At 39.4% G+C, this 61465-nt stretch overlaps 1 protein-coding gene across 1 annotated transcript; it reads left to right on the top strand.

Annotated features, from left to right (window-relative positions):
- Positions 1-778: 778 nt before the first annotated feature.
- On the top strand, positions 779-38813 carry CMPK1 (cytidine/uridine monophosphate kinase 1). The gene is made up of 6 exons (XM_004447000.3): positions 779-1162; positions 24458-24604; positions 33926-34078; positions 35337-35413; positions 35649-35745; positions 36687-38813. Exons 1-6 carry the CDS (start codon positions 992-994, stop codon positions 36726-36728), a joined length of 687 nt encoding a protein of 228 aa, XP_004447057.1. The 5' UTR covers positions 779-991; the 3' UTR covers positions 36729-38813.
- The last annotated feature ends 22652 nt before the right edge of the window (positions 38814-61465 follow it).

Raw genomic sequence — 61465 nt, 5'->3', positions numbered from 1 at the left:
GCTGCTCTTAAAATACAATGGCAAAACTGAGTAGTTAAGATAAGGATTATATGACCCCCAAAGCCTAAAATATTTACTATCTAGCTCTTTACAAGAAAATTTTGCCATTCCCTATACTAGGTACCAGGGACATGGCGTCAAGGGCCATATTGCCAGCAAGTGGATATCTGCCCCCTTTTCATCAAAGAACGTGAATGTGGTAGGAGTCTTACAAGTCATTTAAACCAAAGCTTTTGTTTTACCCTTCTTATATTTCCCAGTTTAAAGATATAGAAACTGAAGTTCAGAGATTCATAGGAGTTTCCCAAGGTCAGAGTGAATTACTGGTAGTACAGGAAATTAAACATAGGTCTCTCTACCCTTGGTCAAATGCCCTCTACCTCCTCATACCCATGAGCCCTAATAGTTTCACTAAAATGGGTCTTGGACATCGTATTTCTTTCTCTGTATCCGTTTCCCTATGGATAACATGAGGACTTTGGATTTATGAACTCTACAGATTCTTTCAACCCTGACTTTCTCTGCTTTTTAAATGAGATGATCCTGAGCTTTACAGCAACAATATGAGGCATGGACTCAGAAGCCCTGACTTCCAGCTCCTGCCACGAACTGGCTGGACGTACTTGGGCAACTTACTTTACCTCTTTTGGCTTCGTGTAATAATAGCATCTACGTCGGTGGCACAAGGAGGCTCAAGTTAAACTACTTGCAGAATGAACGAATGAATGGACAAACAGCAGGATGGAGAGGAGAGGGAGAACCGACCAGCTGGGGTCCTGGGAGTAGTCAAGGTGGCGCTGCAGCCAAACTAGTCCTGGAAAGCTCCTCCCTTTCCGGCCGCGGCGCGGAGGCCTTGGCTGTCACAGCGGCGGGCCGCGGCGGGCGCGGGCATTGCCCGCCCCTTTCTCTCCGCCGCCTCCTCCGCCCCGCCCAGCGCCTCCGCAACCCCGGCCGCTGTCAGCTCTCCTAACGTCCGGCAGAGACGTGGTGTATGCTGAGTCGCTGCCACTGCCAGCTGCTGCACGTCCTAAGCCTCGGCTTCCCCCTGCTTGCCCGCCGGCCGCTTCTCCTCTGCCCTCCCTGCCTCATGAAGCCGCTGGTCGTGTTTGTCCTTGGCGGGCCCGGTGCCGGCAAGGGGACTCAGTGCACCCGCATCGTCGAGGTGAGGCCCGGGCAGCTGGCGTGCTCCCTGGGGCTTGACGCGACGCCGGGCCGGCCTGTCCCACGGTCCCTGGCGGTCCGCGCGCTCCGGAGCCGTGGAGCCGCAGACTACGAGTCCCGGCGACCGCCGCGCCAGCCATGTGGCGGCGGCCAGGGAGCCGCTGGCGCGCGGCATGTCGGGACTCGTAGTCTGCGTCGGCCCGAGTCCGGGCGCCCAGAAAGGAGGGGTTGCTTGGGGTCGCTTTGGTCCTGTACCTCCTCTTTACTTACATTTTGGGGGCCAACGTTATCCCAAGAGTGGGCCGAGATATCGGGAGGCCCAGTCTCCGGGTACCTCAGAGGTCAGTGTGTCGCTGGTGTGGTGGGGTTTGGATAGAGGCCGTATTCTCCCACTGCTGCTTGAAGGGAGACCTGTTTTTCCTCTCCGCCCTTTCCCGCAGGCCATCTGAACTCCGAACCCTCAATTAACCCGGCTTTACCCTAGAAAGTAGCCCCGTGGGAGCGGGTGTTATTTTAGGTTTTCTGTGATCTGCGGATATCTCTTTCTGGCCATGTCAGGCTTTAGTGCAGTTCCAGCTCTAAAGTTCAGCCGGTTGTTGTGTGGTTGAAAAAGCGCGGAGCGGTGCACTGAGGTCGAGCTGCAACCTCTCGCCCCGCTGCCAATTTCCGCTTTGTTCTTGAACAAGTCACTCTCTTCGAATCTCATTTGCCGACTCTCTAAAGTAAAAGGAGACTGGATACCCAGATTTATCCAGAATATGAAGTACCTCTCAACTCTAAAATTGTGTTACTTTTTTTTTTTTCTTCTTCCACCAGTACAATCGATTCTGTTAATTTTCCAACCAGAGCAGCAGATGCTTGGTTAGCTAAACCCTCATACTGTGAAGAGGAAGGCAAGGCTTAACTAGAAAATTTGGGGAGTATTTTTTAATCTAAACTTCTGAAATAATTCGGTCTTTTCCACCTTTCCAGAGTATGATCTATACTAGCTTTGGGTTTTTACTTCTCTCCCGTCTATGTTCACACAGTCAACTCTTGTTCTTTATTTTATTCTCTAAGGAGAATCCAGAAAAAGTTGAGTGGTAATATCTAATTGATTGTGTTCTATAACTGGGTTTATAATTGCTGATCATTTTTAGAAATAAGAGTGGAACTAGTTCAACCAAAAATGGGAAAGTGTAAAGAAATATTTTTCTCATTATAATTTTTGTTCTTTTCATTATTTTCATCTTTATAAATTGATTTATATTTAGATTTTATATAAAGGAATTATACAATATGTTACACAATATATTTAGTTCATAGTAATGCAATCATATACTATTTGTCCTTTTGTGTCTGGCTTGCTTCACTCAATATAATGTCCTCCAGGCTTTTTGTTTTTTTTTTTTAAGATTTATTTACTTCAATTTATTTCTCTCCTCTTCCCCCCCAGCCTCCAGTTGTCTACTCTCTGTGTCCATTCGCTTCTATCCTTATCAGCGCTGTTATGGCTTCTATCCTTCTATCCTTATCAGCCGCACTGGGAATCTATGTTTCTTTTTGTTGCGTCATCTTGTGTCAGCTCTCCATGTGTGCGGTGCCATTCTTGGGCAGGCTGTACTTTCCTTTGCCCTGGGCGGCTCTCCTTATGGGGCGCACTCCTTGTGTGTGGGGTTCCCCTATGCGGGTATGCGGGGGACACCCCTGCTTGGCAGGGCACTCCTTACGCGCATGAGTACTGCGCATGGGCCAGCTCCACACAGGTCACGGAGGCCCGGGGTTGAATCACAGACCTCCCATGTGGTAGGCGGACACCCTATCCATTGGGCCAAGTCCGCTTCCCGTCCTCCAGGTTTTAAAAGACAAGTGACAAGTGGACATTTCAGACTTTTGTTTGGTGACATATGAAGTGACTCTTACATGTAAACAGCATGATAGGGCAAGGAGCAAAGACTTTAGAATCAAACTAATATGGTTTTATACCCTAATTCTGCTTTGCACTGTTACCCTAGGCCCAGAGAAGTTGTTATTCTTAGCTTGAGTTTTTCTGTTTGTAAAAAGGAGAAATAATACCTATCTTCAATAGTATTTGTGAACATTAAATGAGGTATATGTAAAATAGCTGGCACAGATAGACAGGTGCAAGTAATTTTTTCATCTACTTTAAACTTCCTGATTTTTACATTAAATTAAATTTATTATTTTTACTCTGAAAGTGTTACTTTCTTTCAAAGATTTATTTATTTATTCCCTCCCTCACCTGTTCTTTGCAGTTGCTGTCTGCTCTCTGTGTCCATTTGCTGTGTGCTCCTCTTTTCTTTAGGAGGCACCAGGAACTGAATCTGGGACCTCTCATGTTGAAGAGAGGTGCTCAGTCACTTGAACCACTTCAGCTCCCTGGTTTGTTGTGTCTGTCATTGCCTTTCCTCTCTATCTCTTTTGTTGCATATGCTTGCCATGCCAGCTTGCCTTCTCCAGGAGGCACCGGGATCTGAATGCAGGATCTTCCACGTGGTAAGCAGAAGCCCAATTACTTGAGCCACATCCGCTTCCCTGGTATTACTTTTTAAAAATTGGTTTATGACTGTTATACTTGAACGTGTTGTACATATTTTGTTTCTGAGTCATATGTGGCTTTAAATGCCCACACCCAAACTAATAATACTCATATTACTCCACTAGATAAAAAATAATCTACACATTCCGTAACTAGTATTTATTCTTTATTTTAGTGATGGCTTATAATATTTCAAACCTGTTGATTGTCAATTATAAAATTTCCATGATGGGATAATATGTTCTATATTATTTTTTAAGAATTCAGCAATTACATGAACTATTCAATCTTAAACTATTGTTGTCTTTCATGAAAACTTTTGTTTTTGATTCCAGTTGTCATAAACATTATTAAGCTGATATCACATAATTCAAAATAGTTTATAATTTAGCAAATGATACCCCTAACTCTAAAACACTGGAATGTCTTTGGCTGGTTATGTCAGAGGATTTTTTCCTTTGTGAGTTTCTTATATTTTTGACTCAGTATTTTGTTATACACAAAAACAAGCTGAATTCCAAAAGATTGCAATTTTTGGAACTAAAATACACCTTTTCTGGGTAAAAAAGTTATATAAATCAAGGTGGAATTCCCCAACTGTCGTGCCAGCACGAAATTAGTTTACAGGGTACCTGAGATGTGCCTGAAATGGAATTGTTTCTTTGGGAAAGTTTCACTGATTTCCATTTCAGGCTGCCAGAAGCTTATCTTTGGACCTGGCAGCAGAACGAGAGGCTGTCTTTCTCTCTATGGCCCTGGAACTTTTCCTTGGGATGGGGTGTGGGTAGAGAGAAGTTAGTACTTGTTTCATCACTGGAAGCTAATTTTACTACTCTGCTAATTTCCTCCACACCCTGGGGAGGAAAAGACATGTTCTGAAAGTGTTCTGAATTGGTAAGGTAAAATGTGGGGCTTGTCTTTGTCCTTCATTTGTACTCATCTTTTTCAGTGTTTTGTTTTGTTATTTTCTAGCTAATTATTTCTAAATCTATGTCTTCCAGTTCTATATTTGTTTTTCCTCCTATTTTTTTAAAAATTAAAGTTAATAGATCATAAGGAATGTTACATTAAAAAACATAAAAAAAACAAAAAACATAAGAGGTTCCCATATAACCCACTCCCCACCCCCCACCACATCAGTTTTGTTAATTATATTTTTTTGAAGATCTATACCTCACACAAAAAATGTTACACTAAAAAATATAAGAGGTTCCTGTATATCCCCCACCCCTCCACCCCACTCCTCCCATACCAACAACCTCCCTCATCATTGCAGCATACTCATCACACTCGGTGAACACATTTTGGGGCACTGCTGCAGTACACAGATAATAGTTCACCCTGTAGTTCGCACTCTCCCCCAGTACATTCAATGGGTTATGGCAGGATATATAAAGTCCAGCATCTAACCCTGCAATATCATTAAGGACAACTCAAAATCCCAAAAATGTCCCTACATCACATCTCTTCTACCCTCTCCCTGCCCTCAGCAACTGCTGTGGCCACCTCGATGCTAAAATTTCTTCTATTACTCGTCACAATAGTTTTATAGTAGAATATCAGTAAGTCCACTCTAGTACATATTTTATTCCTCCATTCTGTGGATCCTGGGATGGCGATGTCCCCTCCACCTCTAGATCAAGAGGGGGCTTAGATTCCACCTAGATGATGGGTGCAATTCCTCTGCTTACAGTTGTAGGCATTCTTGGTTCCCTGGTGTGGTGGGTGACCATCTTCACCTCCCTGTTAGCTGACCTGGGTAAGACCAACAAATTAGAGAGTAGGAGTCACCACTCTGCTAAGGCTCAGGGCCCAGCTGGCACATGGGCAGTCCAGAGATTCAGGTATGGACCATCTCTAGCACCAACCACAGGTTCAGTAAAAGTGACAGAAGAGGCATATGTAGAAAAGTCACATCTGAGTCCAGCTCCTTCATACTCAGGAGCACAAATTCCAAAGTAGGGCCCTCTGACATGGCACAGAGCTCCAAATCCATCTGCTATGACATATACCCTGTGGATCTCCATAGCCTTCAGGAGAACCAGTACCTAGGGTTGTATCTACTTTGTTTTTTTCTGGGATCCTGCTGAGGTGTGCGTAAGCGTGACCCCTCTGATGACCTCCCCACTCTTTTTAGAAGACTCTTAGCCATATCAACTCATTTGTCTTTTCCATTTACCCCTTTTTTTTTAAGGTCAAAGAACAGTTTTTAATACTTGATCCAACATGTAGGCTGAGATATTCTGCTGGTCTGATTTGACCCTTTTTTCAAGGTCTTTTTCTAGTTGCTTCTCCAGTTAGTGATTGGTAGTAATCCTTCGGTGCTAGGGAGGCTTATCCCCAGGAGTCATGTCCCACGCTTGGGGGAAGGTAATGCATTTACATACTGAGTTTGGCTTAGAGAGTGGCCACACTTGAGCAACATGGAGGCTCTCAGGAGGTAACTCTTAGGCACCCTACAGCTTAGACCTAGTTCATATTTCAGGCACACAGGCTCCTAAGCATAGTCATCAGTATCAAGGGCTCATTATTGGACCATCCTTCCCTGTTGATCTTCGCCGTTGCACTTGGGGGATTGTTCCATTGGGGAATGTGACAGAGCTCCCCTGGGTGGGAACTCAGCACATCCTCAGTTGACATTTGTAATTGTAACTGCTATAAAAATACCCAACATATATCCTAACATATTTATTTATGTTCCCTATATACATGCCCTGGACAGCTCCCTCCCACCCATGTGCCCCCCATCAACAACACCCCACACCAGAGTTCCTCCCCTGCCATAGTTGAACATCTCTGTGGTCCAAAATGTCTTCAACAATGAATCCTGATATATTGCCAAATTCAATTAATAGGAAATTGAAATACAGTGATGGGCTTAAAATTTAGAAATAGAAGACATAGTAATTTAGAAATACTGAAAGTAAAATTAAATTGGTGTATTAATAAAATGAAAAATATTATAAAACTTTGTTTCTAACGTTTTGCCTTTCATCGTTGTAACAGGTGTTGCCCTGTGTATACAGTGGCAAAGCACTTTCATTTCTTCCTCAGTGTCTACATCCTTTTTTTTTCTAGTTTTTAATTAATTTATTTATTTTTAAATTAAGTGCTAGAGTGGAGTTAATGTTGTAGAATAATTTACTTGTTACTGAAAATTGTGGTGAGGATTCTCTGTATTAAATTTTTTTTTTCATTTTAAGAACAATGTGTTAAAGTATATCATTCATGAACACATATTAACAGTAAGTATATAGTAAAAGTTGTGAAGTTACAAAGCAAACATGCATAACATCATACAAGGCAAATTTTTTAAAAATTGAGTTTTTATATTTTTAGACTTGGCCCAAGAGAAATTATAACCCAGTAACCTAAACTCATCTTTGAAAATAATGACCACATTTGTGTGTGTGTGTTAGCTAGAAAGGATATTTAAGCCTTCTCTCTTTTAAAGATTGTGAACATTTTGTTTATTATGTTATTTTCTGTATTATTTTTATTACGATTAAAGCTTATATCTATGCCAAAAAATCTAAGAATCCCCATAAATTATTCTTATCATTATCTTTGTCATAAATTCCTTCCCCAGCCCTACGTAACCACTAAAATAATTTCGTCTTCATAAATTGATTTATATTTACATTTTATATAAATGGAATCAACGATATGTAGTACTTTGTGTCTGGCTTCTTTCACTTAGCATAATGCTTTTTTTAATGATATTAACATCTTGTTAATATTAACATATATTTGTTCAGTTTCAGAGAAAAACAGTCCTATACATGCAATATTACCTATATTGATATTTCACATGAGGCTTTACTATGCTACATGTCCAATGTTACATTTTTTAGGTTTCCTTCTATTAATATACATGATCTTAGACTTTCCCTTTAAATGACTGTCATACCCATACAATAGCACTGCTAGTTACAAAGCTATGATGACCTTTCACTTTTTCTATTCATTTCCAAGATTAACAAACAACCTTTTCACCAATTCTGCAAAGGTTAACTCTCAGCTTTCCATTCTCTAACCTAATTCTATTTTCTGGTGATCCATATTCTAGTTAATAACTTCATAAGTTTACATGATATATTTAGTTCATAGTAGCACAATCATACAGTATTTGTCCTTTTTGTATCTGGCTTGCTTCATTCAACATAATGTCCTCAAGGTTTATCCATGTTGTCCTATGCTTTACGACTTAATTTCTTCTTAAAGTTGCATAATATTCCATCATGTGAATATACCACAGTTTGCTTATCCATTAATCGGTCAGTGGACACTTGGGTTGTTTTCAACTTTTGGCATGCTATGCCAAAATGCTGCTATGAACTTTGATGTGCAGGCGTCTGTTTGTGTCACTGCTCTCAGTTCTTCTTGGTATATACCCAGTAGTGGTATTGCAAGGTCATGTGGCAAGTCTATATTCAACTTCTTAGGAACTACCAAGCAATCCTTCACAGTGGCTGTACCATTCTGTATTCCCACCAACAGTGAAAAGTGTTCCTATCTTTCCACATCCTCTCCAACACTCGTAGTTCTGTCTTTTAATAGTCACCGTTCTGACAGGTGTGAAATATTATCTCAGTGTAGCTTTGATTTGCATTTCCCTAATCATCAGTGATGTTAAACATTTTTTCATGTTTTTTTTTTTTTTGCCATTTGTATTTCTTCTTTGGGTAAATGTCTATTTAAGTCTTTTGCTCATTTTTTAAATAGGGTTATTTGTCTTTTTACTGTTGAGTTGTAACATCTCTTTATATATCATGGATATTAAACCTTTATTCGACATGTGATTTCCAAATATTTTCTCCCATTGAATTGGCTGTCTTTTCACCCTTTTAACAAAGTCCTGTGAGGTGCAAAAGTATTTAATTTTGAGGAGGTCCCATTTATTTTTTCTTTTGTTGCGCATGCTTTGGGTATAAAGTCCAAGAAACCACCCCCTACCACAAGATCTTGAAGATGTTTCCCTACATTTTCTTCTAGTAGTTTTATGATCCTGGCTTTTATAGTTAGGCCTTTCATCCATTTTGAGTTGATTCTTGTATAGGGAGTGAGATTGGGATCCTCTTTCATTCTTTTGGTTATAGATATGCAGTTCTCCCAGCACTATTTATTGACTAAAGAGATCCGACCCTCTCAGTCTCCCTCTCTACTAACTGAGACTGGCTGTTGAGGATGCACTTCCCCAGGAAAAGGGAGAGAGAGGAACACAGACTAAGGCTGAATTTTATACCCTCAAATTTTAAAAACATGTACTACTTTTAGGGTCAACTGATTTTGCTCAGACTTTATCATACTTAATTGTTCAACGAAAAATGTAGGTGATGTTTGTTGTCTAAGAAATGACTCATTTTCTTTCATGATTGGCACAGTAAAGTTCTAAAAACGTTCATGGGGTCATTCTGGAGTTTAGAAGTAGGGTGGCTATATTGTCTATTCTGTGGAGGTAGCATTTCCAGAACATCTTGCTTGTAACTTTGAACTCTAGTGTCTAGAGTAGGGCTACATTGAAATGTTTCCTTTTAAATCTTTGCTGCTGTACCTCAAAGCTTGGATTTTCTCAAATGGAATATTTCTCTAAATTTCCATGTGTTTCTAGGCTATAAAACTGGACTGTTTTCTGTCTCCTCTTGTGTTTCTTGATTTCATGCCCATGGAGTGTTTCTGTATTGCTGTATTATACTCTTATTTCTCTTTTGTTTAATGAATGAACCACTTTCCAGAGAAATTATCATTTGAATTGGTGTTTGCTTTTTTTTGGTCTTTATTTATTTTTTTAATATTACATTAAAAAAATATGAGGTCCCCATATACCCCCCACCCCCCTCCCCCCACTCCTCCCCCACCCCTCCCCCCATAACAACAATCTGTTATTCTCTATAAAGATTTAGTTTTAGATTTTAAATATTATGTAGGTCCTTTTCACTCTTTCTCTTGAAATCAGATGGTGTTTTTATATTGTGATTCTTATTCTAAATGTGAGGCTACTTTAAAGTTCATTTTGATGTGCTCCCTGGATTTGATACTAACAGAACATTTAAACCTTGAGTATTGCCATGGATATTTGCCTGTTAAAGATATGTGGATAAGTATATATGCTTATTTTTTTAAATTAAAACTTGAAAGTTTATATAAATACATGTACATTGTACAAAAATTCAAACAATTTCAAAGTATGTAATGTAAAAGTGAAAGGTTTCCTTCACCAACTTCATCCTACTCCCCTTATGTAGTAATCAGTTATCAGTTTTTTTATGCCTTTCTAGTCCTTTTCTTAAAATATATTTTTTATTTATTTTTTAAAAATACGTAAGTCACAAAAAATGTTACATTAAAAATGTTCCCATATGCCCTACACCCCACACCCCATACTTTTCCCATATCAACGACTTCTTTTACAATTGATGAATACATTTTGGAGTCCTGCAACACAGCACCACTTACAGTTTACATTGTAGTTTATACTCTATCCCAGTCCATTCAGTGGGTTATGGCAGGACATATAATATCCTGCATCTGTCCCCACAATATCATTCAGGACAACTCCAAGTCCCAAAAATGCCCCCATATCACACCTCCTTTTCCCTCTCCCTGCCTTCAGCAACTCCCATAGCCACTGTCTCCATATCAATGATATAATTTCTCCATTGCTAGTCATAATAATTCTGTAGTAGAATACCAGTTAGTCCATCCTAATCCATATTTTATTCCTCCATCCTGAGGACCCAGGGGTGGCAGTGCCCACTCCACCTCTCAGTTGAGCGGGGGCTTTGATCCCACATGGCTGGTGGATGGGACTCTTGCGCCCACAGCTGTAGACTCTTGGTTCCTTGGTGTGATAGTTGTTTATCCTTACCTCCCTGTCAGCTGACCCGGGTAAGTCCAACGAACTGGAGAGTAGGTGCTGCAACACCACGGAGGCTCAGGGCCCAGCTGGCACATAGACAGTCCAGAGATTCAAGTCTCCTGGGCAAACACTAACCCCAGCACCAACCACAGGTTCAATAAAAGGGACCAAAGAGGCATGTGTAGAGAAGTCACATCTGAGTCCAACTCCATCACACTCAGAAGCACAAAATTCCAAAGTAGGACCCACTGGCAAGGCACTGAACTCTGGAGCCATCTGCCGTGACTGTAGGACCTGGGTGTCTCCGTAGCCCTCAGGAGCACCACTACCTGGGGTTTTATCTACTTTGGCTGTCTCTGAGATCCTGGTGAGACGTGCATAAGTGCAACACCTCTAATGACCTCCCGAGTTATTTTGAAGTCTCTTAACCATATAAACCCATTTGGCTTTACCATTTCCCCCTTTATTCAAGGTCTTTTTCTAGTTGAATCACCAGCTAGTGTTGGTAGTAATTCCCTCAGCACCAGGGAGACTCATCCCCAGGAGTCATGTCCCATGCTAGTGAGGGAGGTAATGCATTTATATGTTGAGTTTGGCTTAGAGAGTGGCCACATTTTAGCAAAATGAAAGCTCTCAGGAGGTAACTCTCTTTTTTTAAACATTTATTTATTTCTCTCCCCTTCCCCGCTGCCCCAGTTGTCTGTTCTCTCTATTTGCTGCATCTTCTTCTTTGTCCGCTGTGGCACTGGAATCTGTGTGCCATTCTTAGGCAGGCTGCACTTTCTTTCGCACTGGGCGGCTCTCCTTATGGGGCGCACTCCTTGTGCGTGGGGCTCCCGTATGCGTGGGACACTCCTGCGTGGCATGGCACTCCTTGCTCTCATCAGCACTGTTCATGGGCCAGCCCCACATGGGTCAAGGAGGCCCGGGGTTTGAACCCACGGACCTCCCATGTGGTAGATGGACGCCCTAACTACTGGGCCAAGTCCGCTTCCCAGGAGATAACTCTTAGTCACCCTGCAACACTAGGCCAAGTTGAAATTTCAGGTGCAACAGGCTCATAAGCATAGTCATCATTATCAAGGGCCCATCTTTCCTCACTGGTCATTGCCCTTGCACTTGGGGGATTGTTGCTGTTCCATTGGGGAATGCGGCAGAGCTCCCCAGGATGGGAGCCCAGCACTCCCTCAGTTGTGTGAATCTCTACCCACTGTGTCAATACCCAATGAACATCTGAATGTATCTATATATCCTATATGCATGCCCAGGTGAACTCCCTCCCATGCATCCCCCATCAATGACACCCCACACCAGTGCTCCTCCCCGCCATAGTTGAACCTCTCTGTGATCCAAACCTTAAAAAGTGAAGCCTAATATATTGCCAAATTCAATTAATAAGAAAATGAAGTGGTAATGATACGTTTAAAGATTAGATATAAAATACATAACAATTTAGAAAAACTAAAAGTAAAAAAATTGGGGCATTAAAAAAATGAAAATTTATAAAAAAATTTTTTTTGATGTTTTGCCACATGTACAGTGAGTGGCAAGGCAGTCTCTTCCATTTCTTCCTCAGTGTCTTAACTTTTTTTTTTCATTATGTCTTCAAAGAAGTTTTAGGTCACAGTAAAGTCACATGCAGAATATAGGGGACTCCTGTATATCCAACATCCTCCCCCTTTTCCCCTTTCCCCAACACTGATCTTTTTACATGTGGATGTTACTTTTGCTACAACTGATGTACAACATAGCTACTTACCATCATCATAGCTACTTACCATCATCAGTAGTTTACACTGTGATTTACATTTTAGACTATCCACTTTTATAAATTTTTGTTGAAATTTAACATGGCCTGTATCCATCATTGCACAATCATGCAGAACACTTCATTGCCCCCCTGTTATCCCCTCTTCCATCTATTCTATTCCGCTCTCCCTTTCCCTTCAGGGCTCATCTAGTCCTTTTATTATGCATTTATGCATACATGTCAGTCATGCATACATACACACATGTGCATACTTATTGCAGTTTTTGTTAAACAATAGATCTTAGAGAGCTTTCCATATCAGAACATATAAATAACTACTTACATAATATATATAATACTTAGCTGTTCATATTAATGAACATATGTATTTTTTATTGTTTACAAATGATGCTGCAATGAACATTCATCATGTACCTATGTCTTTTGCACCTATTTCAAAAGCATAACTCCTAGAAATGGAATTACTGAGTCAAAGGATAAGCAAACTTAAATTTAGATAGACTGCAAAATTTCCCTCTAAAAAGACTGAATCATTTTATACTCCCACAAAGTATGAGGATGCTGGTTTTCCTGATATCCTTGCTGTGGTAGTTTGAGATTATTTTATGAATATCAAAAAGAGCAAGATTATGTTAGTAAATGATCTGTTCCTCTGGGTGTGATACCCTTTGATTGTATTATATTCAGTTGAGGGGCTTTTGATTAGATGATGTGTTAAGATTAGAGGTTTTTGATTTGACTACATCAGAGGACATGACTCAGGTTGAGTCCCTGTTCCCTTGCTGGAACTGATATAAACACTCACTTAAGATACACAGAAGAGAGAACTTGGTCATTTTTGATCCTGCCATGAGTCAGAAAGGAGAAGGCTCAACAGCTAAAACCCCAGGGAGAGATGAACCGTTTGCCGTAGCTGACCTTGGTAAGGGAGTCAAGACCGATACAGGAAGCCCTCAGAGACAAGCCCTATGCCACCCTGCAGCTGGGCCCATGAGTCTCAAAAGGAAGAGGAATCCCGGAGTGGAAGGCTGAACCTGGCAGAGATCACCCACCATCCTGTTCTAGCACATGGCAGCTGACTTTGGTGAAAAGTACCTCTTATGGACCTTGAGTTGGACTATCCAGGGCCTTGGGACTGTAAGCTTTTACCCCAAGTAAATACCCTTTTAAAAGCCAACAGATTTCTGGTACTTTGCATTGGCAGCCCATTGGCAGCCTGATACACTTGCCATGGTCGGATATTACAGCTTTTCATTTTAACCAATCTGATGGGTGGAAAATGGAATGACATTGTTTTAATTTGCATTTTCATGATTATTAGTGAGGTTGAGCAGCTGTTCATATTTTTTTCTTTTTATGAATTGTTCTTATCCTTTGCCCATTTTCCTATTGTTTTCTTAGTAGGATCTCTTTATATACAACATGTATTTTCCCATCACCTTTGTGTTGGTGAAAATATTTTCTTTCAGGTTGTTATAATCCTATTATAAGATTATAATCTTATTAAAAGATTTTTGTTTTGTGTTTTTTAAAGATCTTTAATCACTTGGAATTTGGTATTGTGTATGGTATGATGCAGGAGATCTAGTTTTATCTTTTCCTAGCTAGTTGCACAAGTATCTTCATCTTTTCTTCGCTGATTTTTAGATACTGATTTTATTACTTACTGAATTCCCATTTATACACTGGTCTGTTTTGTGGACTATATTATGTTCCATTGTTGTATTTGTCTATTTTTGTACCGATTATTTTAGCTTTATAATATTTTATGCCACCTGGGAGATGGCATAAAAGTCCCTATTTTAGTTGGTAATAGTCTTTTCATTATTTAAAGTGTTGATTCTTTCTATCTAGCAGTATAGAATGTCCTCTTTTTATGATATTGGTTTTATTTAGTCCTATAGTAGTTTTTTTAGTGTCTTCATGCACTTCTTGAATTTTTAGCTTTAGGTCTATCCCTAGGTTTATATTTTTCTTGCTGTTTTGAATAGAATCTTTAAAAATATTTTTTTCCAGTTCATCCTTGCTAAGAGTGTTAGGAAGCTTTCAAGTCTTGTTTCTTTATAAGAAGATAATAAACAAATTATTGTTGGTTCTTGTTTTAGTTCCCTAGGCTGCTCAAGCAAATACCATGAAGTAGATTGGCTTAAACAATGGGAATTAGCTTATGGTTTTAAGGGTAAAAGAAAGTCCAATCACGATGTCAAAGCTATCTTTCTAGTTGAAGACTTTGGCATTCTGGGGCTGGCTGCTGGCAATCCTTGGTCCTTAGTTTGTCACATGGCAAAGCACATGGCAGAGTCTCCTGATCTCTCACTTCTCTTCCAGGTTCCTTTGATTTCAGCTTCTGACTGCTCACTCTAGCTTTTTTCTCCCTCTATGTCTGCATTTCATTGTCATATAAAGAACTCCAGTGATGAGATTAAGACCCATTCTTACTGAGGTGGGACATACCTTAACTGAAGTAACTTCATCCAAAGGTCCTACTCACAATGCTTATACCCACAGAAATGGGTTAAGTTTAAGAACATGTTTTGTCTGGGGTATATACAACTTCAGACCACCACATTTCTCATAATTTTTTTTATCCCCCCTCCTTTGTGGCTTTTTGCCTGCTGTCTGCTCTCTGTGTCTATTCACTGTGCGTTCTTCTGTGTCTATATTTTTATTTATTTTATTTCTCCTGCCTCCTTGTGGCTTGCTTGCTGTCTGCTCTCTGTGTCCATTTGTTGCGGCCTCTTCTGTGTTCTCGATTGTCTCCCTTCTTTTTTTTTGTTGCTTCACCTTGCTGAGTCGGCACTCTGCGGCATCTGCGGACGAGCCTGCCTTCACAAGGAGGCCCCAGGATGCAAATCAAGGGCCTCCCATATGGTAGACGGGAGCTCATCTGATTGAGCCACAGCTACTTCCCTCTCATAATTTTTTTATTATGCCCACTATAAAGTTAGCAAAAACACAATTCAGTCATCAATTACAGTACAATTTAGTTCAGTTTCGATGACCTATCTGGCATTAGGCCAGACAACACAGATTATAAACTTGGCTACAAATTTGGGCGTTCACACCACCCCCTTTTTGATAACTCCCTAGAATGACAGACAAATTTACTGAAAGCACTGTACTTGGAATTATAGTTTTATTTATGTCCTTTTACTATAATAATAAGCCAAAAGAAGAGACCAAAAGAAGTTACATATGTGCATAAGGTAAGGTCTGGGAGGGTTCTAAAGGCAAGCTTCTGTGTCCTGTCTTTCTCTCCACATGGAGTCAGGATGTAGTCACCCACCCAGCACGTGATGTATCTTCTCAATTGTGACAGTTCACCTAAGCTTCATGTGTGCCGATTTTTGGGGGGTTTCATTACATAGGCGTGGTTGATGGAATCAGTGCCTACCTGATTGAACTCAATTTCCAACCTTCTTCCCCTTCCACAGATCAGGCAGGTTGGGCTGACATGATAGTGGCTCATATCAGAACAGGAAAGGAGGAGCTCTCCAGAACTAGATCACTGTGCCCTGCCATGGCTACTCTCAGTACCCCAGCCAGTCGATTCCACTTTCCTTCCCACTCTGCTGCTTGTTGTTTCATTTGTTCCTTCCGCAAATAGTTAACTTGGCTTCCTGTGCTACAGACATAGAAATTATTATTACACTTCTTTTGCAGATAAAACCTGAAGCCCTAACCCCTGGATCTCATGGTTGATCTTTCTGGTGTGGCTAGCCAGCCCCCACTCTTTAAAAAAAATTTTTTTTAAAAATTTATTTATTTATTTCCCAACTAATTGTTTGTGCTTGCTGTCTGCTCTCTGTGCTGTTTGTTGTGTGCTTTCTGTGTCTTCTTGTCTTCCTTTTAGAAGGCACCAGGAACCAAACCTGGAACCTTCTACATGGGAAGCAGGTTCTCAACTGCTTGAGCCATATCCACTCCCAGTCCCTATTAAGACTATGGGTGTGGCTGGTCCCACCCTGTGATCTCCTCAGCAGGTAAACTGTAAGGTATAGGCCTGGGCCCACTATAAATAACAAAAGGAACTGGGGACAAAGACTAGCCACATTTTTATTATGTTGCACTCACCTGTATCTGTTTTAGGCTATTTGTCTGGTGGATCGGATTTTCATGTATAATAATATGCTTGTGCTTTGCTTTTGCTGCTTTCTTTTATACATTTCATTTGATGTTGAGCCAGTTTGGTAGTTGTGTTGCTTTACTGGTTGTAATTTGTAATTTAGCCACTGATTTTTTAGGACTTTGCTCCAGGAGTAACCTGTATTAGTTTGTCTAACTTCTCCCTCTTATTTAAGTGCTCTCATAGCAGATCTTGCCAGTACTCGTATAGTCGAGATTCTAGGAATATGTTCTTCACTAGATGCTTCTAGTTGTAACAACTATTAATATTTTACTATTGTTGAATACCGGGAGTATAGATATTTCTATTTTACGAATGAAGAAACTGAAATCTAAGAAACGTTAAATTTCCCAGTGCCACACACAGTTTTGACAGAGTTTATTTATAAAACCTTACCTACTAACTCCAGTTCAGTGTTCTGAGTATGTGACTTCATATAAGATTATGTTTTTGTGATCCTTGTTGAGTTCTTTGTATTTCTCTAAACATTTCCCCATAGATTTGATAATTTTGCAAGTGCTCAAATGTTATGTTTGCATATGTCATTGTCGTTCAGAGTTTTATCTCCTTTGCACATTTTTCTCAAGTCTTGACTCTTAAATCCAAATAAATTCTAGTTCTGTTTTTTTATAGAAAGGAAACTTATTTTTTTTAAAGATTTGTTTTTATTTATTTCTCTCCCCTTCCCCCCTCCTGCCCCAGTTGTCTATTTCTCTGTGTCTATTTGCTGTGTGTTCTTCTTTGTCCACTTTTGTTGTTGTCAGCAGCACGGGAATCTGTGTTTCTTTTTGTTATGTCATCTTGCTGTCAGCTCTCGGTGTGTGCGGCGCCATTCCTGGGCAGGCTGCACTTTCTTTCACACTGGGCAGCTGTCCTTACAGGGCGCGCTCCTTATGCGTGGGGCTCCCCTACACGGGGACACCCCTGCATGGCATGGCACTCCTTGCACGCATCAGCACTGCGCGTGGGCCAGTTCCATACGGGTCAAGGAGGCCCGGGGTTTGAACCTTGGACCTCCCATGTGGTAGGCGGACACCTAACCACTGGGCCAAGTCCACTTCCCTAAATTCTAGTTCTTAAAGAGAACTGGAGCTATTAAAATGTTGTGGTTATTTTGTGGTGAATATCTTTACAAATTGCATTCTCAAGTAGTTGTGTCTTTGGCTGTGACTTTCTTACTTTTATTCCTCATTCTAATGTTATTTACCTTTTTTAAAAGAAGAAGCATGTAAATTGGGCCTGTTTAGTGTTTGTTAGTGTTTGGGAAGCAGATGTGGCTTAAGCGATTGGGCTCCTATCTACCATATGGGAGGTCCGGGGTTTGATTCCCAGGGCCTCCTGGTGAAGGCAAGCTGGCCTGCACGGAGAGCTGGCTTGTATGGAGTGCTGGCCCACATAGGGGTACTGGCATGTGCAAAAATGATGAGCCCGTGAGACAAGCTGGCCAGAGCAGAGAACTGGTACACCAAGATAACTCAACAAAAAGAGACACAGAGAAGAGATGCAGCAGACCAGGGAGCTGAGGTGGCTCAAGCGATTGAGCACCTCTCTTCTGCTCCAGAAGGTCCCAGGATTGGTTCCTGGTGCTGCCTAAAGAGAAGATAAGCAGAAATAGAAGAATGCACGGCAAATGGACACAGAGAGTAGACAATGGGGTGGTGGTGGTGGTGGGGATAATAAATATATCTTTAAAAAAAAGGACCTCTCTGTTATAAGAAGAAATAGCAAAGGTTATTCTTATAAAAACTTGTCTGTTCTCCTAATGCCCTCACAGGAACAAAGTGAACTGAATTCTTAGGCCATCTGCAACAACATTTGAATTGTAGTGATGTATGAGAGTCAGCTTTGGATAAACGAGTGTATTACTTCTCCCCAGAAATAAGATCAGAATGTAGCTGCTGTGACTATAAGAGTTGATCATTTAATTAGCAACACTAAATGAATGTTTTCTAAGAGGAGCAAGACCTCTGTGCCTATCCATTAATGTTGGAAGTTTTCAAATTACTGCCTATGGGCAATAAAATCCTTGGAACTTTCTGGACCTGGTCTTCATTTCTGACCATTTTCCATTTAGGGAATGTAGATTGATGCAGAATGGCTTGGATGAATTGAAAGAAATAAAAGTGATGAACTAGAGAATTAAATTGGAATGTGAAAATACCAATTCACAATTGCTCTGGGGGCCATCTGGTATGCAAATCAGATGTCATAATCCTCAGTTATCAGAGAAGCTTTCTATAAAATGTTAGAGGGATATCCAGGCCTTACACAGATGAAGAAACAAGTCTGTTTGGCAGCTTTTCACTCACCCTTTTTCTAAGTTTTATTTATTGTTCTGTCTTCTTGACTTTGAAAAATCAACTTCTTTCCCAAACAGACAGTGCTAGTAAAGACTTTGAATTAATTAGGAAAAATTATGCAAATATGAAGAATTTCCTTTATGAGTAGTAGAACTCAAGTCACTTTATATATACAAGTCACTACTGTATCTTTTGTGAATATAACCAGTTTACCTCCCCTGAATCAGGACATGGCCTGGCACTTTGTAGACATTCAATAAATATTTGTGGATTTAAAATAAGAACATTCCAAGGATTGCCACAAATAAGGTTTTCTTGCACGAAGAGCAAAACATTGAGGAAAATTAAATGATGCTATAATTGTCTGCATTTGAATGGATTATATCCTTTTTCTCCTTTGCAGCATGTGTGCTTTTAAAATATTATTCTTTAATTAAAGAAGTATGCTTCATGTTAATTTGGGGACTGTCTGCTAAAACTTCTTAAGAAAAGATTTAGCATGGTTAATAACTTCTGCAGTTTATAGTTAATATGTAGATTACAATTATATATATGCATGGTCAAATGCAATTCATACATTTAGAAATACAATGACAACAGACTGAAAATGAGATTGGAAATTCACCAATCTCAGTATTTGTGAGTACTCAGTATTTTTCCCAGTGAATATAGTCTTTTTTTAAATGTAACTTTTCTTTAATGATGATTATGAGAAAAAAATTTTTTTTCCAACCAGTTGTGGTGGAACTGGAAGGAACGCTAAAGAAGTTGGCCAGTTTTAAGTATCTGGGCAGTGTGTAGAGTTATACTTACAGTTAAAGAAAAGTAATTTTCCCAGGATAGGCAGGTATCATTTTTGAAAAATACTTATCAGACATCTCATTTAGATTAATTGAAAAAGTATACTGTTTGAAATGTCTTTGACACAAGTGATAGCCTTATGTAAACTATGTTGCTGGGATGCTATAGACTATAAAGCAGAGGTTCTTAACCTTTTTTGTTCCATAGACCACTTTGCCAGTCAGGTGAAAACAATGGACCCCTTCTCAGAATGTAGCGGCTAATAATTTTATGACACCCAACTAGTGTGGGGTCTAACAACTACTGTAATTTCAAAGTTTGGATTTGCATAAACGATTTTTTTTCTAAGATTAAAAAAAAAATTATTTCCCTCTCCCTCATTGTTTGTGCTTGCTGTCTGCTCTCTGTGTCCATTTGCTGTGTGCTCTCTGTATCTGCTTGTCTTTTCTTTATGAGGCACCAGAAACGGACCCTGGCATCTCCTATGTGGGAGAGAGGCATGTGTTTGAGCCACCTCAAAGCAGAACTGCTTTGTTGTGTCTCTCATTGTCTTTCCTCTTTGTGTCCCCTTGTTGTGTGATCTTGTTGCGTCGTCTTGTTGCGTTAGTTCTCTGCACCTGCCCTTCACATCAGCTTGCTGTCTTGCTTATCTTCTCCAGGAGGCACTGGGAACCAAACCCAGTACCTGCCATATAGTAAGTGGGAGCTCAATTGCTTGAGCCATATCCACTTCCCCCTACTAGGTTTTAATTGCTAGGAACTTTCAGAGAATGTGAAAAAGTTTTGGTTAAGGCCGGAAGTTTTCTCTTCTCACTTTCCTCAAAATTAGCATCGGTGATTATATGGCTGAAGAATGGTTTTAAAACATTAAATGCTCTTTAAAGTCTCGTTATTTATTAAAATACAGCAATAACTAGTGTGTAAATGATAGTTGTTGAAACTTTGGTGAAAGGAAAGCGTCAACAAAATCCTTAAGAAAAATATAGTTTAAAATATTACTGGTAAGTAGAGGATTTTAAAAAATGGAATGTGGATGAGAAAAAAGAAAGACATGTATAGGTTTGACATGGTCATATATTATTAAATTCCCTGTTTCTTTGGACTTTTCAGGTAAAGTTGTTTTCTCTTTTTGGCAAACTAATTTTTAGAAATATCAATTGAATAACTCTGCTAGTATCTCTTTAAAAAATGATATAATGTCAACATTCAGTTTAATGCAATATAAAGCTGTCAAATTTGAGCTCTCTGATGTCAGGAAACAAATAACGTGCACTAGTTTCTAAATTATTAGCTGAGCTTCTAAATGTGTATGTTCTTCATACAGCAGAGCATTACAGAGCAGTCTGAATTGTTGGTGTTTCACTGTGCACTTGCATGTTTGCCATTGTTTAGTACTGTTTATCTCTGCATTTATTCAGTATTACATTGTGCTATAATCACTAGACTACAGTGTCAGGAAAGCACAGACCGCCAAGGAGGAGTAAACAGTGGGATATGAGGCTGCTGTAAAATTTTATGGGGGTAGTTGCAAAATGCTTTTTAAAAATTGTAATAAGTGGGAAAGTAGGTTGCAACCCATTTCTCATAAAGTCCTTTCTTTTTTTTTTTTTAAAGATTTATTTATTTCTCACCCCTTCCCCCCCCACCCCAGTTGTCTGTTCTCTATGTCCATTTGCTGCGTCTTCTTTGTCTGCTTCTGTTGTTGTCAGCGGCCTGGGAATCTGTGTTTCTTTTTGTTGCGTCATCTTGTTGTGTCAGTTCTCCGTGTGTGCGGCGCCATTCCTGGGCAGGCTGCACTTTCTTTCGTGCTGGGTGGCTCTCCTTACGGGGTGCACTCCTTGCGCGTGGGGCTCCCCTACGCGGGGGACACCCCTACGCGCACAGCACTCCTTGCGCGCATCAGCACCGCGCATGGGCCAGCCCCACACGGGTCACGGAGGCCCGGGGTTTGAACCACGGACCTCCCATGTGGCAGATGGATGCCCTAACCACTGGTCCAAGTCTGCCGCCATAAAGTCCTTTCTGAACCCAGCTTCAAAAGTTTGCTTATACTCAAAGTAGGTGTTTATAAATCGTGTGGAAATCATTCTAAAATAATTTATTAAAAATTTTTGTATTACCTATTTTCTGTATATGATGGAAGCCTATTATAACAATTAAATATATATATATATTTTAAGTACCAGTGCAAGGGATTGAACCTGGGACTTCACATGTGGGAAGCTGGTGCTTAACCATTGAGCCACATTGGCTCCCCTGAGTTGGTTTTTTCCTTCGTTTGCTTGGTTTTTTTTGGAGGCACCGGGAACCAAACCCAGGACCTTCCATGTAGAAAGCAGGTGCTCAACTTCTTGAGCCATATCCACTCCCCTAAATATACTTTTGAGCATTTCTTCTAATGGAAGAGGCTATGTAATATAACCAAAAGAGAGAATACATGGATTATACTATGGTTTTTGTTTATTCATATCAAACTTTATACCTGTTTTTATTCAGCAAATAGACTAGAGTTCTGTGTCCTTTGCTGGCTGCCTTACTGTTAGCTTACTGTTCAGTAAGCAAGAAAAAGTTTTACCTACAATTTGGAAATAGAAAAGGGGTTAAGAATGTATGGCTTCTGCAGTCCAGAAAAAGACAACTAACCAAATACTGGGTAATTGAAAGAATTGGTTTTGTGAAATGTACAATTTAAACATTCTGTTTTAAAGGTGTGGGGGACTCAGGTCTTGCCTCAAGCCTTGAAATAAAAGATGAAATTTAAGCCTTGAAATAGAAGATCAAATATTTATTGTATGTTTATTATGGATCAGAGGAAGCCTTTTAGGGGTCTTAGAATGGTTGTTATAACTAAGCATTGAATGTAGTTATGAATATCCTAATATTTGAAAGTAAAAACAGTTTTTGATGGATTGTATAGTTCTTTTGGTTTAATAAAAGGGAACATGCAAATTCATATAAACAAAGAAGCTTTTCATTATTCAGAATTCTATTTCAGACCCATATTGTTTTATACCCATAGGAAAATGGCAGAACAATATCTGATTTGCATCTGATATAACTTAACCATCTGATGTGACTTAACTCTTACCCTATATCTTGATCTAATATATCATTTGTAAATCCTTAATGATCCTCACAATCATAATAATACTGTCCTACTGACCTTTCATTGAATATTCTGTCTATTATCTCATATAAGCCCCTTTGACTGGGTCTTCCTATTAAAACCATTAAAGTGAAAAACATATAATATAAAAACGCTAAGGATGTAATAGATATATATTATAAACACACTTCTAGATCATTTAAGATTTGTATCTTCACAATGGCAAGGAGTAATAGATTGCTTTTAAACCCTATTATGTGTCAGGCTCTGGCAGGCAATTTATATACATTATCTCATTTAGTCATACCCACAGCTTATAAAATTTATAATGTATTGCATTATATTATTGTATTACATATTATATTGTATTGTATTATGTGTATTGTTCTATATTTGATATGAAGTGGACTTTTTTGTGTGGTAAGGAGGGTATTAGTTTAGTTGGAAAGACAGTGGTATCCTAAGGTACTGTTTGATTATGATACCACTCCCTAGAGTGGTCAGGGAAGCTGATTTCATGGAGGAGCTAGGAATTGTGCTGTTTACCAAGGAAAGGGAAGAAAAACAACAGGGAAGTAGATGTGGCTCAAGTGCTTGAGCTCTCAGTTTCAGTTCCTGGTGCCTCCTAAAAAAGACGAGTAAGATAGCAAGCTGACGTGACCGGCTGATACGACTGATAGATGCTATGGGCTGGCTCAGCCAAGTGACGCAACAAGAGACACAGGGAGGAAAGCATAATGAGAGTCAACAAAAGCAGGGAGCAAAGGTGACTCAAGCGATTAGGCACCTTCCTCCCACATGGGAGGTCCCAGAATCAGTTCCCAGTGCCTCCTAAAAAAAGGAAGACAAGCATACAATGAACAGACACAGCAAGCACAAACAATGAGGGAGGTGAGAAATAAATAAAATAAATCTAAACAACAACAGCAGCAGAAGAATGGAGTTTGTAAATGGTGATGATTTCAAATTAGACTTATTGAGCTTAAGGAAGGAGAGATTTTATAGATGGTGGGTAAAGCCAACAAGTAAGATTTAGAATGTTTTTTTGCTTTCAGTTGTACAGTTAGATTTTTGTTAGCTATTTCTTTGAACTTTTTTTTTTAATTTTTAAAGATTTAGTTTACTTATTTATTTGTCTCTGCCCCCCCTTGTTGTTTACGCTTGCTGTTTGTTCTGTTTGTCTGTTCGTTGTATGCTCCTCTTTTTAGGAGGCACTGGGAACTGAACCTGGGATCTCTCAGGTGGAGGGAGATGCCCAGTGACGTGAGCCACCTCTGCTCTCTCTTGTTGTGTCTCTTGTTGTTTTTCCACGTTGTGTCTCTTCATTGTATCGTCTTGTTGCATTAGTTCACTGTGCCAGCTTGCTGTCTTGCTCATCTTCTTTAGGGGGCACTGGGAACTAAACCCAGGACCTTCCATGTGGTAGGCAGACACCCAACTGCTTGAGCCACATCCTCTTCCCTGAACGTTATTAGTAACATTCAAACTTTGGTTATGTTTGTGAAGGAATATAGTGAGATATTAAAGGTATATCCAATTCCTAATCTGCCTTGAATAGTTAGATAAACTTGAGGGTGATTTCATGAAGTATGAACATTATAGCTATCATGCTCCATGTAGATGAAGGATATTTATTAAGCAAACTGGGTTGCATGAAATCTCTATTCAGTATACAAGCAAAATGTGTTTATAGTAGAAAAATTAGAATATACTAATTATCACAGGAAAAAAATCCATAGTCTTACCTCTGTGTTGAATATGTTCTGATTTTTTCTTTCCTGTGTATTGTTTCAGAAATATGGTTATACACACCTTTCTGCAGGAGACCTTCTTCGTGATGAAAGAAAGAACCCAGATTCACAGTATGGTGAACTCATTGAAAAGTACATTAAAGAAGGAAAAATTGTGCCAGTTGAGATAACCATCAGTTTATTAAAGAGGGTAAGGAGTATGAGGAATGCCAACCAATTCCCAATTATTTTTTTTAGGAAGTATGGGGAATTCAACCCGGGACCTTGTACATGGGAATCAGGCACTCAGCCACTGAGCTATATCTGCTCCCCATTGCCAACCCATTCAAACTAGTGGGAAAACAAGAAATTAATTTCACCTTTTAGTTGAGCAGTGAAAAATTCAAAGTATTGAATTTCTAGCTTGCAGGAGGTGGTCATGTTTTGGGAGATCATAATAGACTAGAAACGTGGGAAGAAATTCTGCTTATGTGCAGTAGCAAAAATTCTCTCTACTTTGGTTTAAGATTAGCTACATTTCAGCTTAATATCCATATCTGCACACTTGACCTTTCCTTCCCAACATGTAGACAGTCTTTCTCTCTTCTATTTCTTTATTTTTCTTTCCTGTTTTCTTGTAAATCTTTGTTTCTTTCTCTCTGTATTTTAACCCATGAGCCTACCCATCACTGACAGTGTCTCAGTCTTTTTTTTCAAAGATTTATTTTTTTATTTCTCTCCCCTTCCCCCTGTTGTCTGCTCTCTGTGTCCATTAACTGTGTGTTCTTCTGTGTCCACTTGTTTATCAGGTGGCACTGGGAAACTGTCTCTTTTTTGTTGCATCATCTTGCTCTGTCAGCTCTCCGTGTGTGCAGTGCCACTCCTGGGAGGGCTGCACTTTTTTCACGCAGGGCAGCTCTCCTTGGGGGGCGCACACCTACACAGGGTCACCCCTGTGTGGCACAGTACTCCTTGCGCTTAGCAGTACTGCTCATGGGCCAGTTTACCACATGGGTCAGGAGGCCCTGGGGATCGAACCCTGGACCCTCCGTATGGTAGATGGACGCTCTATCAGTTGAGCCATGTCTACTTCCCTTGTCTCTCAGTCTTGATATCTTCCTTTCTGGTGCATGTATCACCATCTTCATCATGAATGCTGACTAATAGCTATCAAACTAAAATATGTTCCTTCTAAACCAAACCTTGCATTGACTTGTTAAGTCTCCACTGTGAACTCCTAAGACTATAGTCATTAGCAGGTATTTTCACATACAAGAAAGTATGAAGGAGAAATGCAAGAGTGGAAGCAGCAAGAAATAGCTGAAGCCTGATGAGAAAAAATATAAACCTCTGGATGAAACCAGGGCCATGTGGGGATGAAGAGGTGTCTCATTTATACACATTCTTCTCTCTCTTCTCAGAGGTTAGTGTAGTCTGCTTCCATTATACAGTGAATTTTCTCTCTCTGTTCTCTGGATCTAATCTTCTACTTTATAACTAAGTATTATGGAAGAGTCATCTACATTTTTAAAAAAATTCAAGTATATCACTCCATACATAAACATACATAAACAATAAGCATTATAGTAATAGTTGTGAACTTACAAAACAAGCATATATAACATCATACAGGGCTCTCATACCCCATCCTCCCACCAATACCTTGCATGGTTGTGAAATTTTTTTAACTAGTGATTAAAGAGCATCCTCAATATATTACTACTAACCAAAGTATCTTACATTTGGTGTATATTCCCCCCAACCCAGCTTATTACTATATCATTTATATATGAACATACATAAACAATAAGTAAAAGTGCAAACGTACAAAGTAAACAAGTATAACATCATACAAGGGTCCCATACATCAATCCACCACCAACACCTTGCATTGTTGTGAGACATTTGTTACAGATTATGAAAGAATATTGTCAAAATCTTACTACTAACTCTAGTCCTTGTCTTACATTTCATGTATTTTCCCCCAACCCACCTGTATTAGTCAGCCAAAGGAGTTCTGATGCAAAATACCAGAAGTTGGTTGGTTTTTATGAAGGGTATTTATTTGGGGTAGGACCTTACAGATACTAGACCATAAAGCATAAATTACTTCCCTCACCAAAGTCTGTTTTCACATGTTGGAGCAAGATGGCTGCTGACGTCTGCCATGGTTCAGGCTTCCTGGGTTCCTCTGGGCTCAGGTCCTGTTTTCTCCACAAGGACAGCTATAGACTATCAGAACGGCTCTGTCTCTTTCCCCAAGGCTCCAGTTTAAGACTTCAGCATCAAACTCCAACATTAAAACTCTGACATTAAGAATCCCCAACTCGGTCCTTTGCCATGCCTTTTATCTGTGAGTCCCCACCCACTAAGGGGCGGGGACTCAATGCCCTAATGACCTGGCCCAATTAAAGCCCTAATCATAACTCAGTCAGGCCCAGGTACAGATCAGATTACAAACATAATCCAATACCTATTTTTGGAATTCATAACCATACCAAACTGCTATACCACCCTATTATATTTTAAATATATTTTTATGATAGAAGTTGTAAACTTACAAAACAATCATGCACATGTGCAGAATACCCCTACAATACCTCTCTATCAACACAACACACCGTGGTAGAGCATTTGTTACAGATTTTAAGATAATATCATCAGACTATTACCAGGTCCATAGTGTACATTTGGTACACTTTTTCCATACTCCCCCATTATCAACATAGTCCATCTTTGACATAGATGCATGAATATTATGTTATTACTATTAACCACAGTCCATAGGTCACTCCACTTTTATTTTTCCCATGCTTCTCCAGTTTCACACCCCCCCTGCAATAGTGATGTACATCTTCTCTAGCTCACAAAGGATGCTATTGCACCTGTACCATCTACCGCAATTCTTAACCACCTCTGGGTTTACTGTGTTAGTCCCTAGATTATTCTCTAGCTGTCTTTCAGTTGGCATTTACATCCCTAGATTACCCCTTTCAGCCATATTCCCATTCATAAACAAACTGTTACTCCCTATAATGTGTTACCATCAACTCTATACATTCCACACTTTCACAGTAAAGTTAATTAAAACTTCTATATACATTAGCATCGGCAGTCCATCTCAGTCCTCTTATCTCCTTTAAGAATCCACCACCTACCACTAGGTCTTGAAGATACTTTCCTACAATTTCTTCTAGAAGCTTTATGGTTCTTGCTTTTATATTTAGTTTTTTATATCCATTTTGAGTTAATTTTTATATAAGGTGTGAGATAGGGGTCCTTTTTCCTTCTTTTGGCTATGGATATCCTGTTCTCTCAGCACCATTTGTTGAATGGGTTGTTCTGCCGAAGTTGGGTGGGTTTGACAAGCTTGTGAAAAATCTCTTGACCATAGATGTGTGAGTCTGTTTCTGAACTATCAGTTCAGTTCCATTGGTCTATGTGTCTTTCTGTATACAAGTACCATGTTGTTTTTACCACTGTAGCTAGGTAATATGATTTAAAGTCCAGAAGTGTGAGTCCTCCAACTTCGCTTTTCCTTTTTAAGATGTTTCTGGCTATTCAGGATCCCTTACCCTTCCAAAGAAATTTGATAATTGTGTTTTCCATTTATTTATTTTTTAATGCTGGTGGAATTTTTATCAGGATTGCTTTGAATCTATATACCAATTTGAGTAGAATTGACATATATTTTTTGAAGATTTATTTTTTATTTCTTTCTTTCCCTTTCCCCTCCCTCCCCACACCCAGTTGTCTGCTCTCTGTGCCCATTCGCTGTGTGTTCTTCTGTGTCCACTTATATTCTTGTCAGCGGCACCAGGAATCTGTGCCTCTTTTTGTTGCATCATCTTGATGCATCAGCTCTCTGTGTGTGTGCAGTGCCATTCCTGGGCAGGCTGCACTTTCTTTGCGCTGGGCGGCATCCCTTATGGGGCGCGCTCTTTGCGTGTGGGGCTCCCCTACACGGGGGACACCCCTGTGTGGCACAGCACTCCTTGCGCGCATCAGCACTGCACGTGGGCCAGTTCATTACATGGGTCAGGATGCCCTGGGTTTGTACCGTGGACCTCCCATGTGGTAGGCAGACACTCTATCCATTGAGCCAAATCCGCTTCCCAGAATTGACATCTTAATAATATTTAGTCTTCCAATCCGTGAGCATGGAACATTTTCCCAATTATTTAGGTCTTTATTTATTCATTTAACAATGAGTTGTAGTTTTCTGAATATAAGTGCTTTACATCATTGGATAAGTTTATTCCTAAATATTTAGGTTTTATCTGTCATATTTTATTTTCACCACTCTTTTGACACTTTCAATTACTGTTACTGATTTACTGATATAATCATTTCTTGACTTTCTTCTAAGCCTCTCTCCTGTCTTTTCTTTTCAGAGTAGCACACCCTTTACTATTTCCTGCAAAGCTGGTCTCTTAGTTACAAACTCTCTCACTTTCTGTTTATCTGTGAATATTCTAAACTTGCCCTCATTTTTGAAAGACAATCTTGTTGGGTATAAGATTCTTGGCTAAGATTTTCTCTTGCAGTATCACTATCTTCTTCCCTCCATGGTTTCTGATGAGAAATTGGCACTTAATCTTATTGGGTATCCCTTATATGTTATGCATTGCTTTTCTCTTGCTGCTCTCAGAATTCTCTCTTTGCCTTTGGCATTTGGCATTCTGATTAGTATGTATCTTGGAGTTGGTCTATTTGGATTTATTCAGATGGGAGTATATTGTGCTTCTTGAAGACAGGTATCTATGTCCTTCAAAAGGGTTGGAAAATTTTCTACCATTATTTCTTCAAATATTCCTTCTTCCCCTTTTCCCTTCTCTTTTCCTTCTGGGACACCCATGACACATATGTGTGCATGTCTCTTGCTGTCATTTAGTTCCCTGAGATCTTGTTCAATTTTTTCCATTCTTTTCTTCATTTGTTCTTTTGTATGTTTGCTTTCAGAGGCCATTTTTTCAAGTCACCCATCTTTTCTTCTGCCTCCTCAAATCTGCTATTGTGTGATTCCAGTGTATTTTTAAGTTCATTTATTGCATCTTTCATTCCCATAAGATCTGCTATTTTTCTATGTATGCTTTCAAATTCTTCTTTGTGCTCATGCAATGTCTTCATAATATTCTTAATCTCTTTAGCCATCTCATTGAATTTATTAAGGAGATTTGTTTGAACATCTATGATTAGTTGTCTCAATTTCTTTATGTCATCTTGAGGCTTATCTTGTTCCTTTAACTGGGCCATAGCTTCCTGTTTCTTGGTGTGGATTGTGGTTTTTTTGTTAGCGTCTTGGCATCTGGCTTACTAGATGTATTTATTCTAGGTGAAGTTTCTCTCTTTAATTTAGGACTTTCTTGCCCTTCTCTCTTGCTGGTTGTGTAGTAGGGGCCAAGGATGTAGTTGGTGCTGCAAGCTGTGGAGGCTCAAGCTTCCCTCATTGCCCCAGGGACCAATGAAATGTCTCCCAACTTTGCCAGGGGTATGGACAGAGCCACAGCTGTGTGGAATAATCCAAACCCTGCAGGCCTACACTGTAGTTGCCCAGAGAGATTGATGACGCTTCACGTGCCTTTCTCCCCTACCTGGGGCGGAGATGGAGCTGCAGGTGTGGGCAGCAGTCTCTGCCATGCAAGTCCAGAATGACTGCAGTTGCCTCAGTAGATTTCTGACTATTCAGTTTATTCCAGCCAAATGTACCTACAGTTACCCAGAGAGGCTGGTGCAGGGCTCACCAGCTTCCTCCCTGCTAGAGGTGGGCTGGAGCCTAAGCTAGGGCTGCAGGCCAATCTGGGTGAAAGAAACTGGTCCGACAGGCATTGTGATCTTCAGCCAGCCTGGCTTCCCCTCATGCCGGGGGTGGAACCAAATTGTGGCTACCAGCCTCTTTCCTACTTGGACAGGTTCAGACTTTAGCTGTTCTTGGGATTATACTAGCCAGCCAAATTGACTAATCATTAGCTGAAGTCAGTGGCCAACCATCTCTTCCTCCCCTGTTTTTGGGAAATGGAGTTTCCAGCTCCAGCAACAGAATAACACCTGAGGCAGCTTGCATTGCCAGAGTCGAATGATCACCAGCCTTTGCAGCATGGCCTGTATTTTCCTGGAAAGGCTGGCACAGGTGCCCCCAGCTTCCCTCCATGGTGGGACTGAGGCTTATGCTAGAGCTGGAATCTGACCTGAATGGAAAGAAACTGGTCACGACCAGCACTGTAATTTTCAGTCTACCCTGCTTCCCCTGGTGCCAGGGGCAGAGTTAAAATTGTGGCTAGCAGCCTCTTTCTGACTTACACAGTTTCAAACTTTAGCTGTTCTTAGGATTATTCTTTAGCCCACAGAATTTACTAATCAGTAGCTGAAGTTAGTTCCCAACCATCTCTTCCTCCTCCGTTTTTGGAAAGTGGAGCTTCCAATTCCAGTTGTGGAGTAGTTCCCAAGGCAGCTTGTGCCACCAGTGGAAGATGGACACTGGCCTCCAGGTCATGGAGTGCTCTATTTATGAATCTTTTCTTAGGATGGGCAGTCTCCTGCTTCCAATCTTTCTAGAATGTTGCAGGATACTTTTTTGGACTCCTGGAGCCCCCAAACAGGTGCTGTAGATATCTCTGGGTGATTACTAACTGCCCTGTAGCAAGAGATGACTCTAGGAGCTCCTTTCTCTGCCGCCATTTTATTACCTCTCTGTAATCTACTATTTTTTTATTTTTAACTTTTCACTTTCTATTTACCCCTCAACCTTTTGCAGTCAGGTTCTATTTCCTTCTCCGTTGAAACTGTTCTTATTGATGTTACCAGTGATCTTCTCTAGCAAATCTACAGGATATTTTTAGTCATTTTTTTGTAGCAATTAACTCTAATCACTTTCTTTTTGAAACTCATTCCTCCTTTGTTTTCTTGTGACACTATTTCTCTCTACTCTCCTCCAACTTCAGTGGTTGCTCTTTCTAAGTCTCCTTTAATAGTTTTTCCTTTTCTGCAAGTTTCCTGAAACATTCTTCTCAGGGATTCACCCTTCGTTCTCTTCAACTTTGTTTGTAACTTTCTGCTGAGTGGCTTTAACTATGCAAGGCTTTCACCATGCTAATGATGCTTAAATCTATAGCTCTAGCACAAGTCTTTGTTCTGAACTCCACATCTATATTTCTAACTAGCTATTAGGTATCTATCTGAACATCTCACCTAGTATCTCAAATTCAAAACATATTAGAGGTTGAATGTATTGTCCAAAATGTGATCTTCCTTTATTTCCTGTCCAGCCTAATGGTTCTACCATCTACCCAGCTATGCAAGTCAGAAATCTGGGAGCCATCCTTTGTTTTCCATTTCTTCCTCCCTTTCCCAAATCCATTCAGTGAGCAGATCCTTCCAATTAACCTTCTCTTAATCCTCTTCTATCTAGTATCCTTTCTCTACCACTATCATCTTAGTTCAGATCCTCTTTTTTTCTTACCTGAACTATCATTAAAGCCTACTAATTAGTCTTTTTGCCTTTAATCCAGCCTTGTCCTCTTATTCATCCTTTATGGTGCAGCCAGAGTGATTTTTTCCCTAAAAACAATATAACATGTCCTTCTATTCCTTAACGCTTTCAGAGATGTCTTATTACTTCCAGAATAAGCTTAAATCCTTAGTGTGTCATAAAAGATTCTTCATCTTGCCTTTTACTTTGCAGTCGTATCTCCTACCACTCTCTACACATATCCTAAGATTCAGCTGTGCCAGCTTACTTTAGATTTATCAAAGCTGTCATATTTTCTCTTTTCTGAACCTTTAGACATCCAGTTTCCACTATTGATCCCTGTCTGCCTGCCATTTCATTACTCAAGATCCAGTTTCACTGCCATCTCTTTAGTAAAGCTTTCTCTGGCTATTTTCCAGGCAGTTGTACTTTCTTCTTTGTTTTATCATAGCATCCTTTGTCTTCCTCATCTTAGAACTTAGCATATCTGCTTACATGTATTTATCACCCACTAGACTATGAGCCCCTCAGGAACAAGAGCTGTCCTTGCTTTTCATGTTTCTTTTTTTTATCATTATTTTTTATTTTTTTTATTTTTAAGCATTTTTAAAAATTTATTGAAATATTTCACTCCTACATAAACATACATAAACAATAAGTGTATAATAGTTGTGAACTTACAAACCAAACATATATAACATCAAACAAACATGTAACATCTCACCCTACCACCAAGAACTTGCATTGTTTTTAAACTTTTTGAACTCGGGATTAAAGAGCATTGTCAAAATATTACTGCTTTAGAGACTCTGGTGTCTTCCACTTTAAATGTATTGTGTGCACTTGACCTGGTTTTTGTGTATTGGTTGTTTGTTTTTTTTAAATTTTTTATTACATTCAGAAAACATGAGGTCCCCATATACCCTCCACCCCCCTCACCCCATTCCTCCCCCCATAGCAATAATCTCCTCCATCGTCATGAGACATTCATTGCATTTGGTGAATACATCTCTGAGCTTTTCATGTTTCTTGATAGTAGGCCTTGAATAAATGTATATTGAATGAGTACAACACTGATATGCCTTCTTCAGATATTTTCCACCACCCTAGTTGTAGTAGAAATGCTATAACAGGGGCCTAAAAGCTTTCGGAGTAAGCTTTGTGAATATTTGAAAGGAAGCTGGGATAACGCCATACCTTCAGATAAAGGAATCAGGATCCTTGATAGTCATTGTTTTCTTGAGGAACTGGGAAGTAGTCTTAGCATTGAGGAAATAAACCTCTGTCTGCTTCGAAATAGAGGTTCTTGTAGGCCTTGTCAAAGCCATGCTTCTGTGCTTATGCCATGGTGATTGGCAGTGGCAAGAACTTGGCAATTAGAGATCTGTCTCTCTCATTCACATATTCTCATATTCTACCTAAGAAATTCAGGCTTTGGCAGAGGAATGTGAAATGTGTTGCTCTTGCTATCTATCTGAAAGTATAGTTTCTTTTGCTACATGTATTTTGGAGTAGCAGTAGCATTTAGGTTTAATTAGCTTAAGTTAAAAAAAAAAAGAATTTATTTGTCCAAAGCTTTCTTTTATTGAATTATAGCAGGATTGGGTACCTATGGATGCACCATACTTTCTACTATGCCAAAATGACTTGGGAGGAGAAAAGGGAAGGCAAGAAAGGCTCTCAGGTGACTGGAGCAAAGATATTGGTTACTGCTTATTTTTTTCTTATTGCCATTTATTAATAACTGTGAAAGTAATGTATGCTTACTATAGAAAATTTGAAAACTACAGGAAAAGCCATACGCACCCATACACATATATACATGCACACACATATATAACTACATATATATATATATAAAACTAAAAATAAGGGAAGCACATACCCACAACTTTCCCAGCTTGAGGTAACCACATTAATATATTGACTTATTTCTTTCTAGTCTTTTTATGCAACCTCCATTCTTTACTTACGGTTTAAACAAAACTGAAACACCCATGTATCCACCATGCTTTTTGTATTTTGTATATAGTATTGAACCAAAATCCCATTTTTTCCCATTAGGAGATGGATCAGACAATGGCTTCCAATGCCCAGAAGAATAAATTCTTGATTGACGGGTTTCCAAGAAATCAAGACAACCTTCAAGGTTGGAACAAGACCATGGATGGGAAGGCAGATGTAGCTTTTGTTCTGTTTTTTGACTGTAATAATGAGGTAATGGAAATCTTCGTCTGCCAAGTTGGGTTTTTTAGTAACTGATAGTCAACTATTAGAGAAAAACAAAGTGATTTTTAAATTTAGATTTACATTTTATGTTAGTAGTATTTCTAAAATGGGTAGGTTGGATGGACAGAACAGCACTGTCTTACTGTTGCAGTATTAAAAAACTGTTTGGCTTCATCAGTCTTGTGGACCTAAAATTTACTTTATTTTTAGAATCAGAAGAGCTGGTTATTTTTTTAAAAGAAAAATTGACATGTGCAATGATGTTAGCTAATGAAGCTGAACTATGTCCTAAGTATGTACACTTTCATACAATGTCTTATCTTAGGTTATTGTTTACTGGAAGGGAAACACATTTTGGGGAAGATTGAAAAGTTCTATTTTAAAGAAATATATAGGATGTCCTGATTTGTTGTCTAAGAGTGAAATGATCTAAAGAAAAGCAGGAAAGTCCTCTTTTTCTTTTTGACATTTATAATATACCCAGAATTACCTATGAATAACTAAATAAGTTTTTTGGAATCATTTCATTAAAATACCTCACTCTGTTGACAGCTGCTGTAATATAAACTTCATTGAGTTAATGCCAACATCCTGAAAGAATAAGAATTTGAAGTAGTGCCTTGAAGGAGGTTTGCTATTCTTAGGTTCAATGTGCCTCTGGTGGGGAGACATGCTGCAGCTTTTGCATTGTTTTAAAATGTAACTCTCTTCTTCCAATTCCCAAAAATATGTTTTCACTTATTCTTCAGAGTTAACTTTAGAATGTTCCCACAGCTTTGTAACTAAGGAATGTTTATTCACTATTAATAAGGGTTGCTTTATTCAAATGCAAATATGTTGACTCTTAAATATTTGGATATTTATGGAATTATCAACAGCAAAAATGGAATAAAGTTTGAGGCATGTAATTCATACCTAATAAATTAATAATATATCCTAGATGGAACCATATGCATACAGATCTTCTTTTTATTGCGGTTTGTAAAAGATAAAAAAAGCACACACAGGAAAAATTGAGTCATGAATGAATTCTTATTATGCTCTGTACTTATTTAACCTAGTTTATATAAATTGAACCACGTTTAAATTTAAAAGGGCCTTGCATGTTGATTAATGAATTAGACCCATTGTGTTTATTGCAGAGATTTTTTTGGTAATCTCTTCAAACTTTAGTTTTCAGGTTAAATGAATGGCAAATTCACATCTTTTTATTCTTGTGATAACTTTTTATTTATTCCTCTTTTAGATTTGTATTGAACGATGCCTTGAAAGGGGAAAGAGTAGTGGTAGGACTGATGACAACAGAGAAAGCTTGGAAAAGAGGTACTTTGCAGTTTTTATACAGACCACCTCTGACCTGTGTGGAATTTAAGCAACAGATTAAACATCTGACTCATTTTGGCCCAAAAAAGAAATGTTATATTTAATATGTAAAAGGTCTTGTCTAAATTATAAGTGAACTGGGTCAGATCCAATGTTGTCCTCTAAGCTATCCTATAACATGAAAGAAGAAAAAGGATGGATAACTAGAACCTTGCAATATTTGCTTCTTTTGCAGAATTCAGACCTATCTTCAGTCAACAAAGCCAATTATTGACTTATATAAAGAAATGGGAAAGGTCAAGAAAATAGATGCTTCTAAATCTGTTGATGAAGTGAGTATCCCTAGCCAGCCTTAAAAAATGAAGTCAAGTAGAAATGTGATTGCTTTCTTGTGTGGTAGGCAGGGTTAAAACTGTTAAAAATTAGTTTGGTTTTTTTGTTTTGTTTTTAAAGACACAAGAGACTAACTGAAAAATTAGGCTTTTTCTCCTTTTTATTCAGTTAGTGTCTAAAATGGGTTTTACAGTCTCAGACTTGAATTCATGAGAAGTAGATGGTTTATTAATTCTACACCACTTTTCTCAAGCACTGGAAATTGGCATTTGGAGAACTGTGATTTGGATTGTGTTCATTTTTTAAAAAGTCTGTAACATTAATGGCAAATTCATCTAGTTCAAAATCCCCAAGCTGCTTTCCTCTCTTCTGTCATGAAGCAGGTAGCTTCATAGGTGTACAGTTTCCACGCTCATCACTTCTCTCTTCCTTTATGAATCAGGGATCTCTAAATTATGTTTGCCAGCCCTCAATGCCCAGCAAGGATTCTGGGTTTCCTGGTTCACCTAGTCTCTATTTCCCTGATTCCCTGACTCTTCTTTGTCTGGATTGTTCATTTTTATCTCATAGTCACTTTTGTTTATTATCCAGTGCTACCTTCTACGGAGGTAAGGTAATACCTGAGGAAACTTAGTATTTTAGAAGCACAACTAACAAGATAAGCCACCTCAGTTTATATTTTATCAGATTATTGATAGGCTTTCAAGAAGTTTGTTTTGTCCTAAAAATACTAATAAAATTAAATGCAATATGTTCATAATTTTATGTGTATCATTTATGATATAGTCTAAAATAAAACAGATAAAACTAAAAAAATTGTGTTTTTTTAATGATGGCCATTTTGAAAATTAATATAAAATTGTCTTTCTTTCATAAGAACTTAGCCATACAGTGTTTTAGTAATATCTGCTTTTAAAATTATTATCTTTTTTTCTTTTAGGTTTTTGATGAAGTTGTAAAGATTTTTGACAAAGAAGGCTGACTCTTAAGAACCCGAAAGCATCCTTGAACTCATGCTTGACTATTGCTTTGATAGCTGCTATCCAACCCCTTTTTAAGGCAATTTTAATTTTTTCTTAATTTCATCTCAATTCTGGAAAGTATGTAGTAAGACAAATTAAAAATTTAAATTTCTTTTTGTTACAGGAGTAGACAGTGAGTTCAGGTTCAATTTCATCTTAGTTATGGTGCTCACAAAACAAAGAAGGATGTCTGCTAGCTCTTTGTTTTTATTTAAAAAGAATATCCCTTTTATAGCCTGTGCCTTCTGTGAGCAAAACTTGTTAATATGTGTGTATATCCCTTTTATTACAACATGTTAGGATTAGGGATCCCCAATTTCTCTTTTTCTTACAGGTTTTAAGTTTCCAACCTGTATAGTGAATTTATGGACCAAATTTCAAAACGACTTTTTGTGTAGTCAGTTCTTGGAAAATGTGTTTGGTAAACAAACTCATAAAATGGATTTCTAGAAGTGTTTTAGTATTTATCAAATAATTGAGTATTTCCTATAGAAAGGTAAGAAACTAGGGGCTTTGTTTTACTACAACTTGTATGTACAAAGTTGTGTGACAGGGCATATTCTTTGCTTCCAGGGATTGGGTTGGAAACATTAAGGTTCAGAACCTTGCAGAATATCAGCTTAATTCTGACTTAAATCTGAGGTTGGGGACAAGGATCACATCTAATGGCTTATGTTTCTTATGCTCTATTATGTAGTGTAATTAATGATTAAACTGGTCTTAATAAAATTCCTAGCAGTGGAACTTTGAAATGCATGTGCTAGATTTCTGGTAAAACGATTCAGTTAGCATTTTAGTTACATTTCAAAGTTTGTTTTTTTTCCCTAGATAAATATAGGTTTAGTATAAAGTAGAAAAGAAAATGCTAATGGTTAAATTTCTCGTTTGTGTTTTATTTTCTTAAATACTTTTTTAAAAATAGTTATTTGTTTAAGAAGATTTAAAAACCATTGCACTTTGGTCAGAAAAATAATAAATATATCTTATAAATGTTTGAATCCCTTCCTGGCTACTTTTATTCAGTGAGTTCCATTTTTTGCATCATGTTGAAGCATCAAAAGATACAGCACAAAAAGACTATAAAGCCTAAAGGAGTTTTCTCTTGAATGTGGTCTTCCTTAAAACATTCTTCTTGTCTTTTTCTCCTCACTTCTAATGCAAGGTGGTGTCCAATGTTCTTATTATGAGATTCTCAAAATGTATCTAAAAAAAAATGTATCTCATTTTCAGCATTTATACTCTTTGGTTTACAGGGTTAAATAAGACAGGGAATTTTGTCTTTGTATAATAGATTTTATATTTAAAGTCGCTGGGAATAGTGAGGACAATTTAATGGTTCTTATATTGTAATGGAATCACTTTTTACTGTGAATGTTATGAAGTTCACTTGTCAAAGAAATTTTTCCACATACTTCCCATTAGAAAACAAAGTATTCATATTTGTCACTAAAATTTGTATTGAGATTATCTTGGTTTCTTGGAAGAGACTATAATAAATTCTTAGTAATTCAGTCCAGCCAATATAGAGAGGCTTTATTGCTGATTTAATCAAACAGCTATAATGTGACCCTAAAAACTAAGGTTTTGAAAGCATTCCTACTCATATATGTAAAGGAATCTGTCATATGGGATAAAAATTTTATATTGATATTAAGAAAGCAACCTAAAGGTTTAAGAAGACTGCTAAGATTAGTGCTTTGTTTCCTTTCATTAGATATCTTTCTGTGGCACTTGAGAACAGAAACCAAGAAACATAGTAATTTCTAAATTAGGAGGCTTTGCTTATTGTTTGCTTTTAAGTAGGAAAACATGTTGACAATGTTGAATTTTGGAGTTGGTTAAGATACATCTTACTTCACTAGTTTGGTCATTCCATTTGTTAAAGATAGTCGCCAAGAAGTTTTTGACTTTCTTAAATGACTCCTATTAGAGTCTTGTGTTTTTTTAATTTATTAAATTAACTGATATTATTTCCATTCAATGATGTTGGACATGTATAAATTATTTAGCAAATAATCCCAATAAATTTTATGCTGTGGCCTTTACTATTTGCTTGTTCAGATTTCTCTTCTCTCAGGCATACTGAAGATCAACACGTGGGTTCTCATGTGACAAAAGCAGAGTTCAGGATCCAAGAGAATTTTCTGCTGTGTGTATTATGTTTGTGTGTCTTGAATTAAGTAGAAAGCATGACTTTATGCTATTCCTTTAAGAAATAATCTGGATTGAGGCATAAATAGCCTTTTTTATTACACGCCTACAGCATCAATTGCTTGTCTCTTTGAGGGGGAAATTGGCAACAGGCAGCGTGTCTCAAGATGTGCATTTTTTTTTCCACTTGTGGCTTTATTGTGTAATTTAAGCGGTTGTCTGGCATTCCTTTGGCCCATGGAGAATAGTGGCTGAAAGTATTTGCCAGACTACATCAGCATCTTTTTCCTGGAGCTTGGGTCCTTCATCTTCAAACACTTATTAATTGACAAGCCATAGGGCTAGAAATACATTCTCTGCCTTCCAGAGTTTTCTGCCTAAAACTACCACTCTGATAGGGATAGACTTTCAGATTTCTTCTATTGGCTAACTTCAATCATTAATAGCCTATTTCAGGGAGCAGATGTAGGTCAAGCACTTGAGCACCTGTTTCCCACTTGGGAGGTCCTAGGTTTGGTTTCTAGTGCCTCCTAAACAACAACAACAACAAAACAAATAACAAGCAAACAGATGGAAAACCAACTCGGGAGCCAATGGGCTTGGTAATTGAGTGCCAGCTTCCCGCAGAGGAGGTCCCAGGTTCAATCTCCAGCACAGATACCTCAAAAAAAAAAAGCCCATTTCACTCCCTGCTAGCTCACTTCAGCATACATCAGCTAAATTAAGTATTCTATAATTCTAAAGCATTTTTTAAAGTGAAAAGAAGGAAGCTTATTTACTGTGTAGCAGTGTGAAGGAGTAAAAATGGTCCTAATCACCTGTCCATGTATTTCCTTATCCCTGACTCCAATGTAAATGCTCTCCTGGATCCTGGTCTGCCTTCCTTTAGATGGGTGTGGACATTGTGACTATGATGTTTATCCCGGACCTTAGTTCAGCTCTACAGGTCAACATCTTTCCTGTCCTGCGGAGAGTTGAAGGAACAAATTGACCTTCAGGCCACCACACTTTTATCCAAAGTCAACCATACTACAGGCTGTCGTCAGGGCTCAGAGATCCCTGCTGTCACCATTCATCAGAGCAGAACCTGCTTCTCTTGGGTCCGCTCTCATCAAAGAGGTTTATCTTTCATGTCTTTGTCCTCCTAAAACCTAAGCATAAAAGAAGAGTGTTAAATTATGTCTTATTTAGGAAGACGGGTAATAAAGTAGAACATCTTTGTAGGTGAGGTTCCTTCAGTCACAGGAATATGCTTTCTATATATGATACATCTTGAAGCAACTTTATGCAACTTCTGACCACTGGTCTTTGATTCTTTAACCAATCAGAGAAAGAACATCAGCAGAGGTAGGTTATCACACATCCTAGCACTTACATTAATCACAAACAAACTTTAAGAATTGTCTTCTACATGATGGAATAAAGCAGTTAGAACTACCACTTAAACAGCATATGCATCCTCATTCGGTTGAGTAACCACATTTAAAAAGAGAAAGTAAAATCCAAAAGCCATGTGTATGAGCTTTGGGCATTCTTATGCTACTCTTTTTCAGGCTTTCTGGGAAGAAATGGACTCCCAGTACTAGTGAAATGCTCTGGGTTCTGGGCTTCTGGGTTCTTGGCTATGTCGCATAAAAGGATTTAAGGACATGCATAGGGTAGGCAAGGGAGTAAAGAGTTTATTAAGGAACAAGAAAAGAGGTAAGTGCATAATCTGAGACTAGGTTACAGGCCTGGTACAAGCCCCAGGTTAGGCCTTTTTAAGACCTTTCCTCCTCCCCCTTCCTGATATTGGGGAGGGGCCCCAGCTGCTTGCTGTTCTGCTTATTTGCCCCACCTGTTAGCTCTCAGGGGGCCAGTGGGGAGCCCTGTTGATTGGAGGTATCCAGGGTTTCCTGTTGACCCTTGTAAGAAAGAAATTTCCTTCTGGGAGAAGAATTTATGCTCAATCTTGCAAGAAGGGGTGCACAACCAGAAAATGTGACTGGCACCTCAAACAAAGAAAAATGATACAGTTTACACCCCTAAGCCTCACATGCAAGCCCTTCTTCCTCTGTTTTTCCATAGATTGGATACGTCAGAGGTTACAGCCTATCTGAGAAGTCTAACTTTCCTGTACAAGTTTCCTAGTTTTTTATTAGCTGCTTCCCCCATTGCATTCCAACTGTTTTAGCTTTTACCTACGCCTTTTGCCAAATAAGGTATGGAATTTAGTGCTGAATTGGAATTGACTTAGCTCTTTTTGTGCATTATTTTTCTGGCTATAGTACTGGCTTAAGCTGGTTTCCTTTGTTCCTGCTTAACCCAGGAGTGGGAGAATGAGGCAGTAGGCTGCTAGGTTACATTAATTATTATTTTCTCTTTTTATATGAAAACTAATCTCCATTTTTACAATCACCCCCTCTTTCTTTTAAACTCTTTAGTTTTCACATTTCCGTTTTTCAAATTTTCTAAGTGCTATCTCATACTCTTCATCATAGGGATCTCCTATAAGGGGGGTACAGATTGTTTTGTCTATACTGTATGAGCATTTGTTTGGTTAGGGCAGTTTCAATGAGTCTTTGAACTAGCCCTCAGGTGTATGGAATCATACATCTGACTGTGGTAAGCACCCCAGCTGAGATAATGAGGGAAGTTAAGATGGACAGTGCAACCCCTTTCCATTTTCCAAACCAATTTTCAAGCCATCCTGTGAGTGAATTGCTAATGCCAGAATTCTCTGCTAATTCTTCAGGTAGTGCTACTAGGCCTTTAAAGCTTCAGTGATAGTTCTTTAGGGGCAGTGTTATTGGAATGAATGTACAGCAACTATTTCCAATCATAGCACAGACTCCCCCTTTCTCAGCTAGCATCATATCTAAGGCCATTCTATTTTCCCATGCCATTCTGCTAGTAGCATCTAATTGTCCTACAGTTCCCTTAACTGCATCCTTGGTGTAATTAATAAATCTCTGTTGATTATAATAAATTAATCCAATCTACATTTTTATTAATGGTGACCCACTAGAACAAGAATGACTCAAACCCAGCTGCTACCTGATTTTTAGCCCTAAATGCATCTGGGACTCTTCAGGGAACTCCTACATTGCCTAGATAGATCCGCTGGTCAAAAGAACCAAGTAGATTTCTCTTTTCTGTCCCTCCCTGGGATGTCATTTTCATTTCTTCTTTAAATGCCAAGCTGAATGGGATACCCATTTGGACCAAAGCACAGGTTCCGCCCCACCGCTCAGGCAGTATTGGTTGGAGAACGCCCTTTCCACAGTACCACCACGGGTCTGCTCGAGGTCTGACCAAACTGGAGAAATTGTCAGTACTATCAGTGCTCACATTTCACACTCATGTACACAAGGCCATGGTTCCAAGGTCCCAGAATCCTTCCTGCTGTCTAGAGGGATAAGCAGAGTGATTCCCTGGGTCTAGATGGAGGCGGGTATGGCATTGATGTTTCTATTTTTGACTGGTGGGAAGAGAGAGGACAACGTACTACAATTTTCACCAGGAGTAGCATTCTGTAAGAGAAGTAGTATGCTTTTCCATACCTAGCAGAAAAGGTACAATATGAGCTGTGGGTCAGCCTGTTGTACAAGCTAACAGTTGCTTTTATTCAGACTCTGGACTGTATATTTGATCCATCTACCCAGGCATTTGTGTCCCCACATCCTGTCTCTATTTCTATGGTTTGCTTTAAATCTTTTGCCTTAATTATCCTGACATCTTTGGGATCATTTTGAATTGGGAAACTGGCCTTTGGTGGGTTTTCCTGTGGTATTTCTGAAGGGTTAGCTGGAGAGGGCATTGTCGATGTCATATCTACAGGGGGAGGAAGGACTCGGATACGGAACCTCCCCAGAGGATCTTTACCTGTAACGTCTGCTCCCATTCCATAGACTCTATCGACCAATTGGTCCCTGCCATTGCTCCCAGTTTTTAATTTGTCTGCTTTCTTAATAGTTATTACTACTGGATTGCACTGAAGACTTTTGCAGTCTGTCAGGGCATTACCTTTATAAAAGGTTATTTTACCCTTTAATGGCCTTGAACTTGGTGAGACCCATCCCATATTCATGGTCCATCCCTTATACTGAGTAGTCCACCCTACATTATCCCACGAGGGGCAAGGTGGGGTCTTGACTGTAACCGTTCCTCACTAGCTCTGGGCATAGGTATTTATTTTCCCCACCCAGCCATCGCTGGTGCTCTAAATTCTCACAGTCTATTATTTGGCAGGCGTCCAACTACACAGCCCCGGACTCCAAACCTTTAGTCATGTTTATAACTAATTTGATGAGGCTAGCTGCTTCTCGGGTTTGAAACATTATGGCTAGTAAGATTATTTTCACCTGTAATTTATACTCTGAATTCCTCCTTTGGTATTCTGATAGGACTAGTGCCATTGTTGACTAGGACGATATACAGCTCGACACCCTCCCCCCACCCCCACCCCCAATTATTGTCTTTTCATTGTGATCTTTAAGGGATTTGGGGCTGAAATTATTTTCCAAGACTCAGATGAATTTGTTGGATACTTATCGTTCAGTTCAGGTACTGGTCCTTTTACTCGAGTGTAGTGAGTCCAACCTTTTTCTGCCATTTGGACTGCTGTTTCAGTTGACAGCAAGACTTGATAAGGCCCTTCCCAGGTTGGTTGGAGTTTGGACTCTTTCCACGACTTGATTAGGACCCAGCTGCCAGGTCGGTGTTGGTGGACTGCAAATTCAAGAGGTGGAGTCTGAGCCAGCAAACCCCGATGTCTGAGGGATGGCAAAGTAGAAGACAAGGCCAGTATATAATTTTGAAGAAAGAGATCCTTCAACTCAAAGGAGGGAAGTTCTCCAGGCTTCCCAGGGAAGGGCAGACTGAAAAGCATTTCATAAGGAGAAATTCCCAGTTCCCTTCTAGGGGCAGTCCAGATTTTTAACAGAGCTATAGGTAAACATTTAATCCATGGCAATTTGATTTCTAAGACTAACTTAGATGTTTTTTTAAGGTTTGGTTCATTCTTTCCATTTTCCCTGAAGATGGCGGGTGCAAGGGTATATGGAAGTTCCATGTGACACTTAGACCCTGCATATTTTACAACACTCTGGATGTAAAGTGATTACTATTGTCTGAATCTATATTTTCTACTAACCCATATTGGGGAATAATTTGTTCAAGGATAATTTTTGAAGTTCCTGATGCTGTAGCTGAAGCTAGAGGGTATGCTTCTACCCATCTTGTCTGGTGATCTACAATAACCAGAACATGTTTTAGTTGACCTAAAGGGGGGATTTCAGTATAATTAACCTGAATGCTCTGGAATGGTCTGAGGCTGGACTCCCTCTCCGCTGGCACTTGCTTTCTTAAAACTTTCTTATTAGCTCTCTGACAGATTATGCTCATTTACTTATTTGTTTGGCTATAGTATAAAGGCCTACATACCCGAATGTTTAAGGACCAGGTCACACATGGTCTGTACTCCCCAATGACTCTCTTGGGGCAAAAGCTCTAGTACTTCTCTCATTATTTGTCTATTCAACATCTGCCAACTGTCTGGGAGGAGCCACTTCCCTTGGCTGTCTAAGGTCACCCCCAGTTGTTCTAGTTCTTTTACTTCCTTTTCAGAGAATACAGAGATTTCAATTTCTTTGGGGATGGAGGGTATCAGGACCATTAGTTCCAGAGGGGAACAGAGGGAAGCCCCTTTGGCCTTTTCATCAGACAATCCGTTGCCTTTTGTTTCAAAAGTGTGACATTTTTGATGCCCATTTATATGTAGCACGGATATTTCTCTTGGTAAGAGCAGACTGGCTAACGCTTGTTTTATCAGTTCCACGTGGACTAATTCCTTCCCTCTGCTATTGATCAATCCCCTTTCTTCCTAAAATTTTCCAAAGATGTAGACCATGCCAAAGGCATATTTAGAATCTGTGTAGGCTGCACCATCTTTTTCCTCTAACAATTTAAGGGCTTGATTTAATGCATATGGCTCACAAGTCTGAGCTGACCAATCATTGGGCAGTCGGCTAGCTTCTTTCACCTCTTAAGTTAGCCCATTAACAACAGCATTGCCATTGTGTCTTTTTCCTTCCAGGGCCCTAGAAGACACATCTATAAACAAATTTTCCCTCATATGTAAGGGAAAGTTCCTTAGGTTAGGCCGGACTTGGGTTTAGTATTCAATTAAGTCTAAACAATCATGTTCAGGAGTTTCTACCTGATTCAGTTTTTGGTATAACCCCTTGGTTTGGGATGCATAAGAATCTATCCATAATTACAATATCCCCCCAATCCCAAAACTCTTTTTAGTTCTCTTTTTGTCCAGGGAAGAGGTAATTCAGTAATGGCCTGAATTCTTTCTGGATTTATCTTCCTCCTTCCCTCACTAATGAGATGACCCAGGTATTTGACTTCCTTTTCTACAAATTGTAGCTTACTTTTTGACACTCTTAGCCCTTGGTCTCTCAGGAAATTTAATAAGCGCTTTGTAGTTCAGGCCACCATCTGCCTTTCTTCACCTGATATTAGCATATTATCTACATATTGTAAAAGGGAAATTTAAGATGGGGCTGCAAATTTCTCCAATACATTTCCCAGTTCCTGCCCAAAGAGGTTGGGGGATTCTGTGAAGCCTTGGGGTAAAACTGTCTACCTATATTGTTTTCTTTCTGTAGAGGGATTCTCCCACTCAAAGGCAAACAAGTCTTTACTCTCTGGATCAAGGGGACAGGCCCAAAAAGCATCCTTTAGGCCTATTACACTAAACCATTTAGATGGTAGGGGATCTTACCAATTTGATTAATGGCTCTTAGATCCTGTACCATCCCCAACTACCATCCGATTTCTGAATGGGCAAGATGGAGAACTGAAGGGGGACATACAGGGCTCTAAGAATCCATCCCAAAGGAGGCCTTTGATGATGGGTTGAAGTCCCTGCTCCCCTTAAGGGGAGTGGGATATTGTCTTTGACAAATAACTTCCCCTTCCTTTTTTAATTCGATTTTAATAGGGGATACCTGCAAACCCCCTCTATTGCCTTCTGTCACCCACACTTCTTCTCTGATATCTTTTTCATTTTCTTCAGTGAGCATGGCTAAGACTACTTCTATCTGCCCATACCTTACTTCCAAATCCAGACCCATGGATACTATTAAGTCCCTTCCTAACAAATTTCTCCCAGCTTCTGGGATGTGCAAAAAAGGGCCTATAACTTGATTGTCCTCCCAATAACTATTAGAGGGAGAAAGAATGGGGAGCTCAAATCCTTTTCCTTTTGCCCCTGAGACTGTAAGGGAACTGCCAGAGAGTTTGGTTCCTTTGGGGAGATGAGACTTAGAGGATCAGGCTGTCCCGGTATCCACTAAAAATGTAATTTCTTCCTGATGTGGGCCCACCCTTAGATTTACTAAAGGTTCCTGGTAGGCTTTAGAAGTGAGGAACCTCCATACCAATAACGTATGGAATTTAGTGCTGAATTGGTATTAACTTAGCTCTTTCTTGTGCATCCTTTTTACTGGCTATAGGACTGGCTTAAGCTGGTTTCTTTGTTTCTGCTTAACTTGGGAGTGGGAGACTGAGCCAGTAGGCCGCCAGGTTATATTAATTAATATTTTCTTCCTTTATGTGAAAACTGATCTCCGTTTTTCACAATCCTGGAAAGAGTTCTAAATGGGACTTTGTGGCCAGGGTCTAGGTAGGGTCTTTCCAGCTTTTTAGTAGTAAGGGGTTTCTGGGTGGGGTCTCACAGCCATGTTCTCTGCCAGTTCTTCCATCTTTTCCCTATTCTAACCTGTCTCACCAGTAGTACTTCTATGAAATTAGAAAAATTGATAGAGTGTACTCAAGATGTTCTTCCAAGAAAACCCCTGAATTGATTAACCTTTAGTTACTCAATTCTCACAGCCTTTTGAGGACTCTGGGTAGAAATGGTTCACACTGGCTCACAGCTGCCTGGTTCCCAGGGCTTCCAGAGCCAGAGGGGAAGACATGCTTTGAATAGGTTCATCAGTCAGTACCGAAAAGCACAGTGCATGGTTCATGCTGTGTTTGTTGGTTTTATAAAGAGGCATTTTTACAAGTGGCCCCAAAGCAGTTGCCAGACCTTGCCTAGTAGAGTACATATGAGCATGATGTGGCTGTGTCAGATAGCCTCGTCAAAATGTACAACTTTTTAAACTACAAGGCAATGTGCACAATAGGTACTACCCTTATCCATAACTGGGATAGTGGTGAAGATGGACACATTTTTTTACATTATTTGGGGAAATATGCTAAAGTTTAGTAGCTAACTTAAAGTTTAGTACAATATTTCCATACCAAATGACCAAGCTAGAACAGCTACATCAAAATATCCTTTGCTGGTGGGCAGATTTAGCTCAGTGGTTGAGTGCCCGTTTCCCATGTAAGAGGCCCTGAGTTCAATCCCCAATACCTCCTAAAAACAAAATGAAGACATTAAAAAACTATCCTTTGTGTCAAAGGAACTGTGTCAGAATGTCTGAGACACGGCCGATATCAAGCACAACTCTACCTGTATACTTTCCTCTGATTAGGGGCTTTACTTAGGTCTGGATAAGTGGTATTTAGGGAAGATTACTAGATTTGAGGCTGCTGCTACTATGTGGTAAGGAAAGATTCAGAAATCTAAGGGATGTGGTGGAGTTGGGGGTATAGAGAGTGAAACCTGTTGTAAGAGAATCAGTGGCTTTGTTCAGTCTAGTTCTACTTCATACATGTTGGTTGTTTTTTTTTTTAACATTTGTTTATTTACTTTTTGTCTCCCTTCCCCTCCCCAGTGAGCAATACATGACCACTATCCTCAATAAGCTTACTAAATAAGCTCAAGTTTAGTGGTTTCTGAACTATATTGTGTTTGTGTATAGGGCTTTTAACACTGGCAGACTTTTCTACCTTTCTGATCCCGTTTTGTTTTCCACCAGTTATTAGGCAGGTTGGGATGGTGAGTATCCTGTTCTACAGATGATTAAATGGAGGTCCAAAGAGTCCAAGTCATTTGCCCACAATCTTACAGTTAGGGAATTGCTTTCCAGAACCCAGGGCCTTTGGGTCTTACCAGATCTGCCTCCCATCTTTTCAGTAGTCCATACTGCCTTCCTGTAATAAGGCCCAATTTTTAATTGTGACCTTGCAAAGTTCACGAGTCCTCAAGACTACTTTCCCTTTTCACACTGATTGTAAATTTCGGGGGTACAAAAGACCATGTTTAGACTTTTTTTTTTTTTAAGATTTATTTTATTTATTTGTTTCTTCCCACCCCCTCATTGTTCGCACTTGCTGTGCCTGTCTGCCTGCCTTTGTTTTTTGGGGAGGCACCAGGAACCGAGCCTGGGACCTCTGATATGGGAGGGAGGCACCTAATTGCAGACTTACACTCAGAGCTCACTGAAAGCTGTTATGCTCATATTTATGGTTTATTACAAAGGGGTACAGATTAATATGAGCCAAGGGAAGAGGTGCATAGGACATGGTCCAGGAGAGTGTAAAGCACAAAGCTTCTGGTTGTCCTCTCCTGTAAGAATTGCACAGATAGAGCTTACTTCTCCTACAATGATGTGTGACAATATGCATAGTATTCCCAACCAGGGAAATTCATCTGGGACTTAGTGTCCAGATTTTTGGGGGACTTGTTCAAGTATACATGGCTGATGGCCCCTGAGACCGATCTTAGTCTCTAGTTCCTTCACATGGCCCAAGGCTCCCAGGTAAACAAAGGCAGTCTTATAAAGCAGGACATTCCAAAGGCTTAGAGACAGCTTCCCAGGTGCTGAGGGCAATGGCCAGACCTCTGTGGGCAAAGTTACTCCTTTACTGCATAGGCCTTTAGTACCCTCGTGCTTTCTCAGTTATATTATCCTTATTTATTTATTTTTAAAAGATTTATTTTATTTATTTCTCTCCCCTCCCCCCCACACCCCAGTTGTCTGTTCTCTGTGTCCATTTGCTGTGTGTTCTTTTTGTCTGCTTCTGTTGTTGTCAGCGGCACGGGAATCTGTTTCTTTTTGTTGCGTCATCTTGCTGCGTCAGCTCTCTGTGTGTGCAGCGCCATTCCTGGGCAGGCTGAACTTTCTTTCGTGCTGGGCAGCTCTCCTTACAGGGAGCACTCCTTGTGCGTGAGACTCCTCTATGCGGGGGGGCACCCCTGCATGGCACGGCACTCCTTGCGCACATCAGCACTGTGCATGGGCCAGCTCTACATGGGTCAAGGAGGCCCGGGGTTTGAACCACGGACCTCCCATGTGGTAGACAGCTACCCTAACCACTGGGCCAAGTCCGCTTCCCTCATTTATTTTCTTTATCACACATAGCCACCATGTAGTGTTTCTTTGTTTACTTATTGTTGGTCTTCCTGGCTAGAATTTAAGTCTCAGGAGAGAAAAAACTTTTTCTATGTTCTTTGTCTCTTTCCTGGTGTCTAAACCAGTGTCTGCATGTAGTGGACACTCAATAATATTTTTTGAAAGAATCAACTGAAAAAGAAGAATGTCTTTGGCTGCAGCTATAGCCACAAGTTGGATCACTGAACTTTGGATCCCAGTTGGGTCTCTGATTGTGATCTTCTTAGGATCCTACTTACATTCTTCCTGATGACTGGGAGCTGATAACCATGAAGTACCAGGGCTGGGAAGGGAGATGAACCTCAGGCCTGAAAGCCTCCTCTGCTGTCATCACACAGTTCATAGAAGAAATTAAAAGTGTGACTGTCTTTGGAGGAAAACAAGGAAAGACTGTGACCAGAAACAATGTTTTGGTGAAATTCTCATCCACCTACCTGTAGTTCAGTCTATATTGATAGATTTTTTTTTAATGTTGTACCTCTGTTTCAATGTGGCTTTGTTATGACATGGAAAAATCTCTGTTTTATAACAATGTTTGACAGTTTCTGGTTCATATTACAGATTGAAACCACTTAGTATGACTTTCTACTTGAAGAATTTGCATAAGGATATCCAGTTTTCCCAGCACCATTTCTTGAAGAGACTGTTCTTTCCCAAATGAGTGGTCTTTGCCCCTTGTCAAAAATCAGTTGGCCATTAATAAGGGGGTTGATTTCTGAGCTCTTAATTCTATTCCATTGGTCTTTATGTCTGTCCTTGTGCCAGTATTATGCTGTTTTGATTACTGTGGGTTTGTTATTAGTTTAAGATCAGGAAGTGAGGGTTCTCCAACTTCATTCTTTCTTTTCAAGATAACTTTAGCTATTCAGGACTCCTTACCCTTCCATATAATTTTTTTTTTTTAATTTAGGAGGTACTGGGGATTGAACCCTGGGCCTCATCATGCAAAGCAGGTACTCAACCACTGCACTACACCTGCTCCACTCCATTTAAATTTTTATTTTTTATTTTTTAATTTATTTCTCTCCCCTTACTCCCCCCCCAGTTGTCTGCTCTCTGTGTCCATTCGCTGTGTGTTCTTCTGTGACCGCTTCTATCCTTATCAGTGGCACCAGGAATCTGTTTCTTTTTGTTGTGTCATCTTGTTGTGTCAGCTCTCCCTGTGTGCAGCACCATTCCTGGGCAGGCTGCACTTTCCTTCGCGCTGGGCGGCTCTCCCCACAGGGTGCACTCCTTGCGCGTGGGGCTCCAGCTCCACATGGGTCAGGAGGCCCGGGGTTTGAACCGTGGACCTCCCATGTGGTAGGCGGATGCCCTATCCATTGGGCCAAGTCTGCTTCCTGACTCCATATAAATTTGATGATTGACTTTTCCAACCAAAGAAGGTTGTTGGAATTTTGATTGGGATTACACTGACTCTGTAAATTGCTTTGGGTAGTAGTGACATCTTAAAGATATTTAGTATTCCAATCCATGAACACAGAATGTCCTTTTTAAAAATTTAGTTTTTTTATTTCTTTTAACAATGTTTTGTAGTTTTCTGTGTAAAAGTCCTTTGCATCCTTGGTTAGATTTATTCCCAGATATTTGATTATTTTAGTTGCTATTGTGGATGGAATTTTTTTTCTTGATATCTTCTTTGGATTGATTATTGCTTGTGTATAGGAACACTACTGAAATTTTGGGTCTTGATCTTGTACCCTGCTTAGCTGAATTCATTTATTAGCTCTAGGAACTTTGTTGTGGGCTTTTCAGGATTTTCTGCATACAGTATCATATCATCTGTAACTAGAGAAAGTTTTACTTCTTCCTTTTCATCTTGCATGCCTTTTATTTTTTTTTTCTTGCCTAAGAATTCTGGCAAGAACTTCCAGTACAATGTTGCATAACAGTGGTGACACTGGGCATCCTTCTCTTATTCCTGATCTTAGAGGGGCAGCTTTCAGTTAGAATGTAGAAAGTTAGCTGTGGACTTTTCACATATGCTCTTTATCATGTTGGGGAAGTTTTCTTCTATTCCTAGTGTTCTAAGTGTTTTTATCAATTTGCTGTATTTTGTCAATTGCCTTTTCTACATTGATTAAAATGATCATGTAGTTTTTGCCTTCATTCTGTAAATTGGGTGTATTACATTAATTGATTTTCTTATGTTGGACCAACCTTGCATACCAGGGACAAATCCCACTTGATCAAGGTGTATAATTATTTTAATATGCTGTTGGATTTGGTTTGCTAGTATTTTGAGGATTTTTGCATATATGTTCATAAGAGACATGAGATATAGTTTCCTTTTGTTTTTTTAAAGATTTATTTTATTTCTCTCCCCTTCCCACCCGTTGTCTGCTCTCTGTGTCCATTTTCTGTGTGTTCTTCTGCGTCCGCTTGCGTTATCAGACGGCACTGGGAAAATGCATCTCTTTTTTGTTGCGTCATCTTGCTGCGTCAGCTCTCCATGTGTGCGGCGCCACTCCTGGGCAGGCTGCACTTTTTTCACATGGGGCAGCTCTCCTTGCGGGGCACACTCCTTGCACGTGGGGCACCCCTACATGGGGCTGTCCCTGTGTGGCACAGCACTCCTTGTGTGTGGCAGCACTGCGTGTGGGTCATCTTACCACACGGGTCAGGAGGCCCTGGGGATTGAACCCTGGACCCCCCATATGGTAGACAGATGCTCTCTCAATTGAGCCATGTCCATTTCCCTCTTATGGTATCTTTATCAGGTTTTGGTATGAGGTGATGTTGGCATTGTAGAATGAGTTAGGGAGTGTTCCCTCTTCTTCAACTTTGTAGAAGAGTTTGTACAAAACTGGAGTTAATTCTTCCTGGAATGGTTGGTATATTTCCCCTGTGAAGCCATTTGGCCCTATGCTTTCTTTTGTTGGAAGTTTTTTTATTATTAATTTAATCTTGTTACTAGCTATTGGTTTATTGAGATCTTTTATTTCTTCTTGAGTCTATGTTGGTAGTTGGTGTGTTTCTAAGAATTTGTCCATTTCATCTAGGTTATCTGATTTATTGGCGTACAGTTGTTCATAGTATCCACTTTTAGTCCTTCTTATTTCAGTGAGGTTAGTAGTAATATCCCCCTTTTCATTTCTGAATTTAGTTATTTGCACCCTCATTTTTCTTTGTCAGTCTACCTAAAGGTTTGTGAATTTTGTTGATCTTTTCAAAGAACCAACTTTTGGTTTTGTTGATTCTATTGTTTTTTGTTTGTTTGTTTGTTTTCTATTAATATTTTGATATCTCCTTTCTGTTCTTTGTTATTTCTTCCTTTCTTCTTGCTTTGGATTTAGTTTGCTCTTTTTCTAGTTCTTCCAATTTTGAGGTTGTTTCTGATTTGAATCTTTCTTCTTTTTTTAAATCTAAGCATTTAGAGCTCTAAATTTCCCTCTCAGCACTGCCTTGGCTGCATCCCATAAGTTTTGGTATGTTGTATTTTCATTTTCACTCACCTCAAGATATTTCCTAATTTTTCTTCTGATTTCCGTCCCCCCCGCCTTTTTTTTTTTTTTTTTTTTTTGAGGTACCAGTGGCCAGGGATTGAATCCAGGACCTCATATGTCGAAAGCTGGCACTTAACCACTGAGCCACATCAGCTCCCCTGAGTTGGTTTTACTGTTTGTTTTGCTTGTTGTTTTTTTGCTTTCAGGAGGTACCAGGAACCGAATCCAGGACCTCCCGTGTGGGAGGCAGGTGCTCAACTGCTTGAATCACATCTGCTCTCTTATTTCCTCTTTAACTCATTGGTTGGCTAAAAGTATGGTGTGTAATTTCCATATATTTGCAAATTTTCCCTTTCTCCATCTGTTATTGATTTCTAGCTTCATTCTGTTGTGGTCGGAATATATACTTGGTATGATTTCAATATTTTGGAATTTATTGAGATTTGTTTTGTGAGTCAATATATGGTGTATCCTGGAGAATGATCCATGTACACTCAAAAAAAATGTGTATTCTGTTTCATTGGATATAGTTTTCTATATATGTCTGTTAGGTCTAGTTGGTTTAGTGTATCATTTAAGTCCTCTACTTCCTTCTTGATCTTCTAACTGGACGTTCTATCCATTATCGAGAGTGGTTAAAGTCTCCTACTCTTAATGTAGAACTGTAAATTTCTCCCGTCAAATCTGTCAATATTTGCTTCATATATTTCTGGGGCTCTGCTGTTAGTGCATATATATTTACATCTTCCTGTTGAATTGTCCCCTTTATCAGTATGTAATGATTATCTTTATCCTTCATAACTGTTTTTTCCTGAAAGCCCATTTTATCTGATACTAGTATTGCCACCTCAGCTCTCTCTTGCTTACTACTTGCATTGTATATAATTTTTCCATCCTCTCAACATTATCCTACTTATGTTTGACTTTAAGGTGAGTCTCCTGCAGACAGCATATAATGGGGTCATGCTTTTTTTATCTGTTCTGGTAATTTCTGCTTTTTTTTTTTTTAAAGATTTATTTTTTATTTCTTTCTCTTCCCTTCCCCCCTCCCTGTTGTCTGCTCTCTGTGTCCATTCATTGTGTGTGTTCTTCTGTGTCCACTTGGATTCTTGTCAGTGGCACTGGGAATCTGTGTCTCTTTTTGTTATGTCATCTTGCTGCGTCAGCTCTCCATGTGTGTGGTGCCATTCCTGGGCAGGCTGTGCTTTTCTCATGTGGGGTGGCTCTCCTTACGGGGCACACTTCTTGTGCGTGGGACTCCCCTACGTGGGGATACCCCTGCGTGGCACGGCACTCCTTGCACACATCAGTATTGTGTGTGGGCCAGCTACCATGTGGGTCAGGAGGCTCTAGGTGTGAACCCTGGACCTTCCATGTGGTAGGACGCTCTATCTGTTGAGCCAAATCTGCTTCCCTAATCTCTGCTTTTTGACTGGGAGAGTTTAATCTATTTACATTTAAAGTCAGTACTGATAATACAAGTCTTTCTTCTGTCATTTTGCTATTTTAACCTTTGTAAGTCTTTTATCTTTTTTGTTGCTCACTTTTATTAAAGCCTACTTATATATTTATTTGCTTTCTTGCATTGTTCCATATTGAGTGCCTTCTCATCTCTCTCTAGATATATTTTCCATCTGTTTCCTTGTGGTTATCATAGGTTAAAATTGAACATCCTAAATATATAACAAGTATATTTGATTTCATACCAACATAACTTCAATAGCATGTATGTATTTTCCTATACCCCTCTAGTCCCCCACCATTTTTTGGTACTTGGTTACCACTTATAACTTAGTACATTTTATGTCCAAAGACATAGATCTGTCATTACTTTTTATGCATTTGCATTTTAGCACCTGTATGATGTATGAAGTGGAGTTACATACCAAGCACTACACTACAGTAATACTGGCATTTATAATTACTCAAATGATTACTTTTCTCACAGGTCTTTATTTCTTTATGCTGCTTTAACCACCATCTAGTGTCCTTTCATTTCAATCTGAAGAACTCCCTTTAACATTGTTTGCAGGGCAAGTAGAGTGGTGGTGTTTTCCCTCAGTTTTATCTGCAAATGTCTTAATTTCTCCTCATTTTTGAAATAAAGTCTTCCCAGATATAAAAATCTTGGTCAGCAGTTGTTTTTCTTCAGCAGTTTTAAGTATTTCAACATGCTGCCTTCTGGCCTCCGTGGTTTCTGAAGAGAAATTGGCACTGTATCTATTAATAATTGGGACTCCCTTGTATGGCACACATTGTTTTTCTCTTGCAGCTTTCAGAATTCTCTCCTTCCTTTGCATATGATAGTGTAATCAGTATAGGATGGGATTTTTTTTCTTCATGTTTATCCTGGTTGGTGTTCTTTGAGCTTCTTAGATGTGCATATTCATGTCTTTGGTAAGTTTGTGAAGTTTTCTGTCATTTCTTTGAATTCTTTCTGCTCCTTTCTTCTCTTTCAGGGACTCCCTTAATGCATATATTGGTGTATTTGATGGTGTCTGTAGCGGTTTGATATAGTTATGAATTCCAAAAATAGATATTGGATTATATTTGTAATCTGGTTTATTAATGGGCATTATTGAGTTATGATTAAGGCTATGATTGGGCCATGTCATTATCTGCCATGCCAGATAAAAGGCATGGCAAAGGACAGAGTTGGAGCTTTTGATATGGGGATTTTTTATGTTGGAGTTGTGATGTTGGAGTTTGATGCTGAAGCCTTAAGCTGGAGCCCCAGGAAAAAAGGAACTCTAAGCTTGGAACGAGAAGCCAGCCCCAGGAAGAGAGGACCTGAGCCAGGAGAAGAACACAGAGGGATAGAGATGGCTCCTTAGACATGGCAGAAACTACAGGGAGAGAGACAGAGCCGTTCACCTGATAGTCTACAGCTGACCTTGTGGAGAGAGGCAAAGTCTAGAGAGCCTCATAGTCTACAGCTGACCTTGTGGAGAAAACAGGAGCTGAGCCCAGAGAGACAAAAGACCTGGGAAGAGAGGAACCCTGGCAGACGTTGGCAGATGTCTTGCTGCAACAGGTGAAAATAGACTTTGGTGAGGGAAGTAACTTAGGGTTTATGGCCTGGTATCTGTAAGTTCCTACCCCAAATAAATACCTGTTATAAAAACCAACCAATTTCTGGTATTTTGCATCTGCTCCCCTTTGGCTGACTAAGGTGTCCTAGGCTATTTTTGCTTTTAATATATCTTTGTTCTTTCTGCTCTTCAGCCTAACTTATTTTATGTCTTATCTTCAAGTTCACAGATTCCTTCTTCTGCCAGCTCAAATTTGCTTTTGTAACCCACCTGAGAATTTTTCATTTCAGTTATTGTGGTTTTCAACTCCAGTAGTTCTGTTTGATTCCTTTTAAAATTTTCTCTCTCTTTACTTAGATTCTCATATTGCTCATTCATTGTTTTCCTGATACCCTGTAGTTCTTCTCTGTAATTTACTTCATCTCCTTAAGCACTTTTTAATATATATATTTTTATTAGAGAAGTGAGCTTACAAAACAATCATGCATCCTGTGCAGAATTCCCATATATTAGTCCGCCATCAACACCTTACATTGTTGTGGAACACTTGTTACAGATTATTAAAGAACATCATCAGACTATTCTCACAAACTGTGGTCCATAGCTTACATTTGGCATAGTTTTACTATACACTCCCTACTATTAACTCCATGTATTACTACTGTACATTTGTTAGAGTTCATGAAAGAACACTCTCATTTGTACTATTAACCACAGTCCATCTTCCACCCATGGTTCACTGTGTTGTACAGTCCCATGCCTTGTGCATTCTATTCAAAGTGTATACTCAATGACTTTCGCTTTCATCACAGAGTTGTACAGCCATCACCCCAATAAACCTTTGAACGTTTACCTAAGTCCAAAAGAAAAAAATCCCATACTCCCCTATTATTGACCCTTAGTGTTGACATTGATGCAAGAATATTACAATATGCTGTTAGCTATAGTCTATAAATTACATTAATTGTATTTTCCCCATGCATCACCACATTCTTACCACCTTTTAATACTGATGTACATTTGTTCTAGTTCATAGAAGAACATATTTGTATTTGTATTATTAACCACAATCTTCATCCACCTCTGAGTTCTCTATGCTTTTCAGTCCCTAGATTATTCTCTAGCTTTCTTTCAATTGACATTTACTTCTCCAGACTACTCCTGTCAATTACAATCCCATTTATCAATTAGCCGTGTTAGTTATACTCACTATAATATTACCATCAACTCTATCCAGTACCACTCAAAGTATATATCTTTTTATATAGTTTTGTCTCTTAGAACCTAGATAATGTTTCACATAGCCCCAAAATATATAGAATCAACCAAGGTATAGGGGGACCCCAAAATGGAGTACAAGCACTGAGAAATGAACCTAACGGTATTACAAAGAATAACATAATCACACTAAAGGGAATGGAGAAAAAGAACCTAAATAACTTGAAAAGAGTATTTTGACTTGATATTATAAGGCTAAAGATAAAAGTAACTGCACAGAAATACTATACTCTAGTAAATTTGTTCCTGTCAGGAGTATGGATCAGATATTCTGAAACTACTTTATATGTACACTAGAATTGAACAAATAAGTAAATATATTATAGATAATGAAAGCCAGGTTTTTCACTGTTGGTGAAAGAAATTGTAAATACCACCTTTTCATAGTGACATGCATTTGTTCTAGGTCATAGGAGAACATTATTGTATTTGTAGTATTAACCCCAGTCCTCATCCCCCTGTAGGTTCACTATGTTATTTAGTCCCTAGATTATTCTCCAGCTTTCTTTCAATTGATGTTTATGTCCCTAAACATCTTCTTTCAACTACAATCCCATTTATAAACCAGCCATGTTAGTTATAGTCTTTTTTTTTTTTTAAGATTTATTTATTTATTTAATTCCACCCCCCCCCCTCCCCTGGTTGTCTGTTCTTGGTGTCTATTTGCTGCGTCTTGTTTCTTTGTCCGCTTCTGTTGTCGTCAGCGGCTCGGGAAGTGTGGGCGGCGCCATTCCTGGGCAGGCTGCACTTTCTTTTCACGCTGGGCGGCTTTCCTCACGGGCGCACTCCTTGCGCGTGGGGCTCCCCCACACGGGGGGACACCCTTGCGTGGCGCGGCACTCCTTGCGTGCATCAGCACTGCGCATGGCCAGCTCCACACGGGTCAAGGAGGCCCGGGGTTTGAACCGCGGACCTCCCATATGGTAGACGGACGCCCTAACCACTGGGCCAAAGTCCGTTTCCCTCCCAGTGTTGTTTTGATTTTCATTTTCCTAATAGCTAGTGATATTAAAAATTTTTTTCATGTTTTTTCTTGCCATTTGTATTTATTTCCTTTTTGGAGAAATGTCTAAGTCTTTTGCCCATTTTTAAATTATATTGCTTGCCTTTTTATTTTTGAGTTGTAAGATCTCTTTATATAGCATCAAAATCAAACCCTTATCGGATATGTGGTTTCCAAATATTTTCTCTCATTGAGTGGGCTGCCTTTTCACTTTCTTGACAAAGTCCTTTGGAGCACAAAAGTGTTTAAGTTTGAGGAGGTCACATTTGTCCATGTTTTCTTTTGTTGTTCGTGCTTTTGGTGTAAGGTTTAAGAAACCACCACTTCCTGCCAGGTCTTGAAGATGTTTCCCTAATTTTCTTCTACAGTTTTATAGTTCTACCTTTTATACTTTAGTCTTTGGTCAACTTGGGGTTAATTTTGTGTAAGGTGTGAGGTAGGGGACCTCGTAATTTATTTTGGATATGGATATCCAGTTTTCCCAGCTCCATTTGTTGAATAAACTGCTCTGCCTCAGCTGGGTGAGCTTGACAGCCTTCTCAAAAATCACCTGACCATAGATGTGAAGGTCTGTTTCTGAACCATCTGTTTGTTTCCATTGGACTATATATCTATCTTTATGTCAGTACCATGCTGTTTTTACCCCTGTAGCTAGGTAATATGATTTAAAGTCTGTAAGTGAGAGTCTTCCAACTTCGTTCTTCTTTTTAAGATATTTCTTGCTATTTGGAGCCCCATTTATCATTCCAAATATATGTATTTTTAAGATTTATTTATTTCTTCCCACCCTCTTGTTGTTTGCATTTGCTATGTCTGTTCGTTATGTGTGCATCTTCTCTTTAGGAATCACTGGGGACTGAACCCGGGACCTCCCATGTGGGAGGGAGGCACCTAATCACTTGAGCCATCCCTGTTCTCTGACTTGTTGTGTCTTGCATTACATTTTCCTCCTTGTATCTCTTGTTGTGTCATCTTGCTGTGTCAGCTTGCTGTACCAGCCTGTCATGTCAGTTCACTGTCTTGCTCATCTTCTTTAGGAGGCACCCGGTACTGAACCTGGGACTTCCCATGTGCTAGGCAGGAGCTCAATCACTTGAGTCACATCTGCTTACCCCAAATAAATTTGATAAAGGGTTTTCTATTTCTTTAAAAAAAGGCTTTTGGGATTTTTATTGGAATTGCATTGAATTTGTGTATCAGTTTGGGTAGAATTGACATCCTAATGATATTTAGTCTTCCAATTCCGTGAACATGAAATGTTCTTCCATTCAGTTAGGTCTTGTTTGATTTCTTTTAGCAATGCATTGTAGTTTTCTGAGTACAAGTGCTTTGCATCCTTGGTAAGTTTATTCCTAAGTATTTCATTCTTTGCTATCGTAAGTGGAATTCTTTTTTCTGACTTCCTCTGCAGTTTGCTCATTCCTAGTGTGTAGAAACACTACTGATTCTCGTATCCTGCTACTCAGCTGAAATTTTTTATTAGCTCCAGTAGCTTTGCTGTAGATTTTTCAGGACTTTTTAGGTATAGGATCGTATTATCTATAAAGAGTAGAAGTTTTACTTCTTCATTTTCTAATTTGGATGCTGTATTAGTCAGCCATAGTGGTGCTGATGCAAAGTACCAGAAATCTGTTGCCTTTTTTTTTTTTAGGTATAAGAGTCAGGTATTGAAACTGGGACTCAATGACAGAACCACATCAGCTTCCCTTGAATTGTTTTTTTTCCATTTATTTGCTTGTTGTTTTGATTTTTTAGGAGGCACTGGGGACCAAACACAGAATTTCCCATGTGGGAAGCAGGTGCTCAACTGCTTGAGCCACATTTGCTCCCTCTGTTGACTTTGATAAAGGTATTTATTGGGGGTAGAAGCTTACAGTTACAAGGCCCTAAAGAGTCCAGCTCAAGGCTGCTTTCTCACCGAAGTCAGCTGCCATGTGTCGAAGCAAGATAGCAGGGGCTCTCTGCTCTCTCCTTCCTCCTTCCTCTTAAGTCTTCATGGGCCCAGCTTCTTCCAGTCTCAGCCGTAGGCTGGCGTAGGGCTCATCTCTCAGGGCTTTTTACGTCAGTCTGGGACAGGGCTCATTTCTTTCCAGGCTTTCTCAGCAGCTCAGCTGCAAACTCTCAGGTGAATGGCTCATCTCTCTCTGGGGCCCCAGGACCAAACATAAAAGAGCTCTCTCTCTTCTTGTGTGTCTTCTTGAGTGAGTGTCCGTTTATATCAACCCACTGAGGGGGCGGGGACTTTTCATTTTGGGAAGTTATTTGATGACTATGTCAATCTCTACTTGTGATTCGTTTGTTGAGGTCTAATACTTCTTCTAGGGTCAGTGTAGGATCAGTGTAGGATCAATGTAGGTTGTAGATAAAGTTGGTTAAAAGGAATTTTTTCTCCATTTCATTTACACTGTCTAGTTTGTTGGTGTACCATTGTTCATAGTATCCTCTTATGATTGCTCTTTTTTTTTAAGATTTATTTTTATTTATTTTTCTCCCCTCCCCCCCCATTGTCTGCCCTCTGTGTCCATTTGCTGTGTATTCTTCTGTGTCTGCTTGTATTCTCATTAGGCGGCTCCGGGAACCGATCCTGGGAACTTCTGGAGTGGGAGAGAGGCGATTGCTCTCTTGCACCACCTCTGCTCCCTGTTCTGCTCTGTCTTCTTATTTTCTCTCTTCTGGGTCTTTTCTTGCATCATCTTGCTGGCCAGCTCTCCATGTCAGCTGGCACTCCTGGATGGGGTGGCTTTCTTGTGCGGGATGGCATTCCCATGCAGGGCGGCACTCCTGCATGGGGTGACATTGCCTGCATGGGCTGGCACTCTGTGTGAGCCAGTCTGCCCTCATCAGGAGGCCCTGGGCGTTGAACCCTGGACCTCCTATATGTAGATGGGAGCCCAATTGGTTGAGCCACATCCATTTCCTTGATATCTCTTATTTCTGTGGGATCAGTAATAATGTCCCCATTTTTATTTCTGATTTTATTTGGATCTCCTCTCCTTTTTTTCTTTTAGTCTAGCTAAGGGTTTGCCAATTTTGTTAATCTTCTCGAAGAACCAACTTTTAGTTTTGTTAATTCTCTCTATTGTTTTTTTCTCAATTTCATTTATTTCTGCTCTGATCTTTATTTTGTTCTTTCTTGCTTTGGGAATAGTTTGCCTTCTTTTTCTAGTTCCTCTAGCTGTGTAGTTGGGTAATTGATTTTAGCTCTTTTTCCTTTTTTAATGTAAGCATTGAGGGCTATAAATTCCCTCTCAGCACTGCCTTGTTGCATCCATAGTTTGTGATATATTGTGCTCTCATTTTCATTCATCTAAGATATTTTCTGAATTCTCTTCCCATTTCTTTTCTGACCTACTGATGACTTAAGGGTGTGTTGCTTAATCTCTCTATATTTGTGAGTTTTCCCTTTTTCCACCTGTTGTTGATTTCCAGCTTTATTCCCTTATGATCAGA

This window comes from Dasypus novemcinctus, chromosome 9 (assembly GCF_030445035.2).
Source record: "Dasypus novemcinctus isolate mDasNov1 chromosome 9, mDasNov1.1.hap2, whole genome shotgun sequence".
NCBI lineage: Eukaryota > Metazoa > Chordata > Mammalia > Cingulata > Dasypodidae > Dasypus > Dasypus novemcinctus.
Note: the sequence above shows the minus strand (reverse complement) of the source record. Positions and strands in the feature narration are given on the sequence as shown.

Coding starts and splice junctions, on each gene's coding strand:
- CMPK1 (XM_004447000.3), top strand. CDS start 992: ATGCTGAGTCGCTGCCACTGCCAGCTGCTGCACGTCCTAAGCCTCGGC. Junction 1,163..24,457: donor AGTGCACCCGCATCGTCGAG/GTGAGGCCCGGG, acceptor GTATTGTTTCAG/AAATATGGTTATACACACCT. Junction 35,746..36,686: donor CTTCTAAATCTGTTGATGAA/GTGAGTATCCCT, acceptor TTTTTCTTTTAG/GTTTTTGATGAAGTTGTAAA.